This window comes from Apium graveolens, chromosome 9, assembly GCF_009905375.1.
Source record: "Apium graveolens cultivar Ventura chromosome 9, ASM990537v1, whole genome shotgun sequence".
Taxonomy (NCBI): domain Eukaryota; kingdom Viridiplantae; phylum Streptophyta; class Magnoliopsida; order Apiales; family Apiaceae; genus Apium; species Apium graveolens.
In genome coordinates, this window is record NC_133655.1 from 3,159,985 (window position 1) to 3,232,073 (window position 72,089).

General features: G+C 38.6%; 5 protein-coding genes across 5 annotated transcripts; 3 read left to right on the forward strand and 2 right to left on the reverse strand.

The window, feature by feature from the left end:
• Window positions 1-12,201: 12,201 nt before the first annotated feature.
• On the forward strand, window positions 12,202-12,966 carry LOC141683713 (uncharacterized). The gene has a single exon (XM_074488465.1). The coding sequence runs from the start codon at window positions 12,202-12,204 to the stop codon at window positions 12,964-12,966; it is 765 nt and encodes a 254-aa protein (XP_074344566.1).
• Window positions 12,967-20,321: 7,355 nt separating this feature from the next.
• On the reverse strand, window positions 20,322-25,616 carry LOC141684145 (ATP-dependent Clp protease proteolytic subunit-related protein 1, chloroplastic). Its single transcript, XM_074488986.1, has 9 exons — window positions 25,353-25,616; window positions 23,718-23,833; window positions 23,018-23,230; window positions 22,808-22,912; window positions 22,591-22,653; window positions 22,200-22,311; window positions 21,111-21,172; window positions 20,825-21,007; window positions 20,322-20,745 (listed from the first exon to the last, which is right to left on the reverse strand). Exons 1-9 carry the CDS (start codon window positions 25,588-25,590, stop codon window positions 20,659-20,661), a joined length of 1,179 nt encoding a protein of 392 aa, XP_074345087.1. The 5' UTR covers window positions 25,591-25,616; the 3' UTR covers window positions 20,322-20,658.
• A 236-nt stretch (window positions 25,617-25,852) lies between these two features.
• LOC141683717 (uncharacterized) lies at window positions 25,853-26,455 on the reverse strand. The gene has a single exon (XM_074488468.1). The coding sequence runs from the start codon at window positions 26,453-26,455 to the stop codon at window positions 25,853-25,855; it is 603 nt and encodes a 200-aa protein (XP_074344569.1).
• A 19,986-nt stretch (window positions 26,456-46,441) lies between these two features.
• Window positions 46,442-47,464, forward strand: LOC141684553 (zinc finger protein ZAT10-like). Its single transcript, XM_074489584.1, has one exon. It carries the CDS (start codon window positions 46,559-46,561, stop codon window positions 47,303-47,305), a length of 747 nt encoding a protein of 248 aa, XP_074345685.1. The 5' UTR covers window positions 46,442-46,558; the 3' UTR covers window positions 47,306-47,464.
• A 20,773-nt stretch (window positions 47,465-68,237) lies between these two features.
• On the forward strand, window positions 68,238-68,696 carry LOC141683719 (uncharacterized). Its single transcript, XM_074488471.1, has one exon. The coding sequence runs from the start codon at window positions 68,238-68,240 to the stop codon at window positions 68,694-68,696; it is 459 nt and encodes a 152-aa protein (XP_074344572.1).
• The last annotated feature ends 3,393 nt before the right edge of the window (window positions 68,697-72,089 follow it).

Genomic DNA, 72,089 nt, shown 5'->3' on the forward strand with positions numbered 1-72,089 from the left:
ATTGATGGGAAAATTAGCAAGAAAAGCGACAATGATTTTGGGGTAATAATTAAGCCTAATTCAGTTGCAGATAAAGGGAGGAAATCCAAATTCAAAAACAAAAAGATGTGATTGTTGTAGATCCAAAGAGGAGACGTATAGAAGATGGCATGGGCTCCTACACTGGGCCAAGTCCAATGTCTACTGATGGGCTTGAAAAATTAATGGGTAATGAAAACCAAGTAGAAATAATGGAGGGCAGTTCAAAAAACTTGCTTACGGCGGGACCTGTGGACCAGGCCCGCCAAGTAAAATGAGTATCCTTGCGTGGAACTGTCGTGGGCTGGCCAACCCACGAGCAGTTAGGTTCTTAAAAGAATTGGTAAAACAATTCAGGCGGAGTTTAGTATTTCTTTCAGAGACTGTTAGATATATTTGATAATGTCATGGCTAATATGTTTTATGTTTAGATTTCAGATCTTATTTGAACAGAACAAATCAGTACTTAACTGATCAGTACTTATACTGGAAGTCAGAACTTAAGGTACTGGAAGTCAGAACTTAAGGGATATCAGTACTTATGTTATCAGGAGATAGATATCAGAACTTAAGTGCTGAAGGACGATCAGATAAGGACAGTAGCTGATTAAAGTTAAGAAGATCAAGATAAACATAAGAAGAGATATGCATGAAGAAGGAATTCCGTGAAGAATGGAATACTTGGAATAGAAGATATCTGATTGATATATTTTAGGAAGCAGAATTATATTCCATATCAATTAGCGAATATCTTGTAACTGTGTAGTATATAAACACAGAAATAGAGTTTACACTAGAGGTGTTATCATTATCGAGAATATTATTTATTATAACTCTAGAAGCTCTCGTGATATTTTGTTCATCACTGAGAGATAACAGTTCCAGATTGTAACAGAGTTTATTGTTTAAATAAAGTTTGTTTTCTGTTACATAAGTTCTTGAAGTTTGATTTGATTGTAATAAACACTGTATTCACCCCCTCTACAGTGAAAGTGTGACCTAACAAGTGGTATCAGAGCTATCTGTTAACACACATACAGTTAAAGATCCAAACACAATCATGTCTGACACAGAAACTCCAACTAAGCCTACCAAAACTGAGGAATCATCAAAGATATCAACTCAGAGTCGATATGAGACTATCAGAGTTCCCATATTGAGACCATCTGAATATCCCATATGGAAGGTAAGGATGACCATGTTTCTGGAAGCAACAGATCCAGAATACCTTGATAGAATCAGGGAAGGGCCTCACAAACCTACCAAGCTCGCTGTTGTAGTTGCAGGTGAAGCAGCAATGACCGTACCAAAGGAAAAGACTGATTACACTGCTGAAGATATAGCATCTATTGCTAAGGATGCCAAGGTACGTCACTTATTGCATAGTGCCATTGATAATGTAATGTCAAACAGGGTAATCAACTGCAAGACTGCTAAGGAGATATGGGATGCACTGGAGACAAGGTGTCAAGGAACTGAAACAGTTAAGAAGAACAGGAAGACAATACTCACTCAAGAGTATGAACACTTTGACTCTAGGACTAATGAGTCATTGACTGATGTATATGATAGATTTGTCAAACTCTTGAATGACTTGTCATTAGTAAATAAGGAGTATGATCTTGAAGATACAAACCTCAAATTCCTGTTAGCTCTTCCTGAATGTTGGGATTTGAAGGCAACAACAATAAGAGACAACTACAATCTTGATGAAACAACTCTTGATGAAATCTATGGAATGCTCAAGACCCATGAACTTGAGATGGAACAAAGAAGCAAGAGAAAAGGAGGAAAGTCAAGGACAGTTGCTCTCAAGGTTGAAGAGGAATCCCCCAAACCACCTTCCTCAAAGAAAGATAAGGGTAAAGCTCTTATCATAAAATCTGATACTGAGTCATCAAGTTCTGAGAGTGATGATGACTCAGATTCTGAAAGCTTGCCTGAAACTGATGCTGATGAGGAGATGATGAAGCTGTGTGCTCTTATGGTGAAAGGAATCACAAAGATTGCATACAGGAAGTTCAGGAAGGGAAAGATGTTTTCCAGGAAAGGCATAAGTTCTGATAAGAAGAATTTTAGAAGATCTGAAGGAAAAGGAGGAAAGTCTGACAGAGGAGATTACGCTAATGTTAAATGTTATAATTGTGGTGAGAAAGGCCACATATCTCCTGATTGCAAGAAGACCAAGAATGACAAAGGCAAAGCTCTTGTCACAAAGCAGAAAAGCTGGACAGACACCTCAGACTCTGAAAGTGAGGAGAACTATGCATTGATGGCAAATGCTGATAAATCAAGTTCTGAGAGCAGTTCTGAAGCTGCTGAAACAAAGGTACCTCAGACTACTTATGCTTTTCATACTGATGATATTGATGAGTTGAGAAGATATCTTAAAACCATGTTTGTTAGTTATAGAGATCAAACTTTAACATGTGAAAGATTAACTTCTGAAAATCTTGCTTTTAAGAAAAGAAATGATTTTTTAGAAAAAGAGTTAGTCATGTTTCATCAAACTCAGCAGGATAGAGATAATGCTTTTTATATTAGGGATGAAGTGCTAAAAATGAATGAATCTCTAAAAACTGAGTTAGAAAAGGAGAGAGAGATTATCAGAACTTGGACTAACTCTGGCAAAACAACTCAAAATTTGCTAAGCAGTGGAAACTGGAAAGAGGGTTTAGGCTATGGAGTAAATGAAAAAGGAACTGTAGAAATTAAGCCTGTTGATAAGCAAAAGCCGAAGTTAAAACCTGTTAAGTTTGTAACTGAAAAATCCGAAAATGAGAAATCAGAAGTTAAAAAGGAATTAGCTTCTGACAAACTAAAACAGGAAAAGACAGCTGAAGTTAACATAGGCTTAATGACGAAGAAGCAGCTTAAGCATAAGCTGAAAGATGTTAAGGATGCAAACAAGGTAAAATCACCTAGGAAAAACAGGAATGGAAAGGAAGGTGTGAATAAAAGCAATAACTATAAATCTGTTCCTGATGCTCCTAGGAAAGCATGTCATAACTGTGGAAGTTCTAACCATCTGGCTTCTTTTTGCAGGAAGAATAAGAATATTAACTCCTTATCTACAAAGTCAGGAGTTAAGAGTCAGTCTGTTAGATACAAACCACAAAATCCTTGTTTTCATTGTGGTAGTTTATGGCATTCCATTTATACTTGTAAGGAATATCATAGTTTGTACTATGATTATTATCAAATAAAACCTTCTTTAAAGAAAGTTTCTGTTGTTCCTTCTAGTATAAGGTCTGATAAGAAAACTGTTAACATAAAATCTGATGTTAAATCCGCTGCAAATGTTAACAAACCTAAAAAGGCCAAAGGATCCAAGCAAGTCTGGGTCCTTAAAACTAATAATTAGTGGTCTTTTTGATTGCAGGGCAACAGGAAAAATATTCTAGTTCTGGACAGTGGATGTTCAGGACATATGACTGGAAATAAGGCCCTGCTATCAGACTTTGTGGAGAAAGCTGGCCCAAGTGTTTCTTATGGAGATGGCAACATTGGAAAAACCTTGGGATATGGCAATATCAATCTTGGGAATGTCATTATTAAAGATGTAGCTCTGGTCTCAGGACTTAAACACAACTTACTGAGTATAAGTCAAATCTGTGACAGAGGTTATCATGTTGATTTCTTTGCAGAACATTGTGAAATAGTTAGTAAATCTAAAGGAAAAATTGTTCTGAAGGGATTCAGGCGTGGTAACATTTATGAAGCTAAGCTTTCAACAAGTTCTGATGGTTCTGCAATCTGTTTAGTGAGTAGAGCCTCAACTGAAGAAAGCTGGAATTGGCACAAGAAACTCTCTCATTTAAACTTCAACAAGATAAATGAACTGATCAAGAAAGATCTTGTGAGAGGACTGCCAAAATCAGTGTTTGTTCCTGATGGTCTTTGTGACTCATGTCAGAAGGCTAAACAAAGAAAATCTTCGTTCAAGAGCAAGACTGAATCATCAATTCTTGAGCCTTACTATCTACTTCATGTTGATCTATTTGGTCCAGTGAATGTCATGTCTATTGCAAAGAAGAAATATGCGTTGGTCATAGTAGATGAGTTCACCAGATACACATGGGTGTATTTCTTGCACACAAAAAGTGAAACTGCATCTATCCTGATTGATCATGTCAAACATCTGGATAAATTGATCAAAGATTCTGTGAAAATTTTGAGGAGTGATAATGGCACTGAATTCAAGAATTTGATAATGGAAGAGTTCTGCAAAAATCATGGAATAAAGCAGGAATTTTCTGCTCCTGGAACTCCACAGCAAAATGGAGTTGTTGAAAGGAAAAATAGAACTCTAATTGAAGCTGCACGAACAATGCTTGAAGAAGCAAAGCTTCCAACCTATTTCTGGGCTGAAGCTGTGCAGACTGCTTGTTTTACTCAAAATACAACACTCATTAACAAGCATGGAAAAACACCATATGAGATGGTGAAGAACAAGAAGCCAAATCTCAAATACTTTCATGTATTTGGATGTAAGTGTTTTGTTCTCAAGACTCATCCTGAACAGCTATCCAAGTTTGATCTAAAAGCTGATGAGGGAATCTTTGTAGGATATCCACTTTCTACAAAAGCCTTCAGAGTCTATAATTTGAGAACAAAAGTGGTCATGGAATCTATCAATGTCTCTTTTGATGACAAGAAGATCACTGGACTTGAAGATTGCATTGATCATAATAAGCTGAGATTTGAAAATGAAGATTCATATTCTGATACCTCAAGTCCTGACAGTCTAAGTCCTGATACTGTAAATTCTGATGGATTAAACTCTGATGTTATTGAAACTGTGGTGACTACGTCAAAGGAAGATGCACCATTGCAGGGGGAGCATACTCAAAATTTTATCACATCTCAAGAAGCATCAGAACATACATCTGGCTCGTCAAATTCTGATTCGTCAAGTTCTGATAAGCCAAGTACTGACAGTGCTGAAAATCTAAATACTGAAGGATCCAACTCAGAGAGCATAGTTTCAGGGGGAGCATCAGAAAATGAAATCGAAGACAGCATGAATTATGGGGGAGCATCCAGTTCTAGAGAAAATCTTCCATCTGCAAGGAAGTGGACAAAATCACATACACCTGATTTAATAATTGGAAATCCTGAGGCAGGTGTCAGAACTAGAACAGGTACTTCGAATGAATGTCTTTACAATTCTTTTCTCTCTCAGTCTGAGCCAAAGAAAGTGGAAGAAGCTCTTCAAGATGCTGATTGGGTGCAAGCAATGCAGGAAGAGTTGAATGAATTTGAAAGAAACAAAGTCTGGACCTTAGTGCCAAGACCCAAGAATAGATCGGTTGTTGGTACAAAGTGGGTATTCAGAAACAAAACTGACAGTGATGGCATAATTGTAAGGAACAAGGCAAGGCTGGTTGCAAAAGGATATTCTCAACAGGAGGGAATTGACTATGATGAAACATTTGCTCCAGTTGCTAGGTTAGAAGCCATAAGGATATTCATGGCTTATGTTGCTCACAAAAAGTTTACTGTCTTTCAAATGGATGTGAAAAGTGCTTTTCTCAATGGAGAATTGGAAGAGGAAGTATATGTTGAACAACCTCCAGGCTTTGTAGATTCCAAACATCCAGATTATGTCTACAGGCTTGATAAAGCACTTTATGGACTTAAGCAAGCTCCTAGAGCATGGTATGAGACTTTAGCTCAGTTTCTTCTGGAAAGTGGATTCAACAGAGGAACTATTGACAAAACATTGTTCTATCTCAACCATGGCAAGGACTTACTTTTGATCCAGATTTATGTTGATGATATCATTTTTGGGTCTCCAAATGACAAACTTTGCAAAAAGTTTGCCAATCTAATGCAGTCAAGATATCAGATGAGTATGATGGGAGAACTTAGTTATTTTCTGGGCCTTCAAGTCAAGCAGAGTGAAGAAGGAACTTTTATTTGTCAATCTAAGTACACCAGAAACTTGCTGAAAAAATTTGGAATGCAAGACTGTTCAAGTGCATCCACTCCCATGGCCACTGCAACAAAACTGGATAAGGATACTGGTAATTCAGTAGATATTACTGATTACAGAGGTATGATTGGCTCACTTCTCTATCTAACTGCTAGTAGACCAGATATCATGTTTGCTACCTGTCTTTGTGCAAGATTTCAAGCAGATCCAAGAGAACCTCACTTAACAGCTGTAAAAAGAATCTTTAAGTATCTTAAAGGAACAGCTGATCTAGGATTATGGTATCCTAGAGAATCAGATTTTAAATTAATAGGTTACTCAGATGCAGATTTTGCAGGTTGCAAAATTGACAGGAAAAGCACAAGTGGAAGCTGCCAATTTCTTGGAGGAAGATTGGTTTCTTGGTATAGCAAGAAACAAAAGTCAATTTCCACATCAACTGCAGAAGCAGAGTATATTGCTGCAGGAAGCTGCTGTGCACAGATTCTCTGGATGAAGAATCAGTTACTGGATTATGGGTTAACATATTTCAAAATCCCTATTTACTGTGATAATCAAAGTGCTATTGCTATGACAGGTAATCCAGTTCAACACTCTATGACAAAGCACATCAGCATCAGGTACCATTTCATCAGGGAACATGTGGATGAAGGTACAGTGGAATTGCATTTTGTTCCCACAGATCAGCAAGTAGCAGATATCTTCACAAAACCACTGTGTGAAGCTACCTTTTCAAAATTGGTAAATGAACTTGGAATGATTTCAGGTTCTTTCTCTAAATCTGCTTAAACTTGTTCTATGTTATCAGACTTTATGATCAGTATTTACAGAATTAATCTCTTTGTATATTCTGTGCATTAATTGATAAATGTCTTCAAGTACTGACTGTTGTCTGATATATGTGTCTAAACTCTGATAAGTGATATGTCTGTTTCAGTAACTATTCTATCCTATGAGGATAACTGTGCTAGATACTGACCTACTAGTCTTCAATAAACAAATGATCCCATGAAAGAAGTAGTTATTTCTGTGGAAATCTTATGACACAAGCAAATTCTGATAACTGAGCTTAGTTAAGTTTACTTTGTATATCTTATTACTAAGTCACAAATTAGAATAATGCTACTCATCTGTTTAAGTTCTGATTCTAGTAAAACTGCTGAATGTACTAAGTGCTGATAAACCTCACTTATCAAAAGAAGAAGAACAAAAATCAAAGAATAATATCAGGTACTCCTTTGAGATCTAGAGTAAAAATGTGAAAGGGACGACCCAAGTGCATTGCTGGTATTAAGTAAATATGCATTAGAAAAGCAAAATATTTTCTTGGTGACTTTTCACACTCTATGATTACTGGAGAAATACTCTGATAATAGCATAAATTCTAATAAACAGTCGTGACTCACTTACACTGAGAAGCCTCTGTAAAATAGAATTTCAAAAGATGCATAAAATTAGCACAAAAACAGTAGAGGTGAACTCATGCATGAACTCATTTATCAGTAGGTTTCAGGATAATGACAGATCTTTAGCAAAATTTTAATTATGACTTATTTCTAAGATGTACTGAAGTAGATCAGACTTTACTCTTTGTCTGTTATTTAGCTTAATGCACACACACATCACTCCATATGAATGATGAAATTTTTGTGGTGGTCTATATTATTTTAGATAAACAGTCATTGTGTCACTTCTGCACAAATTCTGAGGACAAGTTCTAGTTACACGTTCTGATGATTAATTTCTGACGTTCATAACTAAGAACTTGTATGAGTATTTACTAAGATAGATATTCCTTGTTCGAGTTAAGACATTATGTTCTGATGACTGTTAAGTTCTGGTATAGGTCTAAGTTCTGATTTTTCAGTCTAACCCTTTACTTAACTTATCTGTGAGTAAAATTTGGTAACAGTCTCAGATTAATTGGGGATAGGATGACAGAGGATCGAGATGTTGTTTATTTTGCAAGATTCTGTCAACTTATTTATACGTATTGTACTGCTGAACCCCAGTTAGTCAGCACTCAAACCCCACCTTTTAAGGTTGCAAAAAGGTACTTTAACGACCTGATAAATGCTGACACAAAGAAATCAATGGTGAGACAATTACAGATTCCTCAGTCTGTGAAACAGATTCTGGTAAATGCTGATCCAGCTACTTACAAATCTGTTTACTCAAATGTTCAACCAACTCACCATAACCAAAATCCATCAACCTCAGTCCCTACCTCTCATTCTACTCAACCTACCCTCAGAACTTATCTCAAATCATATCTCTCCACTTCACAGACTGCTCAACCTTCTTCTTCAGCACCTACTGTGAAGCCTACATCCTCTAAGCCAAAGAGAACAAAGACTGTTTCTCAAACATCTCAGAAGAAGAGGAGGATTACTTTGAGAGATGAAACAGATTCTGAAGATCAGGTTCCCTCTTCAGAACCTATGATCTATGAAGCTGAGAAGGCAACTTCTCAGAAGGATTCTGCAATTGGGGGTTCTAGGCTTCTCAAGAGGCTTAGACGTATGACTGTTCCTGCAACTCCCAAGGAATCCAAATCAACAAGGAAGTACAAGAAACAGAGGGCACAGAGGCTAGTTTCAGATGATGAGGAGGAAGCAGCTAAGGAAGGGGATCAGGAATCTCTGATCTCACAAGACAAGGAATTTGCTCCAGTCACTTCTTCTCCATCAACTCCATTTCAGAAACCTGTATCTGACAAGGCTAATTTACCTTCTTTATCTCTTGTTGATCCAGGCACAAGTGCTGAAATTGATATTCAGAACTTGGTTGTGCCTGAAATACTTTTCTTAGAAGCTCCAACAGCAAATAATCCTTCCACAACACCTGTTACTGATGCTGTTCAAACTCCTGAGTTATCACTAACACCTTCTCTGCATCAAGATGATGATCAGATTTTAGGTGAGCATCAGGATATGGCTGTTGATCAGAACTTAGTATCAGATCAGCAATTAGAGGATGTTGAAGCCTCCATTGCTACTCATACAGTTGTCTTATCAGAAGATACTGATTCTTTAAGTTCTGATGCTGCAAATGTTGGAGATACTGGTGAAGCTGCTACAACTGTAGATGCTGATGCAGCAGGTCCTTCAGGACATACTCCTCCACTGACTCTTCCTAAGTCTGAACTGCTAAAGGAGTTTGTTATCAGGGATGCACCAGTACCTTGGAGTGAAACTCCTGCAGGACAGGAGTGGACTAAGGAATGGAACTCAGTTTCATGTGTTCCAAATGCTTTACATCTTGCTGAGCACTTGACTAAAGCTGATGAAATGTTAAATTCTGATGATTTTAAAACCCAGCTTAGAGTCACTGCATTGAGTACTAAACATCTACAAGGTCTTCATTCCAACACTCATGCAGAGCTACACAAGATTCAGGAGAACTTTATTAAACAGGAACAAGTTTGGAAACTTGATAAGAAAAAGTTCTTCCAACCTACCATTGACAGGGTTGCTTATATTGAGAAAACTCAAGAGAAGCAACAAGCTCAGATTGATCAAATTCTGACAAATCAAGCTTCTCAGCAATCGCAACTTACTGAAATCCAGACCTCAGTGGAACTACTTATCTCTCTTTTATTACCTGCTGATGCCAAAAAGGGGGAGAAGGTAATTAAGTCCAAATGCAAAACCAACAAGTCACTGCAAGGACAGGATGATGGAAAAGATGACCAAGGAAACTCTGGAATGGGTAGTGGTCATAGTCAAGGTAGAAGATTTACATCAAGACAAGCTAGTCACAGAACAAGTTCTGATACTGGGAAAAGAATAAGTTCTGCTGCTGGTAAAAGGATAAGTTCTGATGAACTTCTAGATCTTGATGAGGAAATGTCAAGACAGTTATTTCTTCAAGAAAATCCAGGGATGGACTTGGAAAGTTTAAAGGAAGAAGAAGCCAGACTTAAATCAGAGAAAGTCACATCTAAATCTGAAGCTTCTGGTAAAAAGTTACTTCCAAAATCTAAAGGCATTGTGATCAAAGAGAGGATACATACTGAAGAAACTTTGGCTAGATCACAACCACAGATAGATCCAAGATCCAAGGGTAAAGAAAAGGTTGGTGAACCTATCAAGCCTTATGTACCTCCTGAGAAAGAAGAAATTACTGATGGAAAACATAATCTTGCTCTGACTTCAAGAAAAATTCTTAAAACAACCTCTGACATGGCTCAAGTTGTTCAGAGTCAAGAAATTGTAAGTTCTGATATTCAGAAGAAGCAAGTAACCTCTGACAGTGCTCAAGTTAACTTGATATCAGAAGATAAATCTAAAACACTCCTACCAGGATTCACTAAAGCAAAACAGACTCAATCTTTGAAGACTACTTTAAGTGGTTTTGAAGCAAGAGTAGTTACTGGAAAGGAAGCTAGAGATAAAACTGGATTGGGAAGTGCTGATGAAAGAAGAGTACACAACACTACTGATGATCCAACTTCCTTGAGTGAATCAGGTATTGGAGCAACTCCTGAGAGATTGAATCAACTAGAATCTGTACAGATGGTTTACCATACCTACTTGAAAGAATACATCATGTTGTATTTCATGACAGATGGTAGGGTTTATCATATAAGACAAAATGCCATTCCATTGAAGTATTTTGAAGAATTGGAGCATGTATTATTCTTACTTCAAGTGGATGACAGAATAACAGAGACTGCTGCAAACTACTTAAAGGAACAGATTCAGAGACAGAAAAGACTTTATTCTGTTAAGTCTGACAGCAGATATGTTCCAAAGTACAGAAATCACAATGGTGATATTGTTGATATGAAGCCTAATACTGCACAGATCAGAACATATCTTGGTATTAAGGGGCTTGAATTCAATCTAGAGTCTAACAAAGCTTATGTCATAAGACTAGATCGGGAGTTGAGAAAAGCAAAGATTAATGATCTCAGAGCTGCAATATTTCAAACTGGTGAAGATACTGCAGAGCTTAAAGATGTCAAACGGAGAATGATTGATGAACTCAGATATGCTGAGAAATGTTTGTTGAAGAATTATCTCAGAACAACTTCTGACATCAGAGAGATCGGAAAATGATGAAGCCAAGTCGAAGATCTACAACTGCTTAAATTCTGATATTTATACAGGTTGAAGTTGTTATCAGAAGTTGAATTGGTAAAAACTTTAAGGACTGTAAGTTGTAGTTATCTTGTCTATTTCTCATGCATTTGTACTTAATGTTTTTGACATCATCAAATATCTGTTAAACTTGTATATTTTGTTAATTTACAAGTTGGGGGAGATTGTTAGATATATTTGATAATGTCATGGCTAATATGTTTTATGTTTAGATTTCAGATCTTATTTGAACAGAACAAATCAGTACTTAACTGATCAGTACTTATACTGGAAGTCAGAACTTAAGGTACTGGAAGTCAGAACTTAAGGGATATCAGTACTTATGTTATCAGGAGATAGATATCAGAACTTAAGTGCTGAAGGACGATCAGATAAGGACAGTAGCTGATTAAAGTTAAGAAGATCAAGATAAACATAAGAAGAGATATGCATGAAGAAGGAATTCCGTGAAGAATGGAATACTTGGAATAGAAGATATCTGATTGATATATTTTAGGAAGCAGAATTATATTCCATATCAATTAGCGAATATCTTGTAACTGTGTAGTATATAAACACAGAAATAGAGTTTACACTAGAGGTGTTATCATTATCGAGAATATTATTTATTATAACTCTAGAAGCTCTCGTGATATTTTGTTCATCACTGAGAGATAACAGTTCCAGATTGTAACAGAGTTTATTGTTTAAATAAAGTTTGTTTTCTGTTACATAAGTTCTTGAAGTTTGATTTGATTGTAATAAACACTGTATTCACCCCCTCTACAGTGAAAGTGTGACCTAACAGAGACGTTAGTTGAAAAAAGTAGAATAGATTATGTGGGTAAGCGATTAGGTTTTTCTGAGAATTGGGTGGTAGAAACAGGGCATCATGAAGGAGGGTTGTCGTTATTATGGAAAGATGGTAGTAAGGTGGAGATCAAGGGATCGTGTGAGAATTTTATAGACTTTGAGGTTTATGCTGAACAAATAGGTAAATGGCGATACACAGGCTTTTATGACTATCCGGAGAGAAACAGAAGACAGGATTAATAGGATTTGCTGCGAAGTTTAGCACATAACTCTGATTCCTATCTACCTTGGTGTGTGTTAGGAGACTTTAATGATCTAATATATGCAAAAGAGAAAGTGGGGGGACGTATGCATCCAAGGGCTTTATTAGATGGTTTCTGTAATGTTGTGGAAGAATGTAGTCTTTGTGATTTAGGATTCACAGGTAGCATGTATACATGGGAGAGGTTCCGAGGTACTAATAAATGGGTTCAAGAACGGCTAGATCGGGGCCTAGTTAATGATGAATGGAGACGAGTTTTTCCGGATGCAGAACTATGTATGCTAGATGTGTCTACTTCAGACCATCTTCCATTGTTGCTCCAACTACATAGGAGGGTTTATGTACCTAAGAAAAGAAGGTTTAAGCTTGAGAATTTGTGGCTTCGGGAGAAAGATTGTATGCAGATTGTGGAGTCGAGTTGGAATGAAATGCATCATGCAGATATCCTGTTTAAGATTAACAAATGTGTAGTTAACTTAGAAGAATGGGGGGGTGTTGTTAAGGAGTTTAAACAGAAGTTGTTGATGGTAAGGAAGGATTTACGGCAGTTTAGATCTCGTAGAGATGCGTATGGGGTTGAGAAGTATAATAGGGCAAGAAACGAATTTCATGAGCTGTTGAAGAGACAGGAAATTTACTGGCAACAAAGGTCTAAACAGTTTTGGTTGAAAGATGGCGATCAAAACACTCGTTTCTTTCACAAATATGCCTCAAGTCGTAGGAGAAATAACACTGTTACTAAGCTTAAAGATAAAGATGATAATTGGCGAGATGACGTTCATGGTGTACAGCAGGTTATTATGGAGTATTTTGAGATCTGTTTACTACATCTGGAAGTACGGAAGGATTAACAGAGCGGGAGATAGTGCCTAGAATTACAGAGGAGTAGAATGAGTTGTTGCTAGTACCAGTTACAATGGATGAAGCTAAAAACGCAGTTTTTTCTATGCATGGGGATAAATCACCGGGACCAGATGGTCTAAATCCTACTTTCTATCAGTCTTTCTGGCATATAGTGGGTGTTGACGTCATGAGATTTTATAATGAATTCATTATGGAAGGGGTGCTACCATAAGGAGTTAATCATACCTTAGTGTGTTTAATCCCAAAAACTAAGCAATTAGAAAAGATGCAAGATATGAGACCTATCTCATTGTGTAACGTTTTATTTCTTGTGCTATCCAAAGTGCTGGAAAATCAGTTAAAACCTTGTTTAATTTCGATTATATCGGACAAGCAGAGTGTTTTTATTCAAGGAAGGCTTCTCACAGATAATGCTTTAAAGGCGTTTGAAATAAATCACTACATTAAGAGAAAGACTCAAGGAAAACAAGGAGTTGCAGGGCTAAAATTGGATGTATCAAAAGCCTATGACAGAATTGAGTGGGGTTTTTTAGAGCATATATTAGCTAAGTTTGGTTTTTCTGGGGATTGGATAGCTCGAGTTATGCTTTGTGTTAAAACCGTGTCTTACAGTTTTATACATAATGGGGAGATTTTTGGAAACATTAAACCGGGACGAGGGTTGAGGCAATGTGACCCCATTTCACCATATTTGTATATTATGTGTGTGGAGGGGTTGAGTGCAATCATTAGAAGAAATGAAGTTGCTGGTTGAATCCATGGATGTGTTATAGCTAGGGGGCACCGTCGATTTCACATTTACTGTTTGTTGACGATTGTTACCTATTTGACCGTGCTAATGAGGTTTAAGCGACAAATGTTAAATATATCTTGTTACAGTATGAAAGAATCTCAGGATAAATGATAAACTTTCATAAATCAGTGATCAATTTTAGTCCCAACACTGGAAGATTGGAACGGGAGGTAGTGTGTCAGAGGCTGGGTATTAGGGAAGTTCAGGATCTTGTACATTATCTAGGAATTCATATGCGTAAAGGGAGAAAAAAAGGCCAAGCATTCTAGTTCGTAAAAGATAAAATCAAGCAGAAACTTCAAGGCTGGAGAAGTAAAGGTATTTCTAAAGCAGGTAAAGTTACTTTGCTTAAAACTGCAGCTCAATCAGTATCAAATTTCTGGATGAGCCTTTTTTTTATACCAGAGAGTGTATGCGATGATATTGAGAGGTTAATGAATTCTTACTGGTGGGAAAATGGTACTGGGTCTACTCAGGGTATTAGATAGAGATCGTGGAAAAGACCGTGTGTTGTAAAAGAAGGTGGAGGCTTAGGAATGAAGGAGCTCTATAAATTCAATATTGCAATGCTGGCAAAACAAGGCTGGAGGTTAGTTAACAATGTCAACCCCTTGGTGTCGAGCTTGATGAAAGCACGTTATTATCCAAAGGAAGATTTTTTAAATGCTGCCATGTGGTCCAATCCGAGTTTTATGTGGCGCAGTATTTTGACAGCTCATGATCTTTTGAAACATGGTTGTCGACGGCGTATTGGAAATGGGGATAAAACTCGAATTTGGAAGGTGCCCTGGCTGCCAGATGTTGATAATGGCTATTTATCAACGGATAAGCCGCTGGAACTACAAAATGCAATTGTGTCGGGGTTGATGGAGATTGATAATAGGAGATGGGATGAAGAGGTTATTAGTGATTTATGTAATGATAGAGATAAAGAACTAATTCTTTCGATTCCTCTATCTATGGGAGCTAGAGAGGATGGGCGGTACTGGTTGCTTGATCCTAAGGGTAATTTCACAGTTCGTAGTGGGTATCGTTTCCTTCAAGGAGAACAACCAAAACCCTATGCTAAATTCTGGAGGAAAATGTGGAGTCTAAGACTTCCAAGTAAGGTTTTAAATTTGTTATGGCGGGCTTGTTGTGGATGCTTACCTACTGCAATGGTTTTAACACATAAAAGAGTTGAGATAAATAAAATTTGTCCGTGGTGTCATCAAGCTGAAGAAACGGACATTCACGTCTTTTTTGAATATAATTTTGCACGATCGTTGTGACTGTGTTTTATTCTGAGGGATGATATACAGGTGGGCAGAGGTGAGGGAATTCTGAATATTTTGCTGCGGATATTTGATACACTGTCACAGGAGAAATGTACGTTGATTGGGATAATGTGTTGGAGCTTGTGGTATAGAAGAAACAAGTGGGTCTGGGATAAAGTGAATAATTCAGTACATGGAATGATGAAAGAAGCAATGGCGATGTTGCAAGACTGGAGGGATGCTCTGGATGTTACACAGTAAAGGGGGTTGAATCAATCCGGCACTGTGATTAATAAGTGGCAGAAACCACCCCCAGGATGGGTTAAAATTAATATGGACGCAGCTATGAGTACGAATGGAAGGCCTATGTCTGGTTTTGGATGTGTGGCAAGGGATGCAGGGGGCAGTTTCTCAGGGCTCGGGCAAGTAAATTTAGAGGTGCCTTGAACATATAGGAGGCAGAAGCCATGACATTTAAAGAAGCGATGCAATGGGCGTTAGTTAATGGCTGGAAAACTTGCATATTTGAATCTGATGCGAAAATGGTGGTTGATACGGTGCATAGTGTTGCTGGTAACTCTCCATTTTACTTTATTGTGAGAGATTGTGTTAATTTATTTAGACACTTCGATGAGTTACAAGTGTGTCATATTCGTAGATCCGCGAATGGTGTGACTCATGTGTTAGCACAAGCCGCTCGTTCTATGTCTGATCTGGTGCAGGTGTGACATGTAGTCGTTCCTGAATTTATTTCTCATGTAATTGTTGCTGATATGGGTTAGTTCTAATGAAAGTTTATTTAAAAAAAAAAAAACTAAAACACCCTACTCATAAATGTCCTTATATGAATTTCAAAATGCACATTATTTTATAATTTTTGTGTGTGTGTATATATACACGTATATGTTTACTTTTTTGTTGAAGTATGTATAATTAGTGTAATGTGTAAAAATTAAGTTGTATTATTTGTGTGAAAACGAGAAAATGGACATTAAATCTTCTATTTCTTAATATGTGTGAAATTTACATAGTAGACTATTAAAATGAGATGGAGGTGTATAAATTGGGATGGATGATGTCATGGTGATGTCACTCGAGTTCCATGATGATGTCATTATGATACTTGATGATGCATTTAGTAGTGGGTAATGTCATGATATAAGGAATCACTAACTTAAATATTAACAATGATTAAATATATAAAATATGATTTAAACCAAAAATTTAGACTATCACTAAATTAAACACAAAATTTCACTAAATTAGCGGCGATCACTACATTACATACTACTAATTACTAAATTAAGGGTATCGGGGATGATGTTATAATCATGTTATAGCGGGTGTATGATGTTATATAGAGGTGAGTGATATCATGATAGCAAGAATCAATAAATTACATATTAACAATCACTAAATATATTGAAAAGTAATTTTAATACCAACAGTTTGGACAATCACTAAACTACACATTAGTAATAACCACCAATAAATTATATACTAATGATCAATAAATTAAGAGTGCTGTGTGTGATGGATGATGATGTCATATTAAAGGTATGTAATGTGGTGAATAATGTAATCATGATATCATAAAGGGGTGGGTAATGTCATCCGATGGTGAAGATAGTAAAATAGGGGGTGTAGATAATGATTTCTATTTTCTAGTTTTTATTTTAGAGGAAATTTCTATTTGTTGATTTGCTTATATATATAACATTACTTTTCTCCTTTTATATAATATAACATTATTTATAATTTAATATGTGTTTGGTTTAGGTTGGATTCGAAATCAGTTTCGGGTTTTCGTGTCAGATTCCTAATGGTGCATAAAATTTAAACCCAGCCAAAATAATTTAGGTTTAAAAATCAAATCCAAACCAAAAATAGTCGGGTTCACTAAGATTAGAGCTGTAAACGAACCGAGTTGTTCGTGAGTAAGCTCGAGCTAGGCTCGTTAAGTACTCGGTTCGGCTCGGTTCGTATGAACTCAATAATAAGCTTAACGAGCTCGAGGCGAGCTTTAGCATGTGCGACTTGAGTTCGATCGGCTCGAACTCGACTCGTCAAAAACTCAAAAAAACATGAATATATTTTGATTTTTAATAATATTCGTAATATTTTAAGTTTAAAATTACTCACAAATATTTAATACATAAATCAATTGAATTATTTGATGTTAATAGATTAAAGTTTGAGTTTCAGTTGCCTCGAAATTGATAATAAGTAGTTCGAAGTGAGTATTAATCATTTTTTTTAAAATTAAATGTTACTGTTACGAGCTGTTCATTAACGACTCACGTTTGGATCGACTCATTTTTGTTCGATAGAAGCTTGAGTTTGGCTCGATTTATTAACGAGCTCAAACCTGAACACAATTTTTTTGTGATAAAAAAGCTCAGCTCTCGTTATGAAAAAAAGGGTTTTTCATAAATATCCAAGTTGAAAAGAATTTTTGTAAATATATTGTCATTTTTTTAAAACAAGTTGCAAAAATACTATCTTTCAAAAAATATTTATAAAAATACGGAGGTTGCATTTGCAACCATATCTGCAACCGCTAAAAAGCATATATGCAAACACAAATGCAAATTTAAAAAATTCGTTGAAAATTACATTTAGTTGCAAAATAAGTTCTAAAAAATTGTAAATGGCGAAAAATAAGTACCCCTGCGGGGCCAATACTAATATCACAAAAGTAACCATGAAATCAACTAAAAGCAAAGCAAAAATCGCCTAAAAGCAACCAAAATTCTTCCTCTTCAATCTTCCTCTTCCCGTCAATACCAAACCTATTCCCTTACATCTTATTCAGAAATTAAGAAATTAAAATCTTGTCCAAAACCACATCTTGTCAGAAATTAAAATCTGAATTAACAACTATCACATCTAAATTATGCACAAATACATACAATTAATATACTACACGAAACTTATATAGTAAATTGGAAGAAATATAAAAAGGATTCAATAAGTTTGGTTCTATACATACATATAAGCATATGTTCGTATATGATAGCAAAAAACATAGAATCGTAAGAAATGAAATCACTTGTATAAAGGCGAAGTATGATTTCTTGAAACTATCAGAAGCAAACACATCAAACACCGTGAAAACAGAGGGAAAATGATTGAGATTAGAGAGAGAGATCAATATAAGAAAAAGAAGTGAAAAGAGAAATAGAGAAGAGGAGGAGGGGAAAATGGACTGGGTCTTTATAAAAAGCCCGGAACATAATTTTGCAAAATAAATGCTGTTATATTAAAAGAAAAGATATATTTTCAATAACTATTTCATGTTGATATATTTATAAAAAAGTACCTCAAAATTGGTATTCTTGACAATTTCCCAAAAAACATTAAGATCCGCTTATTATGAATAAATCCTGACTCAGCTCTTTTACGGCCCTAGCTAAGATTCAATAAGAACGATCCCGTATCCTTGGAAGTTGGAACATGTACAAATTGTCGTCCCTGCCAGAGAGAGTGAAAGAGTAATATGGTCATATTTAAGTTGATAAATTTTTGGTCGCACCGAATTTTGTCTCTATTATGCATATATTTTATCATGTTGTTTCATTCCTTTGTTTCAGTTCACAGTTAAATTGGAAGCTTGTAGCTTATTATTATAGTCGAACTTCAGATTATTTTTGTAATTAAACTCAAAAAATTTCAAGAAAAAGAAAAGCTTTTTAAAAATTTAAGAAGATAAATGAAAAGAAGAAGAGAACCAAGGGTATCAAAAACTACTTAAAAACATCAGTACAGTAAAACATTAACGATTACGAAGGAAAAAACATTTAATAATTATTTTTCCAACCCAAAATACAACATTATTTTCACTTATATGAAAAATATTGGTAATTTGGTATCAATTAATGTTGTATAAGTTGCATGTCCTGTTACCACCTGAATCTACCTTACAAATCAATGTTTAAAATATAAAATTAAATTTTAGGTTACTATTATTCGTACTTTTAAAATGATAGTTATAAAAATTGTATCTTTTTTTTAAAAAAAAAGGTAAAGTCTCATTTCTAAAAATATTAAAATTGTATTTCCTCAATCTTATATTATGTGTCATATTCTGACTAGTCAATGATCAAACTGTTTAAACTTTAACCGCAAATTATACTTAATATATAATTAAATAAATTTCAAAACTTATATTATTAGAAAATATATCTTACCCTTACTAAAATGTAATTTTAAATTAATAAAAATAATATATAAATTTATCTTAATTATCGGTCGAAATACGCTCAACTTGACTATATAATAATCAAAATATCACATAATATGAGATGGAAGGAGTATTAATTTTTGTTCCCGCCATTTAATATTTTATTCTCAGCCAACTCTTGAAATTTAAATATCAACTTAGACATATTTTTCTGATGATATACGTAAGAATTTAAAAGACATGCTATACAATTATACATCAAATCTAGAGTGGAGGATACATATCTAAATAACTTTGCTTTTTCTATTTTAGCAAAAAAAAAATTCATTTTCTTTTATTTTTCGTATATTTTGGCTGTAAGTTCTCAAGGACTATAATGATTGACCAATATTTTTTTCCAGACAAGTCGTGCACACCACTCGAATGTAAGCCGCACATTCAACTTACATTTTTAAGAAGAAAATTTTTGATTTTGTGAAGATCGAACATATGATCTCTATGTACTACATGCAGGACCATCAGAAAATAAATTGAAGAAACAAGGATTTAAATAAAACAAGAGCATTATGTATATTTCATATTAGCTATAGTACAAACGTAATGAAATTATGCAAAAAGAAAATTGTGCATGCAAATTTGTGACTGAATTTGTGCGTGTACATGTATATATTCATAACAAAATGATGCAGAATCAGGCTACACTTTTCTTTCTAGATAAGAAAATTAAGCTACACTTTTGATAGACACGAATATATAAACTATTAGGCACCTGGGTGACTAATTCCCCTGTTCCCACTAATTGCAGCCATCGTACCCATCTCATTTCCGCAACTAAGCTACAATTAAGATCCGGAAAATGTAACCCTGAATAACACGGACAATCATCTACTTAACACACGTCGCCTTCAAGTAATTTTGTCATTTTCATTTTCTGGAAATTCCGCCACCTCTTCTCCTAGCACTCTAGTAATCAATCTCACACGGCTGTCTTTTCCAGTTTATCTGGGATGACTAGCCCCCAATAATCCCAATATGGATACTAAGCATATGGATAAGAAAAAGGGAAATCACTAAAAAAATACAAAAATAATAAAAATCGTCCGATGTCGGTTGCTATCTCAGATCATAGTTACTATGAATTATATCGGAAAGCCATACATAAGTTATTTCCAGATTATACACTAAAGGACCGTTAAGGATCATTTGTAGATACACAGAGAATGTTGCAAACGTCTATATTTTCCTTCTCCAAATGAGTGACTAATAAAGCATTTAAAGGATAACACATGTAACAAATTAGCTATACACGTCACCTTTAAGAGAACATTTGCTCATCCCACACATCATAATACCTGTTCGTGCCCAATTGATAAGCCACTGTAACCCAAAAACTTGACCGCCTTGATACAACACTTTGACTTCAAGGATGGCCACAAGTGCATTTTAATTATCTCAATCCAGAGGGGGTGGCCTGAGGGTTGCCTGCTGTTCTACCCCTCATGGCCTTTGATTGTGCCAGTATGCTATCATAATCCTGGTCACAACAAACAGTACGTGGTAAGACAATGTAGGCAGCAGCAGATACAAAGAGGAAAGAACTTCAGATGACCTACCCGTTTTTCGAAGGCATTGTCCCTAGAATCAATTATCTTGTCTGCAACACCATAATCAATCGCCTCCTGAGCTTGCATATATTTGGGTCGCTGAATGTCTTTCTCGATTTCTTCCTTTGGCTTCCCAATTCCTTTTGCTAGGAGCTCAAGATAATACTCGGTGTTTGCATCTAGTTCTTTAGCCTGATGCAATGTTACACGTCAGATGCTTTATACATAAGATATAAACACAGAAACACATACAATTATATATATATATATATAGAGAGAGAGAGAGAGAGAGAACCTTAATCCACATATCTATTACTGCCCCGCTTGATCGGTTGACTTTGGGAAGATATAATTTTGCTGCAATGTAGATATAAAGAGACTCAGCCACATGCATAATGGCAAAATGAGAACTTATACTCGATTATGACAATATATAGTCTTAGGATATAACTAACAAAATCAGACGTACACGAGAATCCAAAAGAAACGGGCAAAGGAAAATTGTTATTAATTTGTAAGCAGGCCTTGGTATATTCCAGGGAAAGAGTCAATGAACGAGTAAACAGACACTTAAAGATCTTAAATATAGATATAAATATATAATATGTCAGAAACAAATTAGACTCTTCAGCTGTAAGCAATTCCGAGTGAATGTCCTCATAAAAAACATTGTATATATCACTCGGTATCCATTCTGTAAAAAACATGAACTTCTTTTCTGTTTGTGTGGCTGGATGGGTGCTGGGTGGAACAGAGTAGGATAATGAACTAGATTACTCACTGTCAAAAAATATTTCTTTTTGTTGGTGTATCTGGCTGGAACACAGTAGTCTAAAAATGAACTATATTAACTACTGGCTGTAGCATGCCATAACTCATCTTCTGAGATTTGTTGCTCACCCCATGAGGCCCATGCCATTCCCCATTTAGACGGGGCAGGACGGCCCCATTCGGTCGGGTTAGGGGCGGGTTGCCCATTTTCCCCGCCCCATTGAGAAGCCTACGTGCCACTTCTTTCTACTCACAGAAGTTGGATTATAGTATAATAAAAAAGAAACACTGAACCAGGAAAGCCAATATTAAGGAACAGACGACGACAAAAGAATATAATCAATGTGAAATATGACTGACATGTCATCTACAAGGGAACAAGTTTTCTCGTGGGAGACAAGACCGTATATCTATCTTCTTAAAAACTTGGACACCGAGTTCCAATTAAAAACCTTTATATATCAATCTTTTGTCTTTTATCTGTTTTGAATTTGCTTAATGAGTTCCGAAGAATACTGAGATATAGTAACAATACATCTAACATCAGTATAAATATAAATACAGTATGATTCATGCTGATATACTTCACGTCTTCACCAAAATTTGAGCTTACTAGAGGAATTTGGCTGCATAGCACGGTAACCCTTGGTTCCAAGAGATAGAAGCATGGCTGCTTGACCAAAAGCCATGCCACAATTCACAGTATACACATCTGATTTGCAATACTTGAAGTTCAAAGATCCCCAGAAAAGGAAAAAAAACAGGACTCGTTAGACTTTAAGGTAGTAAAAAAGACTCAATAATGAGATAAAGTAATTCAAACGGACAACCGAAAAACTTCTATATCACAATTTTGGAAAGAAGGATATCTCAGGATCTTCTATCGATACACTCTCAGGTACTTATTGCAAGACAGCTCAGCATAATCTAAATATTATTGTTGCTTTTATAAATTGTCCATTAATAATTACTAATACAGATAAAGATAAATTTATTATGCTTACAGCCATGGTGTCTGCGATTGCGTATGCCTCTGTTTCAGATCCAACAGTCTCCATCTTCTCATTCTGAAAATTGTTTCATGCAGAAGATTATTCAGATTGGTAAAACGTAATCATATAGAAGAAAGAACTTCAGGCAAAGCAGTATTTGATGGCGGCAGCAGTGATACATGTGACAAAGGAAAATATAGACAAGTGCTACAAACTAAAAAATATATACCTGTGTCCCTGACGAATTAATGTAAAGATAAATAGGCTTTGATGGATTATCATAATCCAGCCACATAAACTGAGCAACAAGAAGCTCTGTGACTGCTGGTACAATCTACAGCACAGGTAGAAATACATGAAAGATTAAATCACCAGAGAGCAGAGTATGTATTTCACTACTTGCAGAAAGAGAAAGTACTGAATGGAGCAGTCGTCTTACAGGCATGCCTAGGTAGCAAATTCGAGCATCTAACAGAAGAGATGGCAGATCTGGAGGAGCGGATCTGGGCCTCCCGTTTCCTCTGCCTCCTCCTCCGCGGTACATACTCACGCTCATACCGTACCTGGAAGGCCCCCTTCCATTCCCATCAACACCTGATAAACTCCACATACCCCCATGATTTATATAGTTTTGAGAAGATGATATGCTTTCCTGTTGAAGTGTCAAGAAAATAAGGATAAATGTAAAATACAGAGCACCTTTGTATATGTTCCACAATCAAGCTTTTTAATAGTTCATAGACAACTACAGAAGATCGACGCAAAAATGTGGTGTGATGCCCAAGGTTGGAGTCAACAGTCAAATAAGATATAATACTCTAGTTTGACTTATTGTATTGTAAATATCATTCAGAATTATCTAGAATTAAAAGGTTTTCTTTGTGATGATAAACGGCCTACTTGACTCAGTGGTTAGAGTATTGCTTTCGTACAGTGGGACTCTGTACTTACAAAATCCCCTAAGAACTTGGTGGCTTTTTCTCAGATTTGTATGCAAGTGAAAGATACAGTCATACTAATGGGAGAAAAAAAATGTAATGCATAAACTGGCTTCTAATATCATTTTTAAGTAATAAAAATGTAAGATCCACCGTAATTTGACATTATAGAAAACTGAGGAAGGAGGTATAGCAAGAGACCTCTGTAACTTTTTCTGACTGCCTACGAACAGGATTATCTTCAGTCATGAACATGTCCATCTGTGAAGGACTGAGGCCATATAAATGTTTTGGGGCATTGTTGTAATTGTCCATCACTACAAATGAGACAATCAGCAAGTAGTAATTATTAAATCTACATTCATCACAGTAAAGTGGGAAGAATTGGCTGACAACAGCAACCGTATTATCAAAGGAAAGAAATAATTAAAACTGACTGGATCATTTATTTAAGGTTTATGAAAGTATAATAAGGATAAGCTCTACGAAAAATGTTTTGAATTGGTCCAAGCCTCATCATCTTTTCTGATTTTCCATATTAACAATATTGATATAAATTGTATTATAGAAGCTTCAGCGCTGAACTGCCTTCATATTCCATACGTAATGCAAACATATATGTATAATAAAAAGCAATTAAGAACAAGGTTTTCATGTAATTGTCAATAATATAAAACTAGCTACCGGTCTACTAAGACTGAGTGTGAAATCTGACTTGACCATTGCATGTAGAACACTCTAAAACAAATGAGAAGGGAAATTTTATTTAGTACTGACTTATTTAGTGTGAAATTTTGATTCTCCCTAAAATGAGGAGCAACATTTTGATTCTCCCTCCTCAATTTATTTAGTACCACTAAATAAAAATAGTTCAAAAACTCTATCACACACTATAAGTCTACAACTAATTCTTGAAAATACATATCAATGGCAAATGTTCTTGATAATTGCTCAAGCAATAAAGAGCCACTAGATTGAGTTCGTCTACAACAATACACCCCGGTCACAAAGTATAGAACACGGGCACTATCTAAATTAAATTATACTTATCATGTTGCTCTCAAACAACCATAAATTTCATTACCAATATTCAATAGCTTACGTTCTTCAGAAAACTAGAATTCAAGTAGCTGAAATGACACTCATACTCACAGAAGTTCCATTCACTTGTACAAAAACAAATATGCAATAAATAGCTAATCAACCAAACCCGAACATCAGCCTAACAAAGAAACCCCCCCCCCCAAAAAAAAACATACTAACTCCACATAATGATACTCGTACACCCCAAGTGACAAAGTATATGGCACAGGTACTATCTAAATCCAATTGAGTTTATCATGTTGCTCTCAAACAACCACAAAGTTCATTACTAATATTCTATCACTTACGTGCTTCTGTAAACTTGAATTCCAGAAGCTGAAATGACACTCGTACTCACAGCAGCTCCATTAAAACACAAATAATCAATAAATAGCTATTCCAACAAACCCGAACATCAGCCTAACAACCCCCCCAATAAACCCATACTAACCCCACATATTTATCGCGTTTAACAACATTATTTCCAATCTAGAACCAACTACCATAGTTTTCCCCCTAAATTTAACAGGAAATTGCAACAAGAAAAAACCCGAAAACACGAAAACGTTTAGCATATTTCCCATCATACAAACCCCAGAAAAACCCACAAACATATTTCATTTCACATCAAAACTAAGCCCAAAAACACAAACAAAATCATCAATTGACCCCCAAAAAGCCCAAAAATACAAACTTTACAGACAAGCATACTTACAAACGGAGTATAAAAGAAAGGTTAAGACAAGAACATACATCCATCTTTAAGATTCTCTTGTCTGAACTGCTTAGGAATATGGTCAAAAGAGTTAGCAGAAGCTTTAATAGTCCTAAAACAACACCTATTCACAATCTTTCTTGATGAAGAAACACCAAATACGAGGTTTGCGTTGTGAACAAAAGATGAAGTTTGGAGATATTGTCGACTGCCCATCTCACGAGTTTCGAGGATTGGAGATGATGAGAGAGGAGAGAGAAGCAAAGACTTGGCCATTTTAGAGAGAGAGAGAGAGAGAGAGAGAGATTTTTTAGAAGAAGATGAAGAAAGTTAATTAGATGGGGCTTTGTTGCAGTCCACATGTTGTTTTGGGCCTTTTGATTTAATTGGACTGGACTTCTGGGGATTTTTTTGGATCTTTCGGCCTTCTTAATCTAGGATTCGCTTTCTAATTTTACCCAGATGACGATGGATTGGATTGATGGTTAAGTCATAAGTGTAATCATTTTTTTTTTGAAAATAATTGTACTTGCATTACTTAGAACAAATCAGAATCGAGTACATGCTTAATGAAGTCGGGCGGATTAACAACCCACTCCATTTGGTCAGACACGGAATGTGTAGCTAAAACGTGCGCTACACTATTCACAGACCTACCCACAAACGAAATTCGCACATGATTAAAATGCTTACATAATTCAATACAATCAGACACAATGGTATGAAAATAACTTACACCCTTCCTCCATTTGCATGCCTCTACCAGGTTCTTTGAATCTGCTTCAAAGATACAATGATCCAACTTTAAATCTTTTGCCCATAGTAAAGCTTCTTTCAAGTTTAGAGCCTCCACTTCTGTAGGCTGCCACCTGCCATTAACTCTACCACATCTAGCCCGGAGAAACTGTCCAATTGAATCTCTAATGACGCTTCCAAGGCCAATACTTCCATCAGAAAATAATGCGGCATCTACGTTAATCTTCTTCAACTCTGCAGGAGGCTTACTCCATCGCGTTGCCGCAGTTCCAACTTGACATCCACCTTCATTAGCAGCTCCCTGAGCTTTCCTCCAGTCATCTAGCAGATTCAAAGCTGTCGCCTTAACACCAAACGCAGACCTATTCGCCCTCTCCAGACCCATTTATTTCTCCGACTCCATAAACTCCAGCACATCATCTCAAACATCGCACACTGATCTGTAGAGACAGTGTGGAAGACTCGAATAATTACGTCAATGCATGATTCATTAGGTCTGATTGTTGTATACTGAAGCATTCCAGAAAGCATCCAAACAGTTCTCGCAAAGTCACACTCGAATAGTACATGCAAATCACTCTCACTATCATTATGACACCACGGGCAGCTAGTTTCGACGCTTACCTGCTTCCTTGCTAAATCTGCTAATGTTGGTAAACAACCCATGCACACCCTCCACAAAAAGTTAACAAGCTTTCCTGGAATCTTTAACATCCACAGCTTCCTCCAAAATTTTGTATATGTCATATCATACGATCCCTACAACCATTGATATACACTCTGAACTGTGAAACGTCCATCTTCGTCCAAGAGCCAAAACCAAGAATCCTCTACACGTCGAGATGGGAGTGGGACTCGCTGAATGAGTTCCTTATCCCTCTCATTGAACATATCATGTAATATATCCCAGTCCCACATTCCAGTTTCCGTATCAATCAAACTTTGTACTGTAATATCTTTTGCTTCCACCGGCATACTTGTAGTCAAGCAGCCATTCTCACTGCATGGTAATAATGGCACCTTCCAAACTTTTGTACTCGCCCCATCACCAATTCTACGACGATATCCAGCTTTAACAGCATCTTGTGCAGATAAAATGCTACGTCACATGTAGCTAGGATTTGATCCTAACTTAGCATTCAAAAAATCCGTTATTGGGAAATATTTAGCTTTCATTACTCTCGACACCAAAGAGTTTTCTTCATTCATAATCCGTCAACCTTGTTTCGCTAGAATCGCAGTGTTGAAATTTCTCAAACTTCACAGTCCTAACTCACCCCCATATTTTGACACACATAATTTTTCCCAAGCCATCCACCGAATACATTTACTGTTTTCCCCCTTCCTCCACCAAAACCCATTCATTTTCTTCTCAATTGTATCACATACACTTGATTGGAGTAAAAATAAATTCATCCAGAAGTTTGGTATTGACCGTGCAACAGTTTTTAACAAAGTTAGTTTCCCTCCCTTTGATAAAGCTGTATTACTTCATCCTTGGAGCTTTTGAGACACACGATCCACCAAGAAACTGAATGCTTCATTTTTATTTCTTCCCACAAACATTGGCATGCCTAGATATTTACCAGGCATGCTTGTTTCCTTAACTTCCAGTCACGTACACACACCCATGCGATCCTCTACCTTCGTATTTGGACTAAACACAACACTAGATTTATTATAATTTACTGCCTTCCCAAACAATTTTTCATATCTCTGCAGAATCCCCTTCATAACACCTGCCTCAATCTCTGATGCACGAAGAAAAAATAACAATCGTCTGCAAAAAGTAAATGAGAAATAGACGGCGCACCTCTAGCAATTGCAAATCCGTGAATCAAACCAACCCGTTCATGTCGTCTAAGGATTGCACTTAGACCCTCCGCACATAATATGTAGACATAAGGAGAAATCGGATCTCCTTGCCTGATTCCTCGCTTAGGCTCAATATCCCCAAACACCTCCCCATTGTGTAAAAAGCTATACTTTACACTACGAATGCAATACATCAATCTATCAATCCACCATTGATTAAACCCAAACCTGGCTAGCATCTTCTCAATAAATTTCCATTCGACTCTATTGTACGCCTTCGAGATATCCACCTTCAATCCAGCAATGCCATTTTTCCCCTGTGTTTTCCTATGGATATGATGGTTTAACTCAAAAGCAAGCAATGCGTTATCCGTTAACAGGCGGCCCTCAACGAAAGCACTCTGCTTATCTGATATAATTTTTGGAAGACATGGTTTCAATCGGTTTGCCATTACTTTTGATACTATGCGCATAAGCACATTACAAAGCGATATGAGTATCAAATCTGTCATTTGCCGTGGTTTTTTAACTTTCGGAATCAAGCAGACTAACGTGTCATTTATTCCTATGGGCAACTCCCTTGTATCAAAGAAATCCTTACAAAACTGAGTCACATCCATTCCAACAATGCTCCAGTATGCCTGAAAGAACCCAGGATTAAGCCCATTCATCCCTGGTAACTTACTCGGATGCATTGCAAATACATCATCTTTAACTTCATTCTCAGTAATTGGCAGCACAAGATTCTGATTCTCTTCTTCAGATATAGTCGGTATTAGTTCTCGACTCGATAATTGTCCTTCTGATCCTGACGACTGAAACAAGTGTGAGAAATAATCAACAATTATCCCTTTCACCTCATCATTGGTCTCTTTCCATGTGCCATTTGTACCCATCAGCCCTTGAATATTATAGTTTTTTCTCCTCGACGAGGCATATTTGTGAAAAAATCGGGTATTTTGTTCCCCTTCCTTTAGCCAGTATTGCTTAGCTCGTTGTTGCTAGTAAATCTCTTGTTTTTCCAGTAAGCATAGAAATTCCCAACGCATTGCATTATACTGCTGCACCCCTTGCGTATCTCGCCTAGCTCGGAGCTTTTGCATCTGACTTCGATAATATATTAACTTAGATTTCATCTCCTTTACCAAGCCCCCACCCCATTCCTCCAGCTTGATACAACACTGCATCATATTTCCCATAATATCTCCAATTCCTTCCTTGTTCCAGCAGTCATTAACCACATTATAACACCCCCTTTCTCCAATCCATGCATTTTCAAATCGAAACCGCTTTTTCTTTTGCACATATACCCTCCTATTAAGCTCAAGAACTAAAGGAAGTTGGTCTGAGGTTGAAACTTCAAGCACTTTAATTACAGCATCTGGGAACATATTCCGCCATTCTACGTTAGATAGACCTCTGTTTAATCTTTCCTGTACCCATCTAGCAGTACCTCGTCCTCTTTCCCACATGATTTTTTCACCTTCGAAACCCAAATCTATCAGACCGCAATCATCCAATACATCCGCAAAACCTTGTAGCAGGTGTCTTGGATGTTTTCTTCCTCCTCTCTTTTCACTCGCAGTTAGCAACTCATTAAAGTCACCAATAATACACCACAATAATGAATTTCTTCCAGCCAAATCTCTAATCATACTCCAAGCCTCCGTCCGGGTAACCATATATCCCTGTATACCTCCACATGCCAATTTACTCATTCACAACTTCAAAATCTATATAGTTCAGACAACTATCAACAATATGGACACCCCCCTCATTCTTCCAAAATAGCGTCAGCCCTCCACTATGTCCTTGGACATCCACTGCCAAGAAGCCATCAAAACCAATCTTTTTACATACCTCTGCAACTTTATTCGACTTAACTAATATTTCAGATAGAAAAACTACACTAGGCCTATACTGCGTAATGATTTCCTTAAGAAATCTAACTGTTCGTAGCTTGGCCAGGCCACGGCAGTTCCAGGCTAGTAAACTCATGATGACTGGCGGGCCTGGATTCCAGTACCCGCCACATTCAAGTTTTTTGGCCCATTATTTTGCTGAAGCCCAAGCAATTGCATATTATCTTTTTCACTATTTTCTCCCACTAATTCCTCTTCAACACGCCTTCTTTTCCGGTCCAACACAATCCTCTCATTTGACTTTAGAGGATTCTCCGGCATATTTTCTTCCGAATACCTCTCCTGATTTAATTCATCAGCATCCCTCTTATCTCGTGTAACAACCTTAACTGCCGCACTTTCCCCTACAATCTCGCGTAGCATACCATCAACTTACATGAATTTCGCCTCATCTCTCGTCCCGCCGTGTACGGTGGTTGCTGGCGTTTGGTTGTTGCTTGATCTCCAACGATTTTCTCCATCGTTTACATTCCGAAGCCACCTTGCCCCTACACCTATTTTATTATTTCGAGTTGGAGCTCTTAACCAAACACCATAGGCTCGTTCAATCGTCTTTTCCGGATTTGCATACACTATGCTGCAATCTCTCTCTCAATGTCCGATTATTCCACAAACAAAACGGAATGAACTCAACTGTTCATACTTGAAATTAATAAGTGTAATCATTTTAGTGATAAATAATCGGTGTGTTTAGATATCTTCGATTTTTCGAGGGTTCTCTACTAATCAACCAATCAAACGTACTCAATATATACCAGTATGAACGTATCACATATATACTACATAAAACAGTTTCAGAGAATTCTCGACTAATTTCTCATTTATGTTTTAGTGATTTTAAAATTTTAATTGGTTATTATTTAGAGCTTTTTTGAAAAATACCCAAATCTAAAAATAATTTTACAAATATACTGTCATTTTTTTAAAAAAATTGTAAAAAAATTTTTTAATTTGCAAAAATACTATTTTTCAAAAAAATTTGCAAAAATACGGTTATTTGGGAACTGGAATCAACTGCATGCAACCTTTGACAAGTTTCTGCAACTACATGCAACCTCAAATCAACCAAAAAAACTTTATTCAATTAGTTGCATATCTGGTTGATTTTGATTGATTTTGATTTATTCCGTATTTTTGCAAAAAAAAAATCAGAAGATAGTAAAATCGCAAAAAAACTTAGAAAAATTAGTATTTTTGGTAAATTCTCTATTATTTATTATGAGATTGCTGAGGGTGAGGATGAATTCAGAGACATGCCCGATTAAAAAAAAACAAGTGTAGTAAATGAGTATTTTTGTAAAAATAGGGGTCGTGTTTATATTTTCAATTTTATCCCTACAATATTATAGTATAAAATATTCTAACCTCAACTAATTTGTGAGTACACCATCAGACCCAATTTTCTCATTTATTATTTAAGAATGGTGCATTTTTATTTTTGAATTATTTATGTATTGTTAGAATTTTCTGCTGTTATTTAAAAATGCGCCGATATCTTATATTTTGGTTCCATATAACTAAAGTCACTGGTCAGACAGGAATAAAACGACAATAAGTTAATATACAAATAAAAGTTTTAAGAATTAATTTAATTTCCGTTAATACTGACATTTCTATCAGAAATAGGTACTGAAACTACAAGTCAACAGACAGATACATTATGTAGTTGTTACTTGTTCACTTGTTCCACCTTGTACTAAACTTTGATCTGGCCGACTAGTTCTTCATTTAATTGATGATAGTTTTTTTTTTGGAGAAAATATTCAAGTGATAGTTCAACTTCATGAAAATGTGAAGATTCTACATACCGGATATAATTACATCCAAATATCTCGCTCAAATGTAATGTTTCCATCCCTTTTTAGTTATCATATTTGATTTTTGTGCAATTAAATTGATCAAAATTTTATTAAAATATTTTAATAATATAAATAAAATTAAATATTTTCATAACTGGATAATTTTCAAAATTTTAAATTAATGAAAAAGTAATTTTTAACTTTTAATAAAAAATTAGTCAATTTGACTGATAAAAAAATGAAACAAATTAAAAAGCGACAGAGTGAGTATATTTATTATTTTAAAAGGGTTGTCTTAGTATTTTTGGTAATATACATGAATTTTGTGATATAAATACTTAAATACATTGTGTGCAAGAAAGTGAGGTGTGCAAGTGTGTGAGTAATGTGATCCAGATAAAGAAAAAAACAAGATAAGTTTGGATAATGTGATAATGTCAAATTTCTAATACATTTCAACAAATGTGACCTAACTTATTTCATGGAAGTGTGTATAATGTACACACTATCAAAGATAATTAAACAAGTGATCAGGAGTTGTTTGTTTATACACAAAGAAAACTAGGTCTAGATATATGTATCAACAGAGAGTTAAGAATTGTGATTACAAGTATAAACTTGGCCTAATTAAGCAGCTGATTACCAAACTTGATTACTTACCAAACAAAACAGTACTAATTACCCAACACATGTAACCTCAACCTTTTGTTTTAGCTAGCTAACTAGTTGCGTGTCCCATGTACGTTAAGTATGATTGAGTAGTGAATATCTGGATGTCCACGTGGCATTTACAGAACTAACTATTTTGTGGAAATGATATGTTGCACCACAGTTCACACCTAGCATGAAGGTCTAGTAGAGGGGACACGTGTCTAGAACAGGGGGTGGGGGATGAACTGTACTGCAGTGGCGTGCCGTGAAAGACAACTGGGGGGTGTGTGTTGCCCCCTTGCTGAAGTTAACACTTAATGTTATACACATGATCTGATGTCCTATTCCTAATTATCACTGTTATTATCTTCACATTAATCTTCATTCTCAATTTATTTGATACAGCTTATCCGTCGGGTTATAAAATTTGAAAATCGGTTTTATATAATCATATTCAGTCTTATATAATCATACTGAGTAATTGACGGCCTTTTTGAATAGTCGCATGTAGCACATGATTTTTGGTTAGATGGTCGATTTCTGAGTATTCACTCAAATACTCATTCGAGTTGACCAATTTGTGTAATTTTGTTTATTAATTAGTTTTTCAACTTGAATTGCAGAATAAGCGGTTAAATAGTATGATATTAACATACGGGGAATGATATAATAATGGAAAACAGGGATACGTGTTTTCCGTAAAATTAAATTTTATATTTTTTATTATAATTTTTTTTTAAAATATATAAAATTACCTCCTCAAAATTCAAAAATATAAAAATATATTCTCAAAATTTGTCAGATATTCTTCTAAACGAAAATTTGGAGAACTGTCAGTACATTTGTATATATAAAAACTTATTCGGCTTGTGGGAGTGCTGTAATGTGTAGCAAACACAAGATATCAGAGTATTAGACGATACGATTGTCAGATTGTATATAAGAGATACGTAAGATATATAGATTGAACATAACAATTGAAGTTTTAGCAGGGGTTGAGTTAGTAGAAAAGGAGTGAACTAAACTTCTGCCATTGTTGAACGTGTCTAGAAGATGGTGACCAGTATCATATATATAAGAAACTTAAGAAGCTAGCTAGCTAATTACCAAATTAATGAAATAATCAAATGTACGTACTACGTACGTACGCATAGTCTGTGTAGAAAATGAAGATGCAGCTCAAGTCAATTATACGAATGGTGGAAAGCCGCCGTCCGACCCAGACTCGACTTATTATTTCATAGCATCATTTTTTTTCTTTTTTAATAACAGGCATAATTAGATGTTTTTTAAAGCATTCTATTTTATTTTGGTGAATATTTTTCGCAAATCAGTCCTTTCTGCAGAATAATCTGAAAATATCTGCGAAAAAGAAATAAAATGCTTGAGTATAAAGCCTTAAAATATAAATCCTGATGTTCCTGAATGTGTTAGATAAAATTTAGATAAAATTTATGCGTCATCTGATTGTTAGGAAACAAAAACGAGATTGTTCGGAGCATCCCTAAGATTTGGAATTAATAAAATATATTCAAACGTAATAGAATTTAGTGGGTGTATATACCGTATGAAAATACTCTAATATCTAGTAATAATTGGGAGAAGAGAATAAAATGGCAAGTGTTGTAGTATCATAGTAGAGATTGACCAGAAGAGGTCAAAACAAAGAAGAAGAAGAAGCAGGCAGCTCACAGCTGCTTCCAAGTGGTACTGCTACTAACTAATTGTTTACCACTACATCAGTTCCTCTCAATAATATGTACAAAATGTGAAATAAAAGTCGTTATAATAATAATAATAGAAATTAAAAATTAAAATACAAGTCACATAAAATACAACACACAGCTTGTCCACCACTCCAACACTACTTTGACCAACTTCACTCAGTTCTGTCTCAATAGTCAATACCCCTTTCATCTTGGTATATACATTATTATATTATGTGTATATACATTCCAAAGGAGATTCTCATCATTTTTCTATCTTGATAAAATTAAAATTCAGGAATCTTATAATTATATAATTAGTTCTACACATTACATATAATACATATGTGTTAAAATAATAATATTTGATTTAAAAAAGACCTCCCTCTACGAGTTAAGGGGTCATCCGACCCCCTTAAATTTGTAGTATGGTTAAATATATATATTCAAATTATATAAAATTAAAAATGACACTTCTTAATTTTTGCAAAAAAAATGCACGTACTTAAAAAATTTGATGTCAAAAGTTTTTTATAGGGGTAAAATTTATTAGTGAAAATTATATTTTTTTTGTTTTAAAAAAATTATGAGTTACAAATGAAATAGAAGTTAAGAACAAGGTGATAAAGAAAGACAGGAATAGATATTTGTTATGGATAAAATTCTAAGGTTATTATTTGTTGTATTTAATAAAAAGGAACGTGAGCTCTAAGGCTCGATTTGACTGCTCTTGTGTTTCGTAACTCAATCTGCCTTAACAAGATGCCTACGTACCTTGCTGATTGCCAAGGATCAAGTCAAAAAACGTAGTTCTGATCTGTGGGGTGAGGCCCCTTATAGAGATGTTGGGAGTCCTTGAATTGGACTTGGTATAGGAGACTTGGTGGGCAAGTCGCATAATTAGAATGGACTTTGGAGTCCTAGATAGTAGGAAACTGATTTCTTATCCTTTTAGGTCCCCTTGAGGCTAATCTGTAAGGATTTATATCCTTATCGGGACTCTTCTCAATAGCTGATTTTTTCCTTATTAATTAATTACGAAATTAATTAATAATCAGGGTTTTTGGGCCTTCTTTGTTCCATCAGGCCTGATCTGGTCCATCAGGCCTGATCAGCATGTTAACCTTTCTGGTCTGAATGTCATACATCTTCTTATTGGGCCTAGCAGTCCACACCTTGTACAATTAATGCAGTATTTAATTATACTATCATAATTTATTTATCCCTATCATTTGCCCCCCAACTTTTGGTAAACATTGATTAGGTTTCGCAGAAGTTAAGTCTATTCGTTCCTTTACAGGGTTTCGTTTTTCCGTAAAGTGTGGAGCGACCTACACATTTACAATGAATTTTCCTTTTATTCAGGATTTATCTTAATTTCCAGGAATTTTTCCCTTATTTCCGGGATTTTTCCCTAATATTTTGGATTTTTCCCTAATTTTCTGGGGTTTTCCCTTAATTTCTGGATTTTCCCTAATTTTTTGGGATTTTTCCCTAATTTTCCGGGTTTTCCCTTAATTTCTGGATTTTTCCCTAATTTTCTGGGATTTTTCCCTAATTTTCCGGGGTTTTCCCTTAATCTCTGGATTTTTCCCTAATTTTCTGGGATTTATCCTTAAATTCCTGATTTTTCAGATTTCCAGCCCTTTTTCGACCAGGATCCTCGTCGAAATTTTGACCTGGATCCTAGTCGAAATAGGGGTCAGCCTTGCCATCCTGGTCGAAGGAATTCGACTAGGATCCACGACCTGGAATTCGACCAGGATCCTAGTCGAACTTTCGACCTGGATCTAGGTCGAAAACTCCCCCACTTTTTAGCTCCTGGTCTTGAGCCTCGACTAGGATTTTGACCAGGTAACTAGTCGAAATTTCGACCTGAATCCTGTTCGAAAATTCTTTGATTCTCTTGCTTCCTAGTCGAAGGATTTCGACTAGGATCCATGACCTGGAATTCGACCAGGATCCTAGTCGAACTTCGACCTGGGTTTTTAATCCCCATTCTTGAAAGATGCTTGGTTTATTCGACCTCATTCCTGGTCGAAGTTTCGACCTCAATTCAATCCTATTATTTCCGTTGTTTTCGTGTGTCTAGTCGAAAAATTTCGGGCAGGATCCACGACCTGGAATTCGACCTGAATCCTGGTCTTTTTTACCCGTTATTTTCGGGTGCCTGTTCGAAAGTTTTCGGGCAGGATTCACCACCTGGATTTCGACCTGAATCCTGGTCTTCCACTAGCCTTCTTTATTTGGCTTTAAGGTATTGTATTTTCCAAATTCCAAATCCTAATTGGATTTGGGTCGGGCCTTCTTTATTGGGCCTTATTGGGTTTTTCCAAATCTTACTGGGCCTCTTTTATTGGGCTTTTCCAAATCTTAATGGGCCTGTTTTATTGGGCTTTTCCAAATCTTACTGGGCCTCTTTTATTGGGCTTTTCCAAATCTTACTGGGCCTCTTTTATTGGGCTTAATATTCCCCGTTTAGAATCCTCTAGAATTCCTAGGAATATTCTGGAATATTCCTTTTTCTGGGCTTTTTCCCATGGGCCTTTGTCCTTAATGGGTTTTCGTCCCTTCAACTTCCTTTTCCTCTTATATAAAGGACTGAGGAGAGGTTACTACTCCTCACCTTCTCATTTCTAAGTTTTCTTCTTTCTCCTCCTGCTAAGATTCTCAGAGCAATAACAACAAGTCGGAGCTCAAAGCCTTTTTTAGGAGCATTTCTTCAGGTAAAATCCCTCCCTTTTTCTTTTCGCGTCTATTTTTCTATTGTGTGCCCTTCTAAGATATCCTGTATGTGTCCTTTTTTGCAGATGGCTGACAAGAAAATGACTCGCTTGGCCAAGATGAACGTGGCTAGAAAGTCCAATGAGTTCCCTATCTGATCGAGGTACACTTCTTTAATCAACATGATCAATACTCGAGGGGACGAGTACCCGTCTGATGCGCATCTGGACGCGCACGATCATATTAGTGCCTTAAGGGATCCCAAGGAGCTGGAAAAGTTGAGCAGCTGCTTCAAAATCAAGGAACCTTTTAAGCTGGTTCTTGCAGGTCCGGCCGACAGGGCCTGTCAGTGGAAAAAGGACGCGCTATGCGTCTATAGGGATACTCTAAGGGCAGGTATCAGACTCCCTTTTCATCAATTCATTCCTTTGTTACTGGCTGATGTGGGCATCAGCCCTTGCCAACTCCCCCCTAATTCTTGGAGGCTCATTCTGTGCTATCTGTCGCAATGCGCCAAGCACAATGTCCCCACTTCTGTTGTTGTCTTCAGAAAGATTTTTCAGTTCAAGAACAGCCCTGATAAAAGTCCGGGTTGGGTTTCTCTAAACCAGCGCCCCACTATTCTCCATATCGTGAATGGGAAGTTCATCCCCGATAACAACTTGGGGTGGAAGAAAGATTTTTTGTTCATTGTTTGGGAAGGTGGAGACTGGGGCTCCCTGTTTCGATCGTCCTTCGGGCTGGCAGTGGATGGGAGCCCAAATGATATAACTTTGTCTGAGGAGGAGGCTAGAGCTTTCAACCTCCTTACGCAAGACAATGGGACTTCCCATTCTTGGGACCTTATCCGGGAGACCGTCCTGGTAGAACGCGGCCTCTCGCCCGTTCATAAGAAAAGTAAGTTCCCTTTCTTACCTCCTTTTTATTTCCTTCATTTTCTATTCCATTGATTTTTCAACTGACTTCGTTTGTTGCAGTGGCTGAGAAGATTGAGGAGGCTACCAAGCCTAAGGACCTGGAGGCAACCAGGATGAAGAGGGCTGGGAAGGTCTTTAAAGACCCTCGCCTTGGTGACCGCTTCCCTGAGTTCCTCCTCCAGGCAACGGAGCCAAGCGAGGAAGGCCCCAGCCAAGTTTTGCGCACCAAGCAGAGGCCAGGGGCCTATTTTCAACCTGCTTGGGGGATCTGGGGCAAGGATTCAATCGTTGGCAGCACGGCGCTGTTCAAGGAATGGTCCAAGCATTCCATCTCCCCGGTGGATTATCAAGACTTTTTCCTTCAACAGGACTTAGAGGGGAATGAGCTTTTCAGAGCCCAGGCTTTGGCGACGGTACGTCCTTTTCCTATGCCATTCATACTTGCCTCTTCATGTTTCTTTTCTCATACTTTTACTGCTTCTCTTGCAGGCTAACGCCCACTTCCAAGGGGCAATTCACCAAGCTAAGGCTTGGAAGGTTGGCCTGGAAGATGCTAATAAGAAGTTGGAGGAGGCCAACCAAGGAATAGAGGCCCTTGAAGCTCAACTGGCCTCTTCCACTTCTGACCTGGAAACGGCCCGGGCCGAAAATGTTATTCTGAAGGCGCAGAAGGATAAAGCCTTTGATGGCTGGATGGACACCCAGGAGTTCAAGGACTTGATGGTGGGGCACGATACCCTCCTACACCCAGTTAGCTATAAGGAGGGCTGAGATGCTGTTGTGGAGGCCATCCAAGATGAATTTCCAGAAGTCCTCGAGCAGTCCTCCTTCCCTTGCCCTGTGCGAGTTCCGGAGCTTGGGGGTGTTACTAACAAGCTAGCTGATATGATCAAAGACGGCCCTTCAGGGAGCCCAGGCCATAAGAGGAAAGAACTGGAGTTCAGTTCAGGGGAGGAGGAGACTTCTTCCGAAGAAGATTTTGCGCCTGCTGTGAAGAAGGTCAGGGTGGAAGAGCCTCCAAGGGCTGCGACTCAGAATCCGGTGCCTCCCGCATCGTCCAAAGCATCTGAAGGCAGTTCTGACGGAACCTCTGCAGGGACTTCTGAAGGGACCACTGAGACGTCCGAGGAGACCTCGGATAGTGGTTCTGAAGAATCTCAGCCTTCCGAGGCCTAAGTTTTTTTTGTATATCTTTTTTCGAGACAATATGTGAATTTAGTTTATGTCAGAAGTTGTTACCCTTCGGGGCTATATTAGATATGCTGTTTTCCTTATTTGCCTCTTTCTTCTTTACAATACTTAATATGCACTTAAACTTTAAGCATCCTTAGATTGAAATAATTTCAAACTCTTTAATACGAAGTCTGGTTTTCCAAAACCTTACATAGCATGGGTTCGACCCTAATCAATAATAACTTGACAATGTAAACTCTAATAGAATATAAAGTCCTACGCAAGCAAACCTTCAAGGTGCTTTTAAACCTGCTTGTCATAATGACAAGCGAGAATCATACTTCGACTATCTTACACATAGTAAACCTTCAGGTTTTGTGCATGCCAGGTTCTTGGGACTTCAAAACCATCCATAGTTTCCAGCTTGTAGGTTCCTCTACCCTGAACGCTCTTGACTTTGTACGGCCCTTCCCAATTCGGGGCAAGCTTTCCTTTTTGTCTGACACCAGAAGCTTCTATCTTTCTCAAGACTAGGTCACCTTGTTTGAAAAACATTTCTTTAACCCTTAGGTTGTAGTAGAATGAAACATTTTTCTGATATTCTACTATCTTTACATGAGCCTTATCTCGCACTTCATCGATTAAATCCAGGGCTAACCTCTGTCCTTCTTCATTCTCTTTTGCATTGAAAGCCTGAATCCTTGGAGAGGAATGTGATATCTCCACCGGAACTACTGCTTCTGTCCCATATGCCAACATGAAGGGCGTTGCTCCTGTCGTGACTCTACAGGTAGTCCTATAGGCCCATAATATGGGAAGTATTTCATCCACCCAATTATTTCTTGACTTCTCGATCCTCTTCTTTAGTCCATCCAGGATTATCCGATTTGCTACCTCCGCTTCCCATTGGCTTGCGGGTGAGCCACAGAGGTGAACCGTAACTCAATTTCATTTTCTTCACAATACTTCTTGAATTCCTCATTGTTGAATTATGTTCCATTGTCAGTGACGAGGATACGGGGAATTCCATATCGGCACATAATGTTTTCCCACAGGAATTGTGCAACCTGCTTAGTTGTGATCTTGGCCAAGGGTTCGGCTTCGATCCACTTGGTGAAATAATCAATGGCTACAATCAGAAATTTCCTTTGTGCTGTGGCCATGGGAAAAAGCCCCAAAATATCCATTCCCTACATAGCAAAAAGAATGGGCGAGTTGATAGAGGTCAGCATCTCGGGGGTTTGTCTAACAACAGGTGCATGCTTCTGACAGCGGTCACATTTCTTCACGTATTCTTTAGCATCAGCCATCATTTCTGGCCAATAAAAGCCTAAACGAGTTATCTTATGAGCCAAAGCCCTGCCCCCCAAGTGTTGTCCACAAATACCTTCATGCACTTCTTCAAGAGCCAAGCGTGCCTCATCGGGCCTGAGACACCTCAAGTAGGGAACCACGAAAGATCTTTTGTAAAGAATCCCATCTATCAAAGAGTACCTTAGTGCCCGAACAATTAACTTCCGTGCTTCAGTTGCATCGCTTGGCAACCAACCGGTTTGAATATGAGCCTTAATGGGATCAATCCAGGACGTCCCCAGGCCTATAGGAGCCACAAGCTTAACATCTATGCTTCGTGTTTTCAAAACACGGAAGTACACACTTCCTGAACTTTCTTCTATCTCAGATGAAGCAAACTTTGATAGCGCATCTGCTTTAGCATTTTCTTCCCTTGGAATGTGTTCAATATAGCATTCATTAAATTGGGTCATCACATCCCTTACTAGGCGGACATACTTAGCCATCGTATCATCCATTGCCTCAAATTCTCCCTTTACCTGGGATATGATCAGCTTCGAGTCTCCACGGACCTTTAAGTTTTTGACTCTAAGTGTCCCAGCTAGACCAAGGCCAGCTATCAGGGCTTCATACTCTGCCTCATTGTTTGTGGTGGGGAAGTCTAGCTTCATAGCATACTCAATTAAGAACCCATCAGGACTTTGCAAAACCAACCCTGCTCCACTGAAATTTGTTTTTGATGCTCCATTAAAATAGAGAACCCAATATTCTTTCTCCTTATCATCCTTCTCTCTGTCCCCATTATCGACTCCCTTGTCTTGAGGTATGGTATCTTCCTGCCCCCCGACTTCTTGGTTGGGTATGGTACATTTCACCACGAAGTCCGCTAGTGCCTGGGCTTTTATGGTCGTACGTGGCTTATACTTGAGATCGAACTCTCCCAACTCTATTGCCCACTTAATCAATCTCCTACTTGCCTTGGGACTGTGAATGATATTTCTCAGTGGCTGATTCGTTAGCACCTCAATCTGATGAGCCTGAAAGTAAGGACGCAGTTTTCTTGAAGCCATTACCAAGGCTAGAGCAAATTTCTCAATAGTTGAATAATTTAATTCAGCACCATGCAGAATTTTGCTGACATAATATACGGGTTTCTGGACTTTTAGCTCCTCCTTAACCAACACCGCGCTCAAGGCGCTCTCTGAAACAGCCAAGTACAAGAATAAAACTTCACTCAGAACTGGCTTGGCCAACAACGGGGCCTGGGCCATATACTTCTTTAACTCTTCAAATGCCTTCTGGTTTTCCTCATTCCATACAAAGTCTTTGATGCTCTTTAGCGACTTGAAGAATGACAAACACTTGTCCCCCGACTTGGAGATGAATCGGCCTAGCGCAACAACCCTTCCTGTAAGCTTCTGAACATCCTTGACAGTTTTTGGTGGTTCCATGTCCAGGATCGCCTTTATTTTATCCGGGTTAGCCTCAATTCCCCTCTTTGAGACCATCAGTCCCAAGAATTTTCCAGATCCTACTCCGAAAGTACACTTCGTAGGATTCAACATCATCTTGTGGTACCTCAGGACCTCAAAAGCTTCTCTTAAATGGGCTATATGATCAGTCTTTACTAGACTCTTGACTAACATGTCATCAACATAGACTTCCATAGTCTTACCAATAAGATCCTTAAAAATTTTATTCACCAACCTTTGATAGGTGGCTCCTGCATTCTTGAGACCAAACGCCATAACAAGATAACAATAAACACCAAAGTCAGTGATAAATGATACCTTTGGAATGTCATCCTTATGCATTTTGATCTGGTTGTATCCGCTAAATCCATCCATGAAACTCAGCATCTCATGTCCAGCAGTGGCATCAATCAAAGTATCAATTCTAGTCAGCGGAAAATAGTCTTTGGGGCATGCATCATTCAGATCAGTGAAGTCTATACACATCCTCCACTTTCCATTAGCCTTCTTCACCATTACAGGGTTTGCTAACCACTCCGAAAATTGAATCTCCTCAATGAAACCAGCCTCTAAGAGCTTTTCTACTTCCTGTTTTATAGTCTCTTGTCTTTCCAGGGCAAAAATTATTTTCTTTTGTTTCACTATCTTCCGGCTTGGATCTACGTTTAGCTTGTGAGTAATTAACTCCGGGTCTATGCCTGGCATATCAGCTGCTGACCATGCAAACACATCACTATTTCCTTGCAAAAATTTCACTAACTTCCCTCTAAGGGGCTCCTCTAATGTGGCTCCAATGAAAGTCATCCTCTCAGGATTCTCGGGGTCTAAAGGAACCGAAACCAATTCTTCTGCTGGCCTTCCTCTATTCTCGTCATTTTCTAGAACATTCATATCTTCAATAGGAAGAACCTGCCCCCCGACTCCATCTGCCCTCAAAGAGGCCACATAATAGCTTCTAGCCATTTTTTGATCTCCTCTCTCTTCTCCAATCCCGTTTCGGGTGGGAAACTTCATGACTGAATGGTAGGAAGAGGGGACCGCCTTGAAGGCATGTATCCCTGTTCTCCCCATGATAGCATTATAAGTTGAACTAGCCTTTACCACCACGAAATCCAGCATCTGCGTTGCTTGCCTTGGTTCCGTACCTATGGTGCTCGGCAATTTGATTATCCCTTCTACAGGACATTCTACTCCAGCAAATCCATATATCGGCATGTCGGTTGGTGTCAACTGGGAGTCGTTATACCCCATCCTTAGAAAGGTGTCATGGAGCAAGATATCCACAGAAGCACCATTATCCACAAGGACCCTCTTAACCGGGCTATTTCCTATTATCGGTGTTATGACCAGCGGGTCGTCATGGGGAAACTTCACATCCTTTAGGTCGGAATCATCAAAAGCCAATGTTACTTCTATCCTGGCCCTCTTCGGGGCTTCTCCAATAATATGCATAACCTCCCTAGTATATGCCTTTCTGGAATTTTTGGACAATCCAGCAGCAGTTGGACCTCCAAAGATCGTGTTTATCACAGGTCCTCGAGGGCGTCGCGGTCCTCCAAAAATTGCATTTATAACCGGCCCTCTAGGTTGGGGATTCCGCCCCTGATCGTCTTGGTCCCTCCTACGATCTTCAAAGTTCTTCCTTCCATTATTGTTTCTGTCCCCTCCATCTCCAGTATACTTGTTCAATCTTCCTTTTCGAATCAAAAACTCAATTTCATCTTTCAATTGCCTACACTCATCGGTGTCATGGCCAACATCTTTGTGAAACCTGCAATACTTGCTCTTATCTAGCTTGGCGGGATCAGCCTTCAAGGGCTTAGGCCAGCGAATATCTCTATCTTTCTTAATCTCCATCAAAATCTCACTTCTAGGAGCATTCAGCTTAGCGTATTCAGTGAACTTTTGCCCAGGTCCTCCCTTCTTGGGGGTTGAATCAGGGTTTTGTTCGGTTCTAGGATATTTGTCCTTTGCAATATATTCTAAATCAGTTTTCCGCTTCTTGCCTCCAGTGGGCTCATTACTTACTACGGTCTTCCTCATACTTTTTTCAACTTTGATATACTTCCCTGCCCTCTCTTGGAGCTGCAACATGCTTTCAGGGGGATATTTGGCCAAGGACATCTTAAAAAACTCGTCCCTAGTTCCTTGTTGCAGTGCTATCATGGCTACCTTATCATCAAGGTCCGGGACTTTTAAAGCCTCCTTTGTGAAATGATTCATGTAATCTCTCAAGGATTCCTTAGCTCCCTGCACAAGACTCATAAGAGATGCTGAACTTTTCTCATGGACTCTTCCACTGATGAATTGCTTAATAAAAACCTAACTTAATTCTCTGAACGATCCAATAGAGTTTGGGGACAGGCGACTATACCATCTTTGAGCCATACCCGACAGGGTTTGAGGGAAGGCCCGACACTTTATAGCATCATTCACGGGTTGCAGCAGCAGTGTATTATAGAATGTCCTAACATGATTAGCGGGGTCTCCCGTGCCATCATAGGCTTTGATAGTGGGCATCTTGAATTTCCTTGAGATATGAGCATTCATTATCTCTTCTGTGAAGGGTGAAGTTGGATCATCAGGATCTCCAAGGGGAAGGAGATTGCTTGGATCAGTTCTTGGGACAACAACCCTTCTTCGTACCGGACCATCCAGGTCTATGACAGGAGTAAGATTTCTCCCCCTAGGAGGTATCTGGGGTCTGGTGGCCTGGTGATCCTCCAAATCATGCCTCAGCCTTTGGCTTTCAGCCTCATGAGCCCTGATCCTTTCCTACACTTCTTGGGGATTCGCCCCTGGGGTGCTTTGGGGGCGTTGCCTTCCATCGGCCATTGGCTCTTTTCCAGGACGCCTCCTTCTCGGGGCCACTTCATCATCCGAAGATTCGGAGTCTCTCTCAGTGTAAGGACCAGAAAATTCCCGATCCTCAGGGATATTAGCCAAACCTCGTATATAGGGGGCGACTGCCCTCGTGCTTCGCTTCGCCCAGCATATCCGCTTCCTCCAACCCCAGGGTGAAGGGGCATCCCATAAGGGGGGTTAGTAGTAACAATAGTTGAATATTCATACCCGACGGGTCAAGAATTCACAGGTATATGTACTTGTTGAACTTAAGGATTCGTACCTTGAATAGTCGGGGGAGTTGTCCCTTGTGGCTGAGGTTGAGTTGCCCCTATCTGGGCTTCCCCCTGAGTAGATGCATAAGTTGAATGGGGAGGAACCTCCACGGTTGACGAAATCACCTGGGTTGTCTCTGATGGTGTTCCTTCCTCTAGAGCTCTAATTGTTCTCCGTGTTTTCGCCATGTTTGTTGTTGTGCTTTCCCACAGACGGCGCCAAATGTTATGGATAAAATTCTAAGGTTATTATTTGCTGTATTTAATAAAAAGGAACGTGAGCTCTAAGGCTCGATTTGACTGCTCATGTGTTTCGTAACTCAATCTGCCTTAACAAGATGCCTACGTACCTTGCTGATTGCCAAGGATCAAGTCAAAAAATGTAGTTCTGATCTGTGGGGTGAGGCCCCTTATATAGATGTTGGGAGTCCTTGAATTGGACTTGGTAGAGGAGACTTGGTGGGCAAGTCTCATAATTAGGATGGACTTTGGAGTCCTAGATAGTAGGAAACTGATTCCTTATCCTTTTAGGTCTCCTTGAGGCTAATCTGTAAGGATTTATATCCTTATCGGGACTCTTCTCAATAGTTGATTTTTCCCTTATTAATTAATTATGAACTTAATTAATAATCAGGGTTTTTGGGCCTTCTTTGTTCCATCAGGCCTGATCTGGTCCATCAGGCCTGATCAGCATGTTAACCTTTCTGGTCTGAATGTCATACATCTTCTTATTGGGCCTAGCAGTCCACACCTTGTACAATTAATGCAGTATTTAATTATACTATCATAATTTATTTATCCCTATCAATATTGAACGAGTATTTCTAGGAAGATAGGATACAGTTAATATGAAGTTGATTTCATGCGTATAATGTTGAATCCACATAATTTTTTTATCAGGTATTGCTAAAATTAGTGCAACTTGTAAAATTTTATCCTTCAGAATTTATCAAATTCGTCTTCTAATCACTTGAAGCCTTCAAGGTTAGCTTTCTAACTATATAGTTGACTGAAGAATTAAAGATAATTTTCAAAATTTGAAAAGTATTCTATACCTCGCTCATATATAAGATAGTTGAAAACACAAAAATGTTAAGTATTTCTGGATTTATATCTTGGAAAAAATCGGTGATTCTAATAGTTGCAACTGTAACAATTACGAGAGATTTTTTAGTAAAAAATATTCGCAATAATTTAATATAAAAAATCAAATTTTAGATTTTCTTAAAGCCGAGTTCAAACCTATTTCGAGCCGAATTCGAGAATAACATGCCAAATATTTAGCTCGAACTCGTTTTCTTGTCTATGGTTCAAGTCCAGGATGACCCAGCTACAACAGGGATAACACGAGTTTTTAATGAACGAGCCGAGTTCGAATTCGTTCACGAGCAGTTTTGTAGGCTAGTGATCTCGTAAATAATACACTATTCTAATATATGATTGATTATTATTTTACGTATATGTGTTGATTTAGTAAAAAAAATAAAAAATTGATCACTTTTATATTGAAAGCTGGATCCATCACTGCTTCTAAGATTTTAAAATTTGAAATTTTAAAATTACCAATTACTGAATATGATATTCAGAATTAAGGCGGACAGATAATTCAGATTCGATCCCACCAAAGTACTCATACAAAATATAGGATTAATTGTGTAAATCCAAATATGTACATGATAGAAGTACAAAGACTTTCACCGCCTTTCCTCCCCACGCAACTTCACACCTTTGCCACCTCCTTTCCAAACCTCCCCTTTATATATAAACCCCCTTCCCCCATATCTCCCATTCTTCACTCCCCTCACATTACAATCATTCTCACATCTCTCTCAAAATCTCTCTCTCTCTCCCTCCCTTTTTTTTTCTCTCTCAAATTAAGAAAAGTCTAAGCAAAACAATGGCTCTAGAAGCCCTAAATTCACCCACAACCGCAACTCAACCACCTCACTTCACCAACACCACCACCACTCCCACTACTCTCCACCCTTCCGAGCCATGGATGAAGAAAAAACGCTCTAAACGACCCCGTTCCGAAACCCCGCCACCAACCGAAGAAGAATACCTAGCTCTTTGTCTCATCATGCTTGCTCGCGGCGGCGCCACCTCTCCCACACCCCTCAACCACCACCAACCACCACACTCTAACCAATCCTCCGACAATCTCGAAACTAATACATACAAGTGCACTGTATGTGACAAAGCTTTCTCATCTTATCAAGCTCTCGGTGGCCACAAAGCTAGTCATCGTAAAACCCTAGCACCCGAAAACAACAACTCTAACAACGCAACCCTAAATTTAGGTTTAAACCCTAGCGGTAGGGCCCACGTTTGTACTATTTGTAACCGTTCTTTTCCTACAGGACAAGCTCTTGGGGGCCACAAGCGCCGCCACTATGAAGGCAATATCAATGCGACGGCGGGGAGTGGAAGCGCCGCCACGGTGGTGTCATCGTCGTCGGTGCCGGCGGGGTCGAGTCAGAGACATGAGTTTGAGTTTGACCTAAATTTACCGGCGTCGCCTGAAGAAGGGCTGCCGTTGGAAGTTAGCGTTGACTTTTCTCGAAAAAGTCAACTTTCCGGTGAGCAAGAAGTAGAGAGTCCCTTGCCTTTGAAGAAACCGCGTTTCTTAATTTCCAATTATTAATTTTTTATCATTATTATTATAGAAATTTAATTTGCTTTTTACATTTAGAAAATTGGTTAGTCTATGAAATTTTTGTTTAGGAATTTGTATGAGTATGGCCCTATGGGGCATGTATGATTTATAGAAGACTTTATGTTGGTGTTATTGATGAATGGTTAAATTGAATAAAATTATTTTTAATTTTTTTTTGAAACAATTTATTGGATTAAATTGATTGCTTGTTGAATTGAAAATTAGGTAAAAAATAGTTAATTAGATGGGAATTGCATGAAAGTCCATGTGAGGAATGAGGAATGCACATGTTGAGGACATGAATGTGGTTAGCCATTACTGTGTTGCTACCAGATGTATAGTAGAGATCTGCAATCTTGGTTAATGCCTTTTGTATTCCTCCTTTAAAAACAGTTCAATATTGTTAATAACTAAATTGGGAAAAGTTTATTCTAGAATAGTATAGTGCAACCTATGTTATTCGTGATCGGTTATCAAACGTATCCAGGTATTAAATTCGACGAAAGTTGTCAGAATGTCACAGTTATTGTGCTGCTGTTACTTCTTACTTGCACATTCCCACACTGCATTTTTAGCTCTAAATCCACATTATAAAATAATATTTAAATATTTAATTGATTACAAGGCTTGGCCTGCTAAAATAAATTAATTTTTTTCCTGGGTCGTTAATAAACGAGACAGTTGATGACAGTTGTAAACGTGGCAATGTATATTCTTGTTTAAGTGTTTTTCAACTTGGATACAAATTGGATACTAACAAGATTCTTGTTTGTTTTATGACAATTCCATAGAGACATTTTAGTGGACTGAAGTCGCCACAAAAGCTTACCGGCCCAACTCATTAGGGGCCTCATCCAGCCCAACTTCATATCTGGAAGAATAAAACAAACAAGTCTGGACTGATCGAATACAAATTATTTCCGTTGGCGTTTTTTTATTTCTATTAGCAAACTTAGAATTCGATGTTTTCAATTTAAAAGGCAGAAATCAATCTGATTTTAGAAAGAATATTGGAGCATAAAAATAAGGCAAATAAAAGTTGAGCTTCTTCAAATTAACAACAAATTCTATTTTTTTTCAAACCGAAAATTGGAACAAATTTGAATTGAATAGAATGCATATTGACATAGAACTTGAATTCTGTCATAACTCTGATATAATATCAAGAAATCAGTCACCTCGATGTATTAGGATACGATCATTTACATAATTTTATATTATAATTGTAAAACATATATTTATTGTCGTGAAGTGGATTTAAAATTCGTAAATATAGTTTGTTAATTTTCAGTAAGTAGTTAAATATTTGTTAATTCTTTTTCATTAACTAATGATGACTATGTACGTTCCTGAAAGGATGGATTTCTGGATTCGGGTGTGTGACTGTGTGTTTAGTTATACAAATAAAGTTACTTTTTTTCTTATTTATATTTTTATGTTTTGCTTTAAAATATCGTTTGACTCTGACGAGTACTCGAGAATCAGAGATATATTAGTTTTGATTCAAGTAAGTACTCTGTAATTTAAAAATTGATCAAATATCTGGAATTTTGGAGATGCAACCGAATATAACCGGTTTTTGAATTATATAAACTTGATTTTATCTAAAAATAAGCAGTCCAGGAATCAAACAAAACAGGTGGTGGCTGGTGGGTCAGTATATCTCCATGCATGGCTAAATTGTGGATAGTGGATACTCCATACATTCCCCTATCTGGATTTGTTTATGGTTCAAAAAGTTGAACAAAGGCTCCTTAGATTCACAAACAGTCATCCGTGACGATAAGTAGTTGACCAAAGGCCATTTTGCTTGCTTTTTAAAAGGTATTTTGGCCTTAGATATTATTTTGGTGTTCGGTTCTTGTCACTAAAGATAAAGCTCCATGATTTGTACTATTATATCGATTTTTCACTTCTAATTATGTGTCAAAATTTTACAAAGAATATAGAGTGTATTTAATACATTTCACACATGGAATAGTCGAAGAACAATTATCATGTAACTAACACTTCGACACTAATATTTTATTTTAAAATGATATAATCCAATTCTCGTCAATGTGAAGGAACTCGTCAGCCTAAAATTTAAAGATATTAGATAAAGTTTCGCCACATTTGGGAGAATTTCTGAGATTGTAGGGAGTTGAACTTGAATACTTCTGTTAACATGAGATCTAAGAATCAATCGATTCAAAATCTTAAATCATTAGAAAAAGATATTAATCGAATCATGTATTATTATTTTGAGTCGAATTGTGGATAATGAGCACTAATCTTTGGACATAAATTGTTTAGTTTTCATAATTATGGCAAAAGGTCGAACCTGAAACCCCGTGACCTCGTCGATCACCCCTCTGGTAGTATGTAGAGAAATTGATCATTCAAAGACTTGAAGATGTTAAAGAAAAGGTTCTGAATCTTTCATCTTTCTAAAATTTTAAGATGTTAGAGAAAATTTACTGTAAAAATTTTATATTAAGATTCTATCACACAATTTGAAAAAAAAAATTGACAAGTGAAAAACAAAATAACTAACTTTCAGCTCAATAAACTCTTTCAATATATTACATTTGTTTGGGGAATTTAACAAACAAAAAGGGAATCAATTGAGTTTATTCCGTCCGTTTATGTTTGTTTTATGTTTGTTTTATTAAAATTATCAATCATTTCCCCATTTTCAGCTTAAAGTTTACCCAATTTGCCGCTATCTCACATCTTTGACTTTTTTTCTTCTCATTTTTGTAGTTGCCATTATATTTTAAATTTTACACGCAAATAATAGATTAATATGTTATATTTCAAACCTAAAAATAATTAATATATTAGTTTTTATATTTTAAAAATAATTTTGATATAAATTATTTCTTAATTTTAATTAAAAAAATATGATGCTATTAATTAATAAATTTCTTAAAATATAAATAAATTATATTGTTTTTTTTGTAAAACTAGAGATTTCATTAAACAGAAAAATCAGATGCAATTGTCTCCAACACCAATTGCAGAGGAGATGAAAAAAGATTAAAAACTATCTATCAAATATGGAATTCTAGCTGCCCTATTTGCTTGCTTTTTAATTTGCCGGATGGAAAGATTTTTTCTTTGGGATAACTTGGAATAGCAATGGAAGAACTACTGTGCAAGACATACTTGTACGTAACAAGACTAAGTTATTTTGACAACCCTAACGATAAATTGTATGATAATCTAATTGTGTTCTATAATTATATTGTTTGTAAAAATGCTAAGTAGATTAGACTGGAAGATTTTTCTATGAACATCCATCAAACTAAGGAATAAACTCTGGAAGAAGATCAATTATGATCATGCCTCAGAGAGAAGTATAGAAACTTGGAGTTTGTTATGGATAAAAAACTAATATATATAATTGCTGTATTTAGTACTAAGGAACGTGAGCTTCAAGGCTCGATTTGACTGCTCTTGTGTTTCGTGACTCAATCTGCCTTAACAAGATGCCTACGTACCTTGCTGATTGCCAAGGATCAAGTCAAAAAACGTAATTCTGATTTGTGGGGTGAGACCCCTTATATAGATGTTGGGGGTCCTTGAATTGGACTTAGTATAGAAGACTTGATGGGCAAGTCTCATAATTAGAATGGACTTTGGAGTCCTAGATAGTAGGAAACTGATTCCTTATCCTTTTAGGTCCCCTTGAGGCTAATCTATAAGGATTTATATCCTTATCGGGACTCTTCTCAATGGCTGATTTTTCCCTTATTAATTAATTACGAAATTAATTAATAATCAGGGCTTTTGGGCCTTCTTTATTCCATCAGGCCCGATCTGGTCCATCAGGCTTAACCTTTCCGGTCTAAGTATCATATAACTTTTTATTGGGCCTAGCAGCCCATACCTTGCAGTATTTAATTATACTATCATAATTTATTTATCCCTATCATTTGCCCCCCAACTTGTGGGAAACATTGATTAGGTTTCGCAGAAGTTAAATCTATTCGTTCCCTTACAGGGTTTCGTTTTTGCGTAAAGTGTGGAGCGACCTACACATTTACAATGAATCTTCCTTTTATTCAGGAATTACCTTAATTTCCAGGAATTTTTCCCTATTTTTCTGGGATTTTTCCCTAATTTTCCGGGACTTATCCTTAATTTCCTGGTATTTATCCTTAATTTCTGGATTTTTCCCTAATTTTCTGGATTTTTCCCTAATTTTTCGGGACTTATCCTTAATTTCCTGGGATTTATCCTTAATTTTTGGATTTTTCCCTAATTTTCCGAAAATATTAACATTTTTCGGAAAATATTTAAGGAATTTCCTTATTTTTCTGAATTTTCCCCTAATTTCTGGGATTTATCCTTAATTTCCTGGATTTATTCCTTATTTCTGAAAATATTAACATTTTTCAGAAAATATTTAAGGAATTTCCTTATTTTTCTGGATTTTTCCCTAATTTCTGGGATTTATCCTTTAATTTTATGGATTTATTCCTTATTTCTGAAAATATTAACATTTTTCAGAAAATATTTAAGGAATTTCCTTATTTTTCTGGATTTTTCCCTAATTTCTGGGATTTATCCTTTAATTTTCTGGATTTATTCCTTATTTCTGAAAATATTAACATTTTTCAGAAAATATTTAAGGAATTTCCTTATTTTTCTGGATTTTTCCCTAATTTCTGGGATTTATCCTTTAATTTTCTGGATTTATTCCTTATTTCTGAAAATATTAACATTTTTCAGAAAATATTTAAGGAATTTCCTTATTTTTCTGGATTTTTCCCTAATTTCTGGGATTTATCCTTTAATTTTCTGGATTTATTCCTTATTTCTGAAAATATTAACATTTTTCAGAAAATATTTAAGGAATTTCCTTATTTTTCTGGATTTTTCCCTAATTTCTGGGATTTATCCTTTAATTTTATGGATTTATTCCTTATTTCTGAAAATATTAACATTTTTCAGAAAATATTTAAGGAATTTCCTTATTTTTCTGTAATTTTTCAGATTTTTTTTTTATATAAAAATTTCGACCAGGAATCCATTCGACCAGGATCCTGGTCGAATTAACCTTCAGATTGCCCTGGTCGACAGGGTTTCGGGCAGGATGCTTTCGATCAGGAATCCTGGTCGAATTTCGGCCAGGATTTCCTCCCTTCGGTCAGGATTCTATTTCGATCAGGATTTTCTTCCTTCGGTCAGGATTCAATTTCGATCAGAATTTTCGGTCAGGATCCCCATTTTTGACCGAATTAACCCGCTTTTGGTTGCCCAGGTCGACGCCAATTCGGGCTCGAGGATTTCGATCAGGAATTCTTCACAATTTCTGGTCGAATTAGTCCTGGTCCTGGTCGAATTAAGGCCGTTTTTTACCCCTGATCGACAGGGTTTCGACCTCAGGCCATTCGACCAGGATTTCTTCGTGTTTTCTGGTCGAACAGGTCAGGAATATATACATATATATATATTTTTTTTTATTTATTTGCATACACTTGGATTTGGCCCCTTAAACCTGGGTTGAATTTATTGGGCTGATCTTTGGGCTTATTTTTTCAACAGGGCTTTGGCTCATGGGCCTGATTTAACCCTTTTTAAATATAGTGGGCCTTATCCCTGGGCCTCCAACTTCAATTATCTGGGCCCTTTTCTGGGCTTGTTTCTTATTGGGCATCCTTTCCACAGGCCTTGTTAATTGGGCCCCTAGTTCTGGGCTTTTCAAACATTTGGGCTTCCTTGGAGCCATTTTTTTTACAGGCTTTTCAATTGGGCCCCTTGTTTTTCCCGGTTTTTGAAGATAATACTCACATATATTTTCTTCCAGATTTTGGACCCTGGTGCAGGGCTTTGACTTGAATATTTGGGCCCTTATCTGGGCTTGATATATTTTTTTAGGCCCAATAATATTTAATTTCATTATTTTTCCTCAACTGGGCTTTTATTTTGGGTCAAACCTTTCACTGGGCTCTCTTCGGGTCAAACCTCTTACTGGGCTCTTATTTATGGGCTCCAAAGCCCAAAATCCATGACATACCTGAATATTTAATTCATCCAGGAATTTTGTCAACTTTCATATTTTGGGTCCTAGTATTGGGCTTCCTTCAGGGTCACGATTTTTCGACAAGAATTCTGACCTTTTCGGTCAGGAATTACGTTTTTGACCGAATTATCCCCTTCTTTTGTTCCTGGTCGTAGTTTTTTTTGACCAAGAATATTTGATCAGGAATATAGCATGTATCCTGATCGATTTGGGTCAGGAATAATTTCTCTTTTCTTTGGGGGGTCATTTATTTCCTGGGCTTTCTTTTTACATTTTCTAACTTGGAAGTTTTTACTGGGCCTTTCAAACACTTGGGCCCTTAACTGGGCTTGATTATTTTTTCAGAATGGGCCCTTAACTAGGCTTGATTATTTTTTCAGACGTGGATCTTTTATTGGGCTTTCATAATTCCATGCCTAGCAAAATTTGAGTTGGGCCTTCTCTTTTTTTTTTTTTTACTTGTAGCATTCTCTTGCCTTATATCTTTGTTTGTTGAACTTTATGCTTTCACCTTGTGCACTTAGTGTACTTGCCATGCCAACTTACTTCGAAAAACTCTACGAATTTCTTAAACTGTTGGGAATTGGGATTCATCCCTTGCATAAGTCTTAATAATCCTCAAAATAAAACTAGAACATGTAGTCCTAAGCAAGCAAAACTTCAAGGTGCTTTTCAACCTACTTGTCATCTTGACAAGTGAGAATCGCGCTCAACCAATTTACACATAGTAAATCTTCAGGTTTTATGCATGCCAAGTCCTCGGGACTTCAAAGCCATCCATAGTCTCGAGCTTGTAGGTTCTTCTACCTTGAACACTCTTGACCTTGTACGGCCCTTACCAATTTGGGGAAAGTTTCCCTTTCTGCCCTACACTAGAAGCTTCTACCTTCCTCAAGACTAAGTTACTTTGTTTGAAGAACCTTTCTTTAACCTTTAGGTTGTAGTAGAACGAAGCCTTTTTCTGATATTCCACTATCTTCACATATGCCACATCTCGCACTTCATCAATTAGATCCAGGGCTAACCTCTGCCCTTCCTCATTTTCTTCTGCATTGAAAACCTGAATCCTTGGAGAAGAATGTGATATCTCTACTGGAACTACTTCTTCTGCCCCATATGCCAACATGAAGGGAGTTGCTCCTGTCGTGACTCTACAGGTGGTCCTATAGGCCCATAATATGGGAAGTATCTCATCCACCCACTTATTTCTTGACTTCTCGATCCTCTTCTTTAGTCCATCCAGGATTATCCGATTTGCTACCTCTGCTTGTCCATTGGCCTGCGGGTGAGCCACAGAGGTGAATCGTAACTCAATTTCATTTTCTTCACAATACTTCTTGAATTCCTCATTGTTGAATTGTGTCCCATTGTCAGTGACGAGGATACGGGGAATTCCATATCGGCACATAATGTTTTCCCACAGGAATTGTGCAACCTGCTTAGTTGTGATCTTGGTCAAGGGTTTGGCTTCGATCCACTTGGTGAAATAATCAATGGCTACAATCAGAAACTTCCTTTGTGCCGTGGCCATAGGAAAAGGCCCTAGAATATCCATCCCCCACATGGCAAAGGGAATAGGCGAGTTGATAGAGGTCAGCATCTCGGGGGGTTGTCTAACAACTGGTGCATGCTTCTGACAGCGATCACACTTCTTCACATATTCTTTGGCATCAGCCATCATTTCTGGCCAATAGAAGCCTAAACGGGTTATCTTATGAGCCAAGGCCCTGCCCCCCAAGTGCTGCCCACAAATACCTTCATGCACTTCCTCAAGAGGCAAGCGTGCCTCGTCGGGCCTGAGACACCTCAAGTAAGGAACCACGAAAGATCTCTTATACAGAATTCCATCTATCAAGGAGTACCTTAGTGCTCGAATAGTTAACTTCCGTGCCTCAGTTGCATCACTTGGCAACCAACCGGTCTGAATGTGAGCCTTGATGGGATCAATCCATGACGTCCCCAAGCCTATGGGAGCCACAAGCTTAACATCTATGCTTCGTGTCTTCAAAACACGGAAGTACACACTTCCTGAACTTTCTTCAATCTCAGACGAAGCGAACTTTGATAGCGCATCTGCTTTAGCATTTTCTTCCCTTGGAATGTGTTCAACATGGCATTCATTAAATTGGGTCATCACAGCCCTTACTAGGCGAACATACTTAGCCATCGTATCATCCTTTGCCTCAAATTCTCTCTTTACCTGGGATATGATCAGCTTCGAGTCTCCACGGACCTTTAAGTTTTTGACTCTAAGTGTCCCAGCTAGACCAAGGCCAGCAATCAGGGCTTCATATTCTGCCTCATTGTTTGTGGTTGGGAAGTCTAGCTTCATAGCATACTCAATTAAGAATCCATCAGGGCTTTGCAAAACCAACCCTGCTCCACTGGAATTTGTTTTTGATGCTCCATCAAAATAGAGAACCCAATATTCTTTCTCCTTGTCCCCATTGTCGACTCCCTTGTCTTGAGGTATGGTATCTTCCTGCCCCCCGACTTCTTGGTTGGGTATGGTACATTCCACCACGAAGTCAGCTAGTGCCTGGGCTTTTATGGTCGTACGTGGCTTATACTTGAGATCGAACTCTCCCAACTCTATTGCCCACTTAATCAGTCTCCCACTTGCCTTGGGACTGTGAATGATGTTTCTCAGTGGCTGATTTGTTAGCACTTCAATCTGGTGAGCTTGAAAATAAGGACGCAGCTTTCTTGAAGCCATTACCAAGGCTAAAGCGAATTTCTCAATAGTTGAATAATTCAACTCTGCACCATGCAAGATTTTGCTGACATAGTATATGGGTTTCTGGACTTTCAGTTGCTCCTTAACCAATACCGCGCTTAAGGCGCTTTCTGAAACAGCCAAGTACAAGAATAAAACTTCACTCAGAACTAGCTTGGCCAACAACGGGGCCTGGCCCATATACTTCTTTAACTCTTCAAATGCCTTCTGATTTTCCTCACTCCATACAAAGTCTTTAATGTTCTTTAATGACTTGAAGAATGACAAGCACTTGTCTCCTGACTTGGAGATGAATCGTCCTAGCGCCGCAACCCTTCCTGTGAGCTTCTGAACATCCTTGATAGTTTTTGGTGGTTCCATGTCCAGGATCGCCTTTATTTTATCCGGGTTAGCCTCAATTCCCCTCTTTGAGACCATCAGTCCTAAGAATTTCCCAGATCCTACTCCGAAAGCACACTTCGTAGGATTCAACATCATCTTGTGGTACCTCAGGACCTCAAAAGCTTCCCTTAAATGGGCTATATGATTAGTCTTTACTAGACTCTTGACTAACATGTCATCAACATAGACTTCCATAGTCTTACCAATAAGATCCTTAAAAATTCTATTCACCAACCTTTGATAGGTGGCTCCTGCATTCTTGAGACCAAATGCCATGACAAGATAACAATAAACACCAAAGTCAGTGATAAATGATACCTTTGGAATGTCATCCTTATGCATTTTGATCTGGTTGTATCCGCTAAATCCATCCATGAAACTCAGCATCTCATGTCCAGCAGTGGCATCAATCAAAGTATCAATTCTAGGCAGCGGGAAACAGTCTTTGGGGCATGCATCATTCAGATCAGTGAAGTCTATACACATCCTCCACTTTCCATTAGCCTTCTTCACCATTACAGGGTTTGCTAACCACTCCGGAAATTGAATCTCCTCAATGAAACCAGCCTCTAAGAACTTTTCTACTTCCTGTTTTATAGCCTCTTGTCTTTCCGGGGCAAAATTTCTTTTCTTTTGTTTCACTGTCTTCCGGCTTGGATCCATGTTTAGCTTGTGAGTAATTAACTCCGGGTCTATGCCTGGCATATCAGCTGCTGACCATGCAAACACATCACTATTTTCTTGTAAAAATTTCACTAACTTCCCTCTAAGAGGCTCCTCTAACGTGGCTCCAATGAAAGTCATCCTCTCAGGATTCTCGGGGTCTAAAGGAACCGAAACCAATTCTTCTGCTGGCCTTCCTCTATTCTCATCATTTTCTCGAACATCCATATCTTCAATAGGAAGAACCTGCCCCCCGACTCCATCTGCCCTCAAAGAGGCCACATAACAGCTTCTAGCCATTTTTTGATCTCCTCTCTCTTCTCCAACCCCGTTTCGGGTGGGAAACTTCATGACTGAATGGTAGGAAGAGGGGACTGCCTTAAAGGCATGTATCCCTGTTCTCCCCATGATAGCATTATAAGTTGAACTAGCCTTTACCACCACGAAATCCAGCATCTGCGTTGCTTGCCTTGGTTCCGTACATATGGTGGTTGACAATTTGATTATCCCTTCCACAGGACATTCTACTCCAGCAAATCCATATATCGGCATGTCGGTTGGTGTCAACTGGGAGTCGTTATACCCCATTCTTAGAAAGGTGTCGTGGAGCAAGATATCCACAGAAGCACCATTATCCACAAGGACCCTCTTAACCGGGCTATTTCCTATTATCGGTGTTATGACCAGCGGGTCGTCATGGGGAAACTTCACACCCTCTAGGTCGGAATCATCAAAAGCCAATGTTACTTCTGTCCTGGCCCTTTTCGGGGCTTCTCCAACAATATGCATAACCTCCCTAGTATATGCCTTTCTGGAATTTTTGGACAATCCAGCAGCAGTTGGACCTCCAAAGATCGTGTTTATCACAGGTCCTCGAGGGCGTCGCGGTCCTCCAAAAATTGCATTTATAACCGGCCCTCTAGGTTGGGGATTCCGCCCCTGATCATCTTGGTCTCTCCTACGATCTTCAAAGTTCTTCCTTCCATTATTGTTTCTGTCCCCTCCATCTCCAGTATACTTGTTCAACCTTCCTTTTCAAATCAAAAACTCAATTTCATCTTTCAATTGCCTACACTCATCGGTGTCATGGCCAACATCCTTGTGAAACCTGCAATACTTGCTCTTATCTAGCTTGGCGGGATCAGCCTTCAAGGGCTTAGGCCAGCGAATATCTCTATCTTTCTCAATCTCCATCAAAATCTGACTTCTAGGAGCACTCAGCTTAGCGTATTCAGTGAACTTTTGCCCAGGTCCTCCCTTCTTGGGGGTTGAATCAGGATTTTGTTCGGTTCTAGGATACTTGTCCTTAGCGATATACTCCAGATCAGTTTTTCGCTTCTTGCCTCCAGTGGGCTCATTACTTACTGCGGTCTTCCCCATGCTTTCTTCAACCTTGATATACTTCCCTGCCCTCTCCTGGAGCTGCAACATATTTTCAGGGGGACGTTTGGCCAAGGACATCTTGAAAAACTCATCCCTAGTTCCTTGTTGCAGTGCTATCATGGCTACCTTATCATCAAGGTCTGGGACTTTTAAAGCCTCATTTGTAAAACGATTCAGGTAGTCTCTCAAAGATTCCTTTGCTCCTTGCACAATACTCATGAGAGATGCTGAACTTTTCTCATGGACTCTCCCACTGATGAACTGCTTAATAAAAGCCTGACTTAACTCCCTGAACGATCCAATAGAATTTGGGGGCAGGCGACTGTACCATCTTTGAGCCATACCCGACAGGGTTTGAGGGAAGGCCCGACACTTTATAGCATCATTCACGGGTTGCAGCAGCAGTGCATTAGAGAATGTCCTAACATGATTAGCGGGGTCTCCCGTGCCATCATAGGCTTTGATAGTGGGCATCTTGAATTTCCTTGAGATATGGGCATTCATTATCTCTTCTGTGAAGGGTGGAGTTGGATCATCAGGATCTCCAAGGGGAAGGAGATTGCTTGGATCAGTTCTTGGGACAGGAGCCCTTATTCTTACCGGACCATCCAGGTCTATGATAGGAGGAGGATTTCTCCCCCTAGGAGGTATGTGGGGTCTGGTGGCCTGGTGAGCCTCCAAATCACGCCTCAGCCTTTAGATTTCAGCCTCATGAGCCCTGATCCTTTCCTGCACTTCTTGGGGATTCGCCCCTGGGGTGCTTTGGGGGCGTTGCCTTCCATCGGCGATTGGCTCTTTTCCAGGACGCCTCCTTCTCGGGGCCACTTCATCATCCGAAGATTCGGAGTCTCTCTCAGTGTATGGACCAGAAAATTCCCGATCCTCAGGGATAGGACCCAAACCTCGTATATAGGGGGGCGACCGCCCTCGTGCTTCGCTTCGCCCAGCATATCCGCTTCCTCCAACCTCAGGGTGAAGGGGCATCCCATAAGGGGGGTTAGTAGTAACAATAGTTGAATATTCATACCCGACGGGTCGAGAATTCACAGGTATATGTATTTGTTGAACTTGAGGATTCGTACCTTGAATAGTCGGGGGAGTTATCCCTTGTAGCTGGGGTTGAGTTGCCCCTATCTGGGCTTCCTCCTGAGTAGATGCATAAGTTGAATGGGGAGGAACCTCCACGGTTGATGAAATCACCTGGGTTGTCTCTGATGGTGTTCCTTCCTCTAGAGCTCCAATTGTTCTCCGTGTTCTCGCCATGGTTGTTGTTGTGTTTCCCACAGACGGCGCCAAATGTTATGGACAAAAAACTAATATATATAATTGCTGTATTTAGTACTAAGGAATGTGAGCTTCAAGGCTCGATTTGACTGCTCTTGTGTTTCGTGACTCAATCTGCCTTAACAAGATGCCTACGTACCTTGCTGATTGCCAAGGATCAAGTCAAAAAATGTAGTTCTGATTTGTGGGGTGAGACCCCTTATATAGATGTTGGGGGTCCTTGAATTGGACTTAGTATAGAAGACTTGATGGGCAAGTCTCATAATTAGAATGGACTTTGGAGTCCTAGATAGTAGGAAACTGATTCCTTATCCTTTTAGGTCCCCTTGAGGCTAATCTATAAGGATTTATATCCTTATCGGGACTCTTCTCAATGGCTGATTTTTTCCTTATTAATTAATTATGAAATTAATTAATAATCAGGGCTTTTGGGCCTTCTTTATTCCATCAGGCCCGATCTGGTCCATCAGGCTTAACCTTTCCGGTCTAAGTATCATATATCTTTTTATTGGGCCTAGCAGCCCATACCTTGCAGTATTTAATTATACTATCATAATTTATTTATCCCTATCAGAGTTGAATAATGTTGTTATAAGAAAAATGTTCTAATTCAGAGATCGACAAGTCACATATCAAGGAATATCAAGAAGTATGCCGAGAAGTCTAAAATGACTTGTAGAGAAGTCCCAAAAGATATCAACAAGTTAATCTGCATGTAGAGAACAGAAGATATCGACAAGTCAAAAAGTCCATAAAGAGAACTGGATATATCGACAAGTCAATTTCTCATGTAGAGAACTGGAGATATCGACAAGTCAAACCCTCATGTAGAGAACTGAAGATATCAACAAGTCAAAAAGCTTATGTAGAGAACTGGAGATACCGACAAGTCATTTTACTTGTAGAGAACTGGAGAACTCGACAAGTCAAAAGCCATGTAGAGAACTTGAGATATCGATAAGTCATTTTACTATCGATATGTGACATCTCTACACAACAAAAGAGATCTCGACAAACAACTTCATAATTTAGAATACAGACAACTCGAAGATCCAAGATTATTAGTCAACAAACAATTCTATCACTGAATTGGAAAGCCTACAAATGCAGTTTGAAAAATGAAAGATCAAGGGTCAAGATGAACTGGACAAAGGATGTCACAATCCTGGTATATTCTGCACAGATATGCTAACACTAGAAATGGAAATAGATAAAGTAGCTTTAGAAAATATGTTAGTCTATTTTAGTGCAAGTTATGTAAACCGTGCATGTTGATCTATAAAACATGTCACGGGTCCTTTGTTTGGAAGTAACAAACAGATCTAGAAAATCTTGTAATTCTCTCAAGAGAAGTAGTTGAGTTCTTATTTTCAAGAACACAAATTTTTAGTAAGATAAATTTGATTTAATATAAATCAAGTGCATTTTTGATAATCGACTTGCGTGTTTGCATCTAGACTACAAATTCATACAACTGTTTTGTTCCATAAGCCAAAAACCATCACAGTTAAGTTAAAATCAAGAAAACACATTCACCCCCTATGTGTTGCATTTCATACCTAAAAACAACTAATAGATTTCAATCTTTTTCTTTTTACTTCTTTTCTTTCTTAATTTTCTTACATTTTTCCGCGAGAACCAAACGCTATAGAATAATAATTTCACATTATGATAAAATTATTGGATAACTCTACAGTTAAAATGAAAATATGCAAACATAAACTCATTTTCCTCTTGGTTAGATATTCTATTCTAATAACAAATTATTATGTTCAAAGATGATCGTAATATTTTCCGGTAGACTTGTCCATAATGATTTTGTAATTTTTTATGCATTCGTAATGTTAATGTTCAATTCGAAAATTGATTCGTGGTTAGGTAAATTCTTATAACATTTGTGCAGTGATGACATCTTTTATATGAAAATTTGTATGATTAAATTTAATTATTATTCACCAAATATAAAACGCTAGAGCATTTACTTAAAATATAAGTTGAGAGTTTCTTTTAAGGGAAAACATAATAAAATATATTTCAAGAGATCCACAAAATGGCTGGTATTTAGTGTGGTATTTAGTGTGAGCTTTACATCTAAACCAACACTAACCCAGTAACCACTCGGTCCAAACAAACTATGCAACATCCAACTGACTTAATTCATACTGAAATAAACTAATAACATTAACCTAATATTAATATAACCTGAAATAAAGAGAGCGATAGCCAAACAAGCCCTTCCTCCTGATAGAATTCATTGCAAATATCAGACATCGTCACCATTAGCATCAACACCAGTATTAACAGTATCCTCCTTATAGCTTCTCCAACCTCTAATCATAACCCATTCACTGCATTAGGAGCAACCAGTCCAATAACAATGACATGGTTATTCCCATCAGGATTTTCATTTTTAGTATTATCAAATGTAGCTTGATTAACCCTAAACTGTAAATCAGCAGCTTCAGCGAGCATCTGTATATCATGGGTTGTAGCATTTTTAACCATCTTCACATCATCAGCATTCCAATTGGCACCACTGCTCATTAGGGCTCTGTTTGGGATTGCTGTTAAAAATTGCTGTGCTGTTAGAAAAAGTGCTGCTGGAAAAAGTGCTGTTGTAAAAATCAGATGACTGTTTGGTAATTTTTTTGATTCGTATATGTTTTGATGCAAAAAATTAAAAATAATGATGTTTTTGGTAAGGTTTGATGGTGAAATCAGCATCTGCTTCCCGCAACAGCTAAAAATCAGCTTTTTCTAAAAGCATGGGGGGACTTGCTTTCTCTAACAGCAGCTTTTAAGCCAAAAACACTTTTCAGAAAAGCAGCTTTTAAATTTTACCAAACAGTTTTTTAACTGCTTTTCAGCGAAAAGCTGTTGTTGCTGTCTGCAACAGCAATACCAAACACACCCTAGATCTTCTTCATTTTTCTTAACATCAACCTCAGGATTCACAACCTCATTTGCAAGGAACTCAAGATTTACCTCATTCTGCAACACGACCATTAGCTGATCATTAAAACAATCCAAACCCATATCATAATGCCATAACTCCACTATCTGCCCACAAAATTCCTCAATGATGGCCATCTTTTTCTAGTGAGAGGCACCATACTCAGCTATATAAGTTGTAAGAGTATTTTCCTCCGAGTCAGCCAACCTAATTTTGATTTCAAAATTCTTGTCAGCCTTTCTCTGCTTTTCTCTTATTGAGCTGTTGAAGGATGTAAGCATGTTGGTGAAGCCCCTAATCAAAAAGGAGTTATACCACTCCCATTAGCCTTTTCATTAATTTGAACATAGTACATATGAGACAAACCCCCAACCTCCGATAAAACCAGGTTGTTGTTGGGTAATGAATACAACACAGGTTTATACATCATGCAATAAGATGTACTAAACCCTACTTTAAGTTATCTCTAAAGCATTCCATTTTTGGCTAAGTGTGTCTTTGCAAATCCTTTCAATTTGTGACTTTCCTTTGTCAATTAACCTTGGCCTTTGATCCTGTACTCTTCAAGTTGCTTTTGTAGACTTTTTAATCTAAGTGATTAGATCATTTGTTGATTGATAATCTTGAATATTTAACTTGTCTGCATTCTATACTTTGAGGTTCATATCGAGATATCCAGTTTGATCTATAGAGAACTGACATCTCGATAAGTATAATTGTTTATCGAGATCTCTTAATTCTCTATAAGTTTCTTTGACTTGTCGAGATCTCTAAGTTCTCTATAAGTGAACTTGGCTTGTCGATGTCTCCAAATTTCTGCATGTAAAAATGACTTGTCGATATCTTTGATATCTCTATAAGAATTTTGACTTGTCGATATCTATGAGATTTCTAATGAGAAAATTGACTTGTCGATATCTCCAATCTTCATATCTTCATTTTGACTTGTCGATATCTCTGAGTTCTCTAATACAGAAATGACTTGTCGATATCTCATAGATCTCTATATACATTTTGACTTGTAGATATCTCTGAGATCTCTAATGATAATTTTACTTGTCGATATCTTCAATCTTCATGTTTTCATTTGGCTTGTCGATATCTCTGAGACTTCTCTATAAGCTGTTATGGACTTCTCGATAAGCCATTAAGGAGTTCTCGAATGAATTCTCTATATGACTTGATCTGTGACTTGTAGACATCTTGACTTAGAATATTTTTTCCAAAACAGATTTATTCAACTCCAAGTTTCTTCACAATCTTTATGAGGTATGATCTTCTTCTAGAGTTTATTCTTAGGCGTGAGACTGTTTACAGAAAAATACTCCAGTCTAATCTTTGACATTTTTACAGACTCGAGAAATACAATACAAAATACAAATTTAGATTATCATACAATTGATTCTTAGGGCTGTCAATTTGACTTAGTCTTGTTATGATACATGCATGTCTTGCACAACAGTTGTAAAACAAATAACATACTAAAAATAATTAAATAATTTATTTTTTGATTGTTTAACACACATAATTTAAAATTTATTGAAGGTAAAAGCAAAATCAAAGACATTTCAAGCGATCCAAACTGCGTCAACATTTCTGAAAACAACATCACAATTTGACCATATCACATAAAAATCATGGTTAGCTCAGTGTTCAGAAATACCAATCACATAAATTAAGATTGGAGAACCGGCAACTCGGCTATCTATATGCTGGATACATGTCGGATAACAATTATAGAGATGCCGAAAGTGTACACCCGTGAAGGATGAACAATCTTTAATTGTGAAATGTGAGCTCTTGCAATAATCACCACCGCCTCAGATTCAATGCAGGCTTTATAGATCACCAAAAACATCAATAAACTCGTTCTCAACACATCCAACACCAAATAAACCCAATCATAACTAAACAAAAACATAACAAAAAAAGTAGAGACAAAACACACACTTTAAGAGGAGAGACACACAAACACACACTTCAAACCACATTTCAAGAGAAGAGACACACAAACACCCAAAAAAATAGATAATATTGAAAGAAAATTAAAGAGAACAAAAGAAAATAAAGGGGTTGGGGCTTTACATAGGAGAAAACCAGTAAAATCCCTCGATTTACTTGAGAAAGAACAAACCCTAGGAGAAAAGAAGTGGGAGGCGACTGGAATAATAAGAAAACATAAACAATTAGATGATTAACCTAATAATAATTAGTCTAGTGTTATTATTTAGCTGCTAGAAAATTTTAAAATAATAATTTGGACCTAATAAACTAAATTCGAAAAAGTTATTTGAAGGAGTTTTCAACGAAATTATTGTAACTGTTTATAGTAAAAATATAAATAATTAATTCAAATATTTATTTATTACATAATTTCATTCAAAACAGTTAAGTTCGATCCACTAATTAAAATAAACTACTAAATGAACTAGTAAAAATCGTTAATTCAATTTGCTACCGCCAAACTAATCGCTAATCAACAGCCATCCCGTAAGCAATTTCATATAATTGGAAGTTGTTGAGCTACTCGTATAACTAGCTCCCAAACCCGTGCAAGGCACATACAATTCTTATATATTAATTTTCAAGTATTTTAATATTTATTAAATATATTTTACAAATATTTGTAGTTGACGAATATGGGTATATTTATAAAAAAATATGCCAGGATGTGTTGTTATGCCCGCTTTCAGTCATGGGCCCTAAACAGGTCCCCATGGGAACGTTGAATGGATTGGCTCATGACATGCGAGCTGGGCTCATGACATGTGAGCTGGGCTCGGTTGTCCACAAGCAAGGTGGGCTCAGGTGCCTTCACGCGAGGTGGGCTCAGGTACCTTCAAGCGAGGTGGGTTCAGGTGCCCACACGGGGGCTGGGCTCAGGTGCCCACACGCGGGCCAGGCTCAGGTGCCCAGACGCGGGCTGGGCTCAGGTGCCCAGACGCGGGCTGGGCCCATGAGCCCACATCTTATAAAAACAGAGGTAACATTGTATTTATTAATTGAAAAGGAAGGCGGTGCAGGCTGAGGTGACCAGGCAGGCCCGCATCAAAGGACTTTCTGTGCAACATGGAAAGTGACTCATAGATGACTAGGTTGCTCATACATTTCGGGGCCGACACGGGTTATTCCTACAATTATGGGAAGAAATACGGAGATGCCGCGAGATTGTAGGAAGCGTGTGGAGCCGGTCGAGATTTACGTGACTAATTGGCTGAAGGCCTGACTTTATCATGGGCTTGGGCTGTACGGGTTGGAGAACCCTAACCCTAGCCTACGTGACTTGATCCCCAAGAACTACGTAAGGCTTGATTCCTATAAATAGGGTACATAGGCACTTGTATGAGACATGAGTCGACACTTGATAGAGAATAACAAACCCTATTCTTTCTTAAGGAGTCAACATACAAGCTCAACCACCATCATACATAACCTTCCCCCGCCATCAAACACGGTCCTTGACCCTTGTTCCGCCTACAACCTCCACAACACTGTTATACAAAATTCTCCCTATAACAATTGGCGCTAGAAGGAGGGGCCTCCGTTTCCATCTTAAGGAGAAGAGATGATCAAAGAAGGCAAACAAGCGGCGACACTAGGAAGTGGGGGCAAGAATAAGGACCAGAATGAGGTCGAGCACACGCCCCCGGAGAATCAGGCGCCACTAGGAAGTGGAGGCAAGAATAAGGACCAGAACGAGGTCGAGCACACGCCCCCAGAGAATCAGGCGCCACCTCCACCAATCGCAACCGTGGATGGGCAGACGGTCATGATGTATCTCGAAGGGCTAGCCAATCAGATGAACGAGATTACCGCCCGGATGTCATGGGTAGAGAGAAGCTCGGGCCGAAATTCCAAGCGTAAGGCACGCCGCCTCAAGGTCTCTCAGCATAGCTAGAAGGGCAAAGGTCCTCAAAAGAGGTTAATCCACGATTTTGATGACGCGGCAACTGAGACCAAGCAGAAGAAAGAGGCAGGGCATGAAGAGGAAGACATACCCCAAGGTCATGATGAGCGGGGCAGCCAGATCTCTAAGAGATCGGGGCAGAAGCCAGCTTTGTCTGAGGCCAGGTTGACTAGCGTGCTAGACCGTGTGGGTAAAAAGCTAAGTGAGCATTACCTCAGGCTTAAGTTAGAGAATTGCAAGAAGGAGAGAGAAGAGAAAGAGCACGTGGATCAGAGAGGCTAAAAAAAGAGCATGCAGCGACCCCTCCAGAAAGACGTCAACGCACCTCGCCCAGGAGGGAGGAGTGACGTAGGCGCAGAGACAATCATGAAGAGGAGTCATAAGTGCGAGCTGGAGGAGGGGCACGCCGCGAGCGACCTCAAGGCTCACACCATTCGAGTAACGCGGGTGGTGACAGAGAAGGAGAAGTTGTTAGAGTTAGAGACCTGAGGAGGATCTTAGATGAGATCGAGCGAGAGAAGAGGGGACCCCCAACCTCGGCTGCCCCTTCTCCGTTCACGGCTGCCATCCGATCATCCCCCCTGCCTCGGGTATTTAGGCAAAACCCCGACCTTCTATTCAACGGCGAAGCCGACCCAACGGAATACCATATATAATTTAACACTGAGATGGAAGTCTATCAGGTGCCAGAGATGACCCGCTGCAGACTCTTCGTGGCATCACTCAGAGGTAGTGCCCAACAATGGTTCTCCAAGTTGGGGCCTGCTAGCATAAAGACATGGCGGAAATTGGAGGACCTGTCCGTTAGAAAATTTCAGTCCACCCTCCACTACTCACCTCTTGTGGCCACGTTAGCCAAGATCAAGCAAAGGGAGGGGGAACCCCTACAGAATACTTTCGTTGGTTCAACGCCGAAGTTCCCAAGGTGAGGGGAGCCAGTGAGGAGTACAAGAATTTATTAATTGCAGGGTTGAAAGAAGGGTCGAAATTCTGGAAAAGCCTCCAGGCGAGTGAGCCGAGAACCTTGGTCGAGTTCTATGAGCAAGCTGAACCCTTTAAGAGGGTAGAGAAGTCGATGAGAGAGTTGAAAATCAGCGAGAACTATCGAGATAAGAGAGACCGGTCTTCGAGCCCTAATGAGAGGAGAAAGAAGTATCGGCGTAGCTCAAGCCCCAAAAAGTTTGCCCGAGGTAAAGAGACAAACAAAGATTTGAGGAGACCTTATACAAGCAAATGGCAGACGCACACCCCTCTGGTAGCCTCTATCGACCACATATATGCTACCTATGCTGGGAAGGGGATATTTAGGAAGGCAGCCCCTCTCACATACTATAACAAGAGGGACACTTCGAAGTATTGTGCATACCATAAGGCCACGGGGCACGATACAGCTGATTGCAGATAATTGAAGGATGAAATCGAGACGTTGATAAGGCAATGGAAGCTTACAGAATGGGTTGTCAAGGAGGTTCAAAGACACAAAACTGATTATCATACCGTCCCTCCTTCACCCCTAGAAGATAAAGAGAGGATACCTCGGGCCGGAAGCATTCATATTATTCTAGGCGGGTCTCACATTGGCGGAGATAACCGGAAGCGATGGACAGGTACACCCGAGAAGCAAAGGACAAGACCCTCACCAACGTCAACCATCTGAGCCAAAGGCCCCCGGAGCTCTTTGAAAGGGAGGCTGATGACATCGTGTTTAGGGAGAACGACGCCAAATGGGTTCATTACCCTCATACAGATGCCCTGGTTATAAAAATGAAGATTGGGACAGTGAATGTTCACCGAGCAATGGTGGATACCGGGAGTTTGGCTGACATTTTGACTTATGATGCTTACAAGAAGCTGGGATTATTGGATAGAGAATTAACCTCGACAGGTGGACACCTATACGGGTTCACGGGAAACTCGATCGGAGTGAAAGGGACAATTCGGCTCCCCGTGACCATAAGAGAAGAGCCCTATTTGGCCACCCAGATCGCTATGTTTACGGTTGTAGATCAGCCTTGTGCCTACAATGTTATAGTGGACAGACCACTCATAGGGCAATGAGGATGGTGACTTCGATCCATCACATGACAGTAAAATTCCCAACCCCCACGGGGGTAGGCTTCTTGAAGAGCTGTCAATACGAATCAAGGGTCTGCTACAACCAGGCACTCAGAGCGGCCGAGTAAGGAAATGCATCAAAGGAAATAGTTGAACCGGGTGAAGGCGATATCCTCATGGAAGAGGCTGAGGGCAGGAAGAGAGTACGTCCTGAGGGATACGAGACTTGTAACCTAATTTCAATCGAGGAATTGCCCGAGAACTATTTCGAGCACATGGCGATTCAGGTGGAACCGCTCTCAGGGGCCTTGCTAATGGAAGCCTCTTAGCCCATCATGTTAATACAAGAAGGGATTATGGAAGAGGCAAGTGACGAAGAGGAGAGGCCAGAAAAAATCGCTACAAGACTCAGGAAAGGGAAGTGGGCATGCGAAGAAACAACAACCACTATGGATCTGCCTAATAGAATCACTCGTACTGTCACTACGACCTCTGAACGCTTGATAAATCCGGGCCGAGCTCACCAGCCTGAGGATACGGAAGGTTTGACAATCACAGAAGTGGGAGAATCTAGTGAGGCTCGAACATACTTAGACCCGAGAATGCCCCCAATGGTTGAGAGGGTTGGGGCCGCAAAGGACACAATCCTGATCTTGGTAGACCCAAATGATCCCTCCAAGGTACTCAGAATAGGCTCTAACTTAAAACCTGACTTGAGGGAGGATCTAGCTCGATTCCTAAGGAGAAATTTGGATGTCTTTGCATGGTCACACTATGATATGATAGGGATTGACCCAAATGTCATGTGCCACCGGCTCAACTTGGACCTGAAAAAGAAGGGGGCCAGACAGAAGAGGCGGCCGATTAGTGGAGAGAGGGCAGAGGCCCTCAAAGAAGAGGTGGATAGACTGATGGAGGCAGGACTTGTGAGGGAAGCCTTCTACCCCATGTGGCTGGCCAACCCAGTGCTTGTCAAGAAATCAAGTGGCAAATGAAGGACATGTGTGGACTTCACCGACCTAAATAAAGCTTGCCCGAAGGATAGTTTTCCTCTACCCCGAATCGACCAGCTCGTTGATTCCACGGCTGGGCACGCACTGCTTAGCTTTATGGATGCTTATTCAGGATATAACCAAATCCCCATGTATGGGCCAGATCAGGAGCACACCTCCTTTATTACTAATCGGGGCCTCTACTATTACATCGGGATGCCCTTCGGGCTCCTTAACGCTGGGGCAACGTATCAAAGGCTGGTGAACAAGATGTCCAAACATCAGTTGGGAAAAACCATGGAGGCCTATGTAGATGATATGCTTGTGAAGTTAAAGTAAGCAAATGATCATGTCCGCCACCTATCATAAATGTTCCAGATCCTAAAGTAGTACATGATGAAGCTCAACCCCCAGAAATGTGTGTTTGGGGTCGAATCGGGGAAGTTTTTGGGATTTATTGTCAACCATAGAGGCATTGAGGCCAACCCCGCCAAGATATGAGCGCTACTCGAGATGAGATCCCCTCAACGGGTGAAGAATGTTCAAAGCTTAATGGGGCGAGTGGTTGCCTTAAACCGCCTCGTCTCAAAGTCCTCCGATAAATGCCAAGAGTTCTTCATAGAAATTAAAGGAGTGGGGAGGAATTTTGAATGGACAGAAGAATGTGAGGAAGCCTTTTAGAACATAATGAAGCATCTCAGCAGCCCTCCAATGTTGTCCAACCCAAAGGCAGGTGAGACTCTGGTCCTATACTTGGCCGTCTCTGACTTTCCAGTAAGTGCGGTATTAGTCCGAGAAGAGGATGGTATTCAGCTCCCTGTCTATTATGTGAATAAAAGGCTAGTCGACGCGGAGACTCGGTACAAAAGCCTCGAGAAGTTAGTATATGCTCTGATCTTGGCCTCCCGAAAGCTCAGGCCCTATTTTCAGGCGCACAGGATAGAAGTATGAACCTCCTACCCCCTCAGGCAAGTAATGAACAAACCAGAGTCTTTTGGTCGAATGCTGAAGTGGACGGTTGAGCTCGGCCAGTTCAAGGTGGATTATAAGCCAAGGACCGCAATCAAAGGACAAGCCCTGGCCGATTTTGTGCTGGAATTTCCTCCACATCAAGAAGTGGAGCAGGGAGCCCTTGTTGTCATAGCTAGTGCAGAGGAGGTCGGGCTGGAAAGTCAAAATAGTGCCCCATGGTGGAGCATATTTGTGGATGGAGCCTTTCAATGGGGATGGGGCAGGAGCTGGAATTGAGCTAATCAGCCCAGAGGCGCACAAGATCAGACATGCGACCAATCTGGCCTTTCATGCAACCAACAATGATGCTGAGTATGAGGCCCTGATCAACGGTCTAAAGCTAGCTTTGGAAATGAAGGTGGAGAATTTCAATATGTTTAGTGATTCCATGATTGTGGTCTATCAGATAAACGGGGGGTATCAAGCTAAGGGGTCGAGAACGGAGCTTTACTTGAAGTGCGCGCAGAGGATAATCGTAAGTTCAACGAGGTGAGGCTGGAACTAATCCCGCACGGGCAGAATGAAGGCGCAGACAAGCTAGTTAAACTCGGCTCGTGCCGCGAGGCCACCCTGCTAGGGGTCGTGCCCCTTGATATACAGAGGCAGCCTAGTGTGCCCGAGCACGAGGTGGGCAGCCTCAGTGATAACCTCTTCCCCACATGGATGACACCTATATTAGCCTACATAAAAGAAGGATCACTCCCGGACGAAAAAAATGATACAAGAAGAATAAAATATAAGGCAGCCCGCTATGTGATATATGATGGGGTCCTATACAGAAGAGGGTTCAGTGTTCCCCTCCTCAAGTGCATAGATGAGGATGAATGCAATTATATCCTAAGGGAAGTACACGAGGGCATTTGTGGCAATCACTTGGGGGGTAGCTCTCTAACTCAACAAATCCTCCTTCAAGGTTACTATTGGCCAACGATGAAAAAAGACGCCTTTGAATTCTCCCGAGCATGTGATAAGTGTCAGCGATATGCCAATTATTATAACAGCCCCGTGGCTCCCGTCACATCCCTCATGAGCCCTTGGCCCTTCGCTATGTGAGGAATTGACCTGATTGGAGAACTCCCGAAGGCCAAGGGAGGTGTCAAGTATGCGGTTGTGGTGGTAGATTACTTCACTAAGTGGGCAGAGGCCGAGCCTCTAGCCACTATCACGTTAAAAAAACTCAAGGAATTTGTGCACATGACTATTGTGTGCCGCTATGGCATCCCTTAAAAGTTGATATATGACAAAGGGAAACAGTTCGATAGCAAGGAAATGCGGGAATTTTGTGATCAGCTAGGGATTCAGAAGAGTTTTAGTGCAGTTTGCCACCCCCAAAGTAACGGGCAGACGGAGGCTATTAATAAAATCATTAAGCACACCTTGAAGGCAAAGCTTG

Excerpts from the sequence above, each read along its gene's own strand:
- LOC141684553 (XM_074489584.1), top strand. The coding sequence starts at position 46,559 with ATGGCTCTAGAAGCCCTAAATTCACCCACAACCGCAACTCAACCACCT.
- LOC141683717 (XM_074488468.1), bottom strand. The coding sequence starts at position 26,455 with ATGGGTCTGGAGAGGGCGAATAGGTCTGCGTTTGGTGTTAAGGCGACA.
- LOC141683713 (XM_074488465.1), top strand. The coding sequence starts at position 12,202 with ATGCATCCAAGGGCTTTATTAGATGGTTTCTGTAATGTTGTGGAAGAA.
- LOC141683719 (XM_074488471.1), top strand. The coding sequence starts at position 68,238 with ATGGACAGGTACACCCGAGAAGCAAAGGACAAGACCCTCACCAACGTC.
- LOC141684145 (XM_074488986.1), bottom strand. The coding sequence starts at position 25,590 with ATGGCCAAGTCTTTGCTTCTCTCTCCTCTCTCATCATCTCCAATCCTC. Across the intron at positions 22,913-23,017 it reads TTTGCTACCTAGGCATGCCT|ATTGTACCAGCAGTCACAGA; the intron begins GTAAGACGACTG and ends CCTGTGCTGTAG. Across the intron at positions 22,654-22,807 it reads TTAATTCGTCAGGGACACAG|AATGAGAAGATGGAGACTGT; the intron begins GTATATATTTTT and ends AACAATTTTCAG.